We start from the raw sequence: 72,089 nt of genomic DNA on the forward strand, positions 1-72,089 counted from the left end.
ACTTTCCTAGTCAAAAGCATTAATGTCTTTTGAGTTTCTTTGATCTTATGTCTTTTTCTCCATTTTTTTTCCTTTCACTTGGATCAGTTCTAAAATAATGATAAACCTACAATTTTTTCGCAAGTCTTTTATAATTTTAATTTCAATCATGTAAAATTAAAAGATGTAAATTAAGAAAAATTTCAACATTTTTACTAGGGTGGCACAATCATATTTAATTAGTTGGTTGTAGAATAATTATTATAAGCCATTAATCATTTTTTCGGGGTTATTACTTTATTCAACTTAGTTATACTTCGTTCATATCATAATTATTTTGAATGAACGGAAAGAAATGAACGACAAATAAGTTATTGAAAGGATCCCACTAGTTTAAAAAAAAAAAAATGCGTGTCTCGATCTTTTTACTATCTGATGTACTACACCAATTCCTATCTAACGTGTGCATGGAGATCATGCACCCCCTCCTTTCTTCATTGAGAGGGATGGATTTGAATGCATACTTATAACTTGGATTAAGATTTATAGAAACTAATAAGCTTACATTAACTTTTTCACAATTATTTTATAACGTCTCTATTTCAAATAGAGGATGCATGGTCATGCAAAATTGAAATTATATTTAATGATGTGCCAAAACTACATTAGTTGATTGTAAAATGAGTTACAAAAAAGTTATATGTATATTCATTACGTACCCCTGACTTAAGTTGCGGTTTGAATAATGAGATGAGATGAGATGTTTTTAGATTAAAGTTAAAAATTGAATAAAATATTATTAAATATATATTTTTTTTTATTTGAAAAAATTGAATTGTTTATTATATTTTGTGTAGAAATTTAAAAAAGTTATAATGTTAGATGAGATAAGATGAGATGAGATTAAATACTTTCACTATCCAAACGAGACCTTATATATATTCTCTAATGAGATTTAGCTTAATTCTCCCATCTAATTTGGACTCCTACACGCTCTGTTTCCTTTTTAAGCTTTAGTATAAATTTATTATGTTAAATTTAAAAAAAAAAAAAGTATTTGGCTTATATTAAATACCTAAGAAGTTGAATGAAGTATGTTATTTTTTTACGAAACACTTCCTAAATTTCAAAGCGTTGTTTTTATAAGATACAAACAAGAATAAACATAAATACTGTTAAAAGTCTTTAATTAATCAATTATTATTGTTAATGGACAGTTGGAACATGATATTATCTATTCTATGGATGTCGTCAATGAAATAGTAATACTAATGTGATTGAAGTATATCCATTTGAAAATGTGTCAATAATTCTAGAGAGTGAGGAAAAGTAGGCTGCCCCCACACAAACTTGAGTAGTCCGACATGAACTTGGATATCACATTAATTAATTAAAGTTCATGACATATCTCTTAACCCACTGTTCAAAAATCATATAGGACAAACATGTTGTATTAACCCAAAAATATGAAACATCTATTTATAGATCATCTCCAGAATTAGACCATCTGTTTTAGTAAAGCAATTGAAAATAATCTCTTTTCAAAAAGAAAAGAAAAGAAAAAGAAAGGAAAAAAGAAGAGAGAAAATCGCTTTCTGATCAATACTTCAGTTGATTCAATAATTCATGTGCAAACTATCTTTATTGAAATCCAATAGTTCCTTATTGTATAAACTCATAATAGACTAGAAACTGATTAATTTGATTCTGACCAGTCCTAATTAATTTGATTCTGACCAAATTGAACCCTACTCTCTTATTGTACTTGCGAGCTAATTTTTACCATATTCATGAAAGGAAAATGCTTCCTACACTGATAAAGTGTACCAATCGATCAGTGTTTTCTTCTTAAACATTTGTGTGTTTTTTTAGTATTTAAAAAAAATACACACATGCTTTAAAAATAAAAATAAAAAACATTATTTGATACACATTTCGGTACCCTTTCTCGGTGTCCCTAACAGGACCCTTCACGAAAACTTAAAAAGAATAAACAAAAATATACATATCCTGGATTCTTGGAGGCCCGAGGGGGCACTGGCAATTCTAATGATCAATATATAATCACTTAGTCTTTTTACTTTAGAGAGGTACTTATATTATATCCTACATTAGACTTTTCCTTGCTTGAAAAGAAATTAAATAACACGTATTTAAGTGTCCAAGATTTATTGGAATCCCTAATACTCATCATTTTCATTATCTTCTTCTTCTACCTTTGATCTATTCTCAAATTCGAAATATCTTAGGCATTCGTTACATGAAGAAGTGTACTAACTTGACCTTGTTTTGAAAATTGACTTTCTAAATTAGAGAAATTCTATTTGCAGTAGTGGAATGTATAAATGCCGCACAATCCATTTGAATAAAGTGAGTAAATATGATACCCGCATGAAAAAAAACTAATTTTTTAATAGTGAACCATATTCTTTTTCAAAACAATTGTGTAGTACTTGTGCACTCCACGACTGTATGTAGGAATACTCTTGAAGTTTGTAGAATCCAAATAGAATCAGATATCACCACTTACGTATAATAAAAATGAAGCATCTCATCAATCTTTATTATGCAGATAAAAAAGATGGTTATATATGTAAAATTTGAATTTAAATAAAATTTTGTTAATAATTTTTATAGAATATTGAATGACGATTGTAAATTAGTTTAATGAATATATATATATATATATTAATATTAGACTATTATGACCTTTCAACGAAGGGTTGGACACCCTGAGATGAGAAGTTCTGGTTTCGTCCTCAGTTGCAACTTAGCTTGAAATATACGTGCAAAGTCTTGGTTCGAAGAGAAATTTTATTAGAAGAGAAATTTTAATGAATATAGCTTGAAAATTTCGTCCATAAAGAATTCTACTTATAATCCTCATGAGCATGATCCGTATTAGAAGAGAATTGATATTTACAGTCTTAGAATGTCCAAGTATAGTATACTCATTTTAAAAAAACATGAATAAATATGGGATACACATTAAAAAATTATTTATTAATAATAGTCCTCACATTTTTCAAATAGAGTGCGTAGAGTTTACATATCCTAAAATTGTGTGCATTACTCATAAGTAAATATATTACCAGTTGATCATGAGCTGAGGCTTCATCTTTGTTCATGATCTCACTCGTTTTTGTTGTATTCATGAGATTTGCTTTTGTTCCCTACAATCTAGCTAAAACTCTTCCTCTTGAACTTACTTGTATGTAACCACATTCCATCTTTTTCTCCTCAAAGAATCCCTTGCTATCAAAACGACCATCAACGTTTGATAGATCAATATTTATGTGAAAACTTCGAAGTACTTGGTCATGAATTTGGCAATCATTTTTCAAACCATTGAACGTGAGTATAGTTGCAAGAGCTGTCTGAATGTCACATGACAACTTTTCACGTTGAAAGTCTTTAAGAGAAACGTTATTCACCATTTTTTTTAACTATCGTCCTTTTATTATTTATTGACGTGATATCAAATGATTGAAAAAGTATTTACCATACTTCACTTTTAAACAAGAATATTTATTTCCATACCTAGTCTAGCCTCTTGTATCTATTTAAACAAGAACATATCATTGTATTTTGTAAGACAAAGAAATAAAATCATTTTCTGTTCTTTACATTCTTGACATGGTATCAGCCTAAATATGATCCTTACCCGAGACCTCCATGGCTTCTTTGTCCTCCTCCAACTCCACGTCTTCCCCTCCAACCTCCACTGTTTTCTCTCCATATACCCTCCACCCCTCTGACTCCCCTAGTCTAGTCCTTGTCTCTGGTCTCCTTACAGGAGATAATTTCTCAAAATGGCAAAAGGCCATGACTCGAGCACTCAACGCCAAGAACAAACTCAGTTTTGTCAATGGCTCTCTCCCCACCCCTGATCCGAACTCTCTAGAATACAAACAATGGAACCAAACCAAGGACATGGTCCTTACCTGGATTTTAAACTCCATCAGTCCATCTCTAGCCAACTCCCTTGAATACCACACCAATCCACGAGAAGTTTGGATTGACCTCCAATCTCATTTCAGCCTAGGGAATAATGCCTGTCTCTATCACCTCAAACGTGAGCTTTCCTCTCTGCAACAAAACACCACCTCTATTCATGAGTATTACAACTATATCAAACAAATATGGGATGAATATACCATCTTCAAAACAACAATGACCTCAACAATTTGCAAAAACAAGCAGAAGATGAACGCGTCTTCCAATTCCTTCTTGGCCTAAATGATTCCTTTGCCCAACTCAGAACCCAAATCCTAGCTATGGAACCCCTTCCCCCCATCACAATAGTTTTTTCTATCTTGTTTTAGGAAGAGCAGCAGAGCCTTTTGCACATTCGTCCACTACCGACGGAATCCATAGCCTTCACTATAGCCAACTTCGGCACCACCGGCACCAACCTCCGTTGCACTGAGTGTGGCAAAACGGGTCACACCCATGACCGTTACTGGCGCGTTATTGGATATCCATCCGGCCGCGACCCACACTCCAAGCCGCGCCCCTCTCTTCTCGGCAAACCACCATCCAGCTTGACTCCGGTGGCCAATCAAGCATCTTTCTCCTCAAATTCCTCGTTGGTACTGGGACTGACACCGGAGCTCTACCAAAAACTGTTGGATCTGCTCAACCCAACACCCAATTCCTCCAACTTTGTCGGTAATGTTACTTCTTCCCCCCTTTTCCTTCGACAGCCACCACGACTGGGTCGTGGACAGCGGCGCTAGCGCCCACATGTGCCACGATCGCCGTCTATTCTCTGCACTAAAACCCCCACCCCCTTCTCTCTCAGTGAAGTTGTTGAATGGCCATACCCTTTCCATTATGGGTATCAGCCATTGCACATTATCCCCAACCCTTACCCTTTCAAATGTCTATTATATCCCTGACTTCCATTTTAATCTTTTATCTGTCCCTCAGCTTACCTCTAACACCAATTGCATCGTTTCTTTTTCCTCTAAAAATTTTTTGTTTCAGGACCCACAGTCGACGAGGCTGATTGGAGCGGGTATTTTTGCAATGGGCTTTATGTGTATCGGCCCAACAATGTTCTAGCTCTCTCCGTACAATCCACTGCTAATAAAGACTTATGGCATCGACGCCTAGGTCATCCTTCCCGTCTTTTTATTCCTCAATTATTTAATAATTCTCATGTTATTTCGGATTGTGATGTTTGTGCTCGTTCTAAGCACACACGTTTGCCTTTTTTCTCTAGTGATAATAAAAGTTCTTTTGCTTTCAATAGAATATTTTGTGACATTTGGGGTTGCTATCATACTTCTTCCATTTGTGATTCTCATTATTTTCTCACTATAGTCGATGATTTTTCCCGCACCACTTAGATCTATCTTATGCGTTATAAATCAAAGGCATATACAAAGCTCATACATTTTTTTTGCCCTTGTTCAAACTCAATTCAATACCATGGTAAAAAAAATTCGCACTGAAAATGGACAATAATTTCTTTCGCAAGAATTTCAATCTTATCTTCAAAATCACGGCATTATTTATGAACGTACCTGCGTTGAAACTCCGCAACAAAATGGTGTTGCAGAGCGCAAGCACAGGCACCTTCTAAATATTGCTCGTAGTCTTCGTTTCCAAGCAGACTTACCTCTAAAATTTTGGGAAGAATGTATACTCACTGTGGCATATCTCATTAACCGTACACTAAGTCGCATTCTTCAAAATAAATCTCCTTTTGAACTTCTCTTCAATACCATTCCAAATTACAATCACCTTCGTGTGTTCGGTTGCTTATGCTACGCACAAACCTTTCGTGCTCATCGAGATAAATTCTCTCCCTGTGCCTCCAAATGCCTATTTCTTGGCTACCCCAGTAACCACAAAGCATACAAATTCTATAATCTCGACACACAAAAAATCTTCTTTTCTCGAGATGTCACATTCCATGAAGATATTTTTCCCTTTCAAGATCTTCCAGATATTTCCCATCCATCCCTCCCCACTCTCCCCTTACCCGTTCCCGAACTATCCTCTCATTACCCGTTCCCGAACCACTCCTACCAACCCCATCCTCTCCTCCTTCTACTACCACCACGGACTCTCCTCCTCCCTTTACTTCTCTTTGTCTTCTCGTCCTCGCTCGCACTACTTCTCTCCCAGCTTACCTCTAGGATTATGTTTGTCCGACTCTACACGTAGGGTCCACGACATCATCACTCACTACATCAACCTCAGGTACTACTCACCCTTTATCTGTTTTTCTTTCATATTCTCGTTTCTCACATTCTCATCTTACTTTTTTACATGCTTTCACCTCTTCTGTTGAACCTTCTTGCTATTCGACTGCCCTTCGTCATTCCCATTGGCATGAAGCAATGTCTAATGAGCTTCGTGCCCTTGAAGCCAATTCTACCTGGACACTTGAACCTCTCCCTCCTGGTAAAAAGTCCATTGGTTGCAAATGGGTCTTTAAAACCAAACTCAAAGTAGATGGTTCCATTGAAAGGTATAAAACTCGTCTGGTTGCCAAAGACTATACTCAAGTTGAAGGCCTTAATAATCATGAGACTTTTGCTCCTGTTGCAAAAATGAATATTGTTCGGTGCTTGCTAGCTGTAGCCATCACTCAACAATGGATCATTCACCAACTTGATGCAAATAATGCCTTCTTACATGGTGATCTTGATGAAGAAATATTCATGACACCACCTCCTGGATATTGTCCTAAGGGGGAGACTCGTGTCTGCCGCCTCCGCAAATCCCTTTACGGCCTCAAATAAGCATCCCGTAACTGATTTTTTAAACTAACCATTGTGCTTCTTGATGCAGGTTTTACTCAATCTCAAGCAGATCACTCTTTATTCACTTTGGTCAAAACCACGAGTATCACCATTGTGTTTGTCTACGTTGATGACATTCTAGTTGCTGGAAATGATCTTTCCCAAATTGAGACATTCAAACATGCACTCTCTACCAATTTCAAAACCAAGGATCTCGACCCTTTTAAATATTTTCTTGGTCTCGAAGTTGCTCGTTTACAAAAAGGCATCTTCCTTAATCAACGAAAATATGTTCTTGATATTCTGAATGACAGTGGTCAACTTGGCGCCCGGATCACTTCCTTTCCCATGGAACAAAATTGAAGCTCACAAATCAAGATGGCACTCTTCTTTCTGACCCTAGTGCCTATCGGCGACTTGTGGGACGCTTTATCTACCTGACCATCACTCGTCCTGATATTGTCTTCGCAGTGAACATCCTCAGTCAGTTTATGCATGCCCCTCGCCTTCCGCACATGCAAGCCACCACTCGTGTTTTTCAATACATCAGAGGCAGCCCAGGCCAAGGCATTCTCTTTCCCTCTTCCAATACTTTACATGTTACTGCCTATACTGATTCAGATTGGGCCAGTTGTCCTACTACTCATCGCTCCACCACCGGCTATTTCATTCAGCTTGGCACGAGTCCTATTGCATAGCGCACCAAGAAACAAACGACAGTAGCTCGCTCTTCCGCTGAAGTTGAATATCGTGTCATGGTCGTCACTACTTGCGAGCTCACCTGGTTAAAACAACTTCTTGCTGATTTTGGTATTTCTCATCCTGAACCTTTCAGCTTACATTCTGATAATCAATCTACTCTACACATTGCTCATAATCTTGTGTTCCATGAACATACCAAGCATATTGAGATTGATTGACACATTATTCGAGATAAGATCCAGTCTGGTCTCCTTACTGCAGTCCATACGTCATCACATGAGCAAATTGTGGACATCTTCACCAAAGCCTTAGGACGAGAACTTTTTCATCATTTCTTATGCAAGTTAGGCATTACGAATCTATATGCGCCAACTTGAGGGGGAGTATTGACACAATCAAATCTGCTCATTCTCAGGATTCCAAATTGCACAAAATTAGCCATGGAATCATCACCATAATTCTAGGAATAGACATTAATTTGTAAATATTAATTATTTCCTTATCTTTGTTTATTTCCATACTTAGTCTAGCCTCTTGTATCTATTTAAACAAGAAGTCTAGCATCTTGTATCTATTTAAACAAGAACGTATCATTGTATTTTGTAAGACAAAGAAATAAAATCATTTTCTGTTCTTTACATTCTTGACAAATAATAACAAAGTCTATTTATTGTTGGAGCCCTTCCCTCTAGAACATTATCGCCAAAAAATGGTATTGTCATTCGGCAGGTTAGCCATCAAGCTAGGGAGTCCCAACTCATGAGGCTCTATGGGAAGCAACATAGAACTCAATATGCTCATTATCTAACTTAAGACATCGTGAAAAATGTATGGTCATCTCCTTCTCTGAGGGGTGAGGTTTTGCTCTTTGCTTTGGCATAGGTTAGTCTCTTAGACGGTAGTCTGTAGAGGGTATCATGGAGGATGAACTAGAGAAGTTATGGGCAGGTTTCTCTCTCACTGATCAAGAGAAACAGGAAGTGGTAATGCCAACGTTAGATTTTCATGAGTCAATGAAAAAAGGGAGATTGTCTCTTAGCACAGGTTATTGCAGATAAAGTTGTCAACAGAGAGGCATTCAGGTCCACTATGTCAAAAGTGTGGAAACCAGAGGGGTGGATTCGTTCCAAGGAGATTGGAGAAAATCGGGTCCTTTTGGAATTTCAGAAGGAGCAAAACAAGGGTATAGTGATAGCTAGGAGACCATGATCTTTTGACAAGATGTTGGCATGCCTTGAAGAGTTCGATGGTTGCACACCATTAAAAGAAATCTCGTTTGCTTCCAAAGTATTTTGGGTGCAAGTTCATGACTTGCCCCTTGCATGCATGACAAAGGAGGTGGGAGTCCAGATTGGAGAAGGTATAGGGACAATGTTGGATGTTGAAGTTGATGGAAGTGGAGTGGGATGGGGCCAGTTCTTAGATATAAAGGTGGTGGTGGATATTACAAAACCTTTAATTAGAGGCAAATTTATTTCTTTTCAACAGAGATAGTTATGACATCCTCTTAAATATGAACGTCTTCCAATGCTCTGTTTCTATTGTGGCATTATCAAACATGCTAAGAGAAGTTGTCAAAAAGATTATCAGCCCACAAGACTGTTTGAGGGGAGTCAACCTCAGTGTAGTGCATGGCTACGTGCAAATCTATCAAAGAATGTTGGCAGCTTCTCTAGAACATAAGGGGGAGTCCCAAATCAGCCACCTCAGGACAATAGGCAATGATGGAGGACTGGCGAGGAGATTCTCAAGGTAAGCAGAAGGGATATCACGAATTCTCAGCAACATTCAAATGAGAGGGAATCTTTTAAATTTCCGACAAATGATGTTGGTTTAGGAAAGATTGACAATTCTGAAGGATCTCTTTTCCAAAAAAGAGAGGAAATTGTGGTTGACAAGGTGGAACCAAAGAAGGAAGCTCCATAGTTTGAGGAAATCATGGATAATTTAGGGAAGATTTCTAAATCAGAAGGATCTCTTTTTTAAAAAAGAGAGGGAAAGCTATTTGTAAAGGTGGAACCGATTTTGGGGGAAGACGTTTTCGTGGACTTGTACGTACTGATAAATGGGGTCTTCCCTATATTAGGCGCTAGCGTCTTTTCGCTTGTATTGATGGCTTTCCTCCGCCTTAGTGAGGTTTTTCAATAAAATGTGTGGATTTTTCTGCCTTTTTTTTTCTTAAAAAAAAAAAGGTGGAACCATTTGCTGAAGATCTTTCCTTTATTGAACTTGTGCAAACTAAGGATAAACACTCTTTAATGAGGGGTTGTGACTCGATGATTGAGGAACATATGAAAGTAATTGTGGATCAAAGTCAAGAGGTGGAAGCCAAAAATGTCACTAATGATCCCCAGGAGGGTGGTATATCGAAGCAGGTTTCTACCCTCAATCAACTTTTCTCCATGCAGATCAATGCTTTGGAAACTTCTAAAAAACATAACACCTGGAAGAGGAGAGCCCGTGTTGGACCCTAGTATGAATGTAATGCCTCAAATGATTCTAAGCTGAGTTTTATTAATTAAGGACTTATTAAGAGAGAGAGTTTGAGCCCTAATGAAGAAGAGAGAATTGGTGTGGTCTCAAAGAAGACTAAACAATGCTCTTACCTGGAGAGAGCTTAAATCAGGAAGGAATGGTGGTGGCTGTTGGGCAGCCCCACCAATAGCCATGATATGCATAAGTTGGAACTGCCGAGGGCTTGGAAACCCTCGGACAGTTTTAGACCTTCACTTCATGGTGAAGACTAAATGTCCCAGCTTTGTTTTCCTAATAGAAACAAAGTGTAGTAGGTTTAAAGTAGAGAGATGATAAGAACTATGTTAGGTTTTGAAAATAGTTTTGTGGTAGATAGTAAGGGTCTAAGTGGTGAGTTGGCTTTTTTATGAAGAGAGAATATTGAAGTGAGCCTTGAATCTTATAGTAAGTGTCACATTTCTTTAAAAGTTTCTAATTCTGGGGGTGGCCAAGTCTGGTTAATGACTGGTTTCTATGGACAGTCTATGACCTCAAGAAGAAGTGACAGTTGGAAACTTTTAAGAGCTCTTAAACCTCCAAAAGGGGTGCCTTGGCATTGCATGGGAGAATTTAACGAGATACTACATTAAAATGAAAAGAGTGGAGCAGCCTTGAGACCTTTCTGTCAGGTGAAAAATTCCAGGTTAGCTATTGAGGATTGTGGGTTGGGTGATTTGGGATACATGGGAGATATGTTCACATGGAGTAATAACAGAGAATGTGATCAGTTTACTAAAGAGAGGCTTGATAAAGCCTTCAGCAACCCAACTTGGCAAGATTTGTTTATTTTTTCTTCTATCTCAATAGGGGCAGACCAGTGTTCAGACCATAGGCCTATTATTATCAAAATGGATTCTAGCATGCAGAATGTTACTCATGGAGAAAAACCTTTCAAGCATGAAGCTAGTTGGGCTCTTAGAGAGGAATGTCCGTTACTAGTGAAAGAGGAATGGAAGAAGCATATGCTGGCCAGGAACAAGCTGTCTAGGGTTATTGAAGGTCTCCAGAGATGTAAGGATAAGTTGACTAGTTAAAGTAAGGTGATTGTGGGGAACAATAAAAGGCTTATAAACACCAAGTTGTCCCAGATTTCGAAGCTGCAAGAAACTAACCAAGGGGAGCTAAGGGGAAGTATTGTTGAATTGCATAAAGAGGTGGATCAACTTCTTGAAGAGGAAGACACAAGATAAAAGCAAAGGACAAAGCAGAAATGGCTCAAAGAATGAGACAGAAATACCAAATTTTATCACCAGTGTACAAATAAGAGAAAGAAGAAAAATGATATTCATAAAATCTCAGATGAGCATGACAATCTGTCCACTGATCCTAAAGTTATTGCTAACTAGTTCCAACAGTTGTTTCAAGAGTTGTTTACAACTGGTCACCCTGAAGATATTGATCAATGCTTGAGCTCTATGAACGCCATAGTCATAAAGGAGATGAACAACTGTCTCAATAAGAAGTTTACTGCACTTGAAGTAAAGGAGGCAGTCTTTCAAATGAATCCCCTCAGCTCTCTAGGCCTAGATGGCTTTCCTCCAACATCTTATCAGACTCATTGGGACTCAATTGGTAGAGAGATCACTGAAGTTGTCTTGTTTGTTCTTAAATCAAATGGTAAGCTAAATGAGATCAATAATACCCATATTGCCCTTATCCCCAAGGTCAAGACTACCACAAATGTGTTTGATTTTAGGCCTATTAGCCTTTGCAAGGTGCTTTATAAAATTATTTCTAAATCTCTTGCCAATAGATTGAAAAAACTCTTACCAGACATTATATCTCCAACTCAATCTGCTTTTGTTTCTGGCAGATTGATCTCGAATAATATTATAGTGGTTATGAAACTTTGCATACAATGTCCAGCAAATTATCTGGTAAATCTAGTTATATGGCCTTGAAACTTGACATGAGTAAGGCATATGATCGTATTGAATGAGACTTTTTTAGAGCTATTATGGGAAAGATAGATTTTGCTCCAAGATGGATTGAGTTGTTGATGAAGTGTGTTGTTTCTATATCTTACTCTATTATACTCAATGGCATACCCTAACCTGCATTTAGACCTTCTCGAGGAATAAGGCAAGGTGATCCTATATCACCATACTTTTTTATTCTATGTACTGAGGCTCTAAGTTCACTACTTACAAATGCAGAAAAGACTGGTGCAATCAAAGGAGTTCCAATTGCAAGAGGCAAGCTTCACTTAAATCACATTTTATTTGCAGATAACAGTTTACTATTTTCTAGAGCAAACTCTCTTGAATGGAATAGATTAACTCACCTCTTATCTATCTATGAAAAGGCATCTGATCAGAGGCTTAATAAGGAGAAGACTTATATCCAATTTAGCAGGAACACTTCTAGAGAAACTCAAGCTATTATCTTGAGCATTGCTGGTGTTAGATCCAACAAATCTTATGAGTAGTACCTAGGATTGCCAACCTTGGTTGGAAGAGCTCGATCAAAGGCCTTTGGAAGCATATTGCATAGAGTTAGACAAAGAATCATCAATTTTAAAGTCAAGACACTCTCACAGGCCTTTGGTGGGGATAGCATGAAAAGGAGAGGAAATTACATTAGATTTCTTAGAATACTATGGGAAAGTCTAAGGGAGTGGGTCGTATTGGATTCAGAGAGTTGGAAAGTTTTAACTTGGCTATGTTAGCCAAGCAAGGGTGGAGATTGATCCAGTCCCCTCACTCTTTAGCATCTCAACTCCTAGAGCAGATATTTCCCTAAGGATGAATTTTTTCAAGCTAAACTTGGCAGCAGACCATCTTATATCTGGAGGAGCATTCTTGCAGCTCAGTCTCTATTAATGAAGGGCACCATGTAGAGGATAGCTAATGGGGAGAATGTTCAAATATGTAAGGATAAGTGAAAATCCACTTCTTTTCAAATTCAGATAGCAGTATCAGGTTTGGATGAACATGCTAAAGTTTAGGAGCTCATTGATCCTGATACTAATTTTTGGAGGACTTCACTGATTGCAAAAAAAAATTCTGAAGAGGAAGTTGAGCTCATCATGAAGATCTCTATAAGCTGCACAAATGGACCTAATAAACTAATGTGGACAAGTACTTCAAATTTTCAATTCACTATGAGGAGTGCATACCATTTTCATAAAGAACTTCAAGAACAAGTTAAAGGTCAACCTTCTTGCCCCATGTTTTGAAGCACAGTGTGGACTGATATATGGAAGCTGAACATAACCCTAGCAGACAGAGTATTTCTATAGAGAGCTTGTCAGGATGGTTTGCCCACAAATCAGAATCTATTTAAAAGGAAGGTGTTGGATAAACCAAACTGTCCCATTTGCTGTGAGAGAGAGGAATCAGTGCTACATGCTCTGTGGTCTTGTCCTTCTACCCAAGATGTTTGATGTCAATGCTCTAAACAACTGCAAAAAAGGGTTTGTTGGTAGAAGTCGTTTTTAGAGCTATTCTCATGCTTATGTGCTGACTTTGAAAAAGTAGTGGAGGAAGTAGCAGTAGTGGCTCGAAGAATTTGGCAGAGAAGGAATACTTTTGTATTTCAAAGTGATTTCAAACATCCAAATGAAGTGTTTCATCAATCGATCGAAGCTTTACAACAACTAAAGGAGAGTAAGGCTAAAAGATCCAGCAATCATGCCCCTGCTAGTAATGTTGTTTAGAAATGGGAACCTCCTCCCTTAGAGTACTTCAAGATCAATTGGAACATTGTTTGGTATTATAGTAAGGAACTGGGAAGCTAAAGTTATAGCTACTAGAGGAAGAAAAGATCCTTCTTTCTTGATCCCCAGTTGGCAGAAGCAAATGGTGCTCTTCAAGCAATCTTGTTTGGATTGGAACTAGGACTCAGTAATATCATCTTGGAGGGTGAGTCATTGCAAGTTATTCAAGCTATCTCTAAGGATGAGGAGAGTTTGACCAGCACAGGATTGGTTATAGGGGACATCAAGTCTAAGTTACTTTGTTTTGAAAGATGGTCCTCGAACCATGTCAAAAGATAAGCAAATTTAGTTGCTCATAATTTAGTTAAAGCTGCACTTTTTTTTTTTCTTTTTTTTGTTTTTTATACATGGAAAGGAAGGATTCGATCCTTGATTCTCTTAATGAGAAACCAATGTGTTGCCAATTAATCTTCTTGCATCTAATGTAATTGTTGATTTGGAGAATTTTCCTCCATGTATTCTTTCCTTGCTTTAAAGGAATTGAGAAATAAAACTATCTTCCTCTAAAATAAAATAAAATAACTTAAGACATCAATATTTAGTTTTCTGGTAATAATTTTCTCTTAGAAAAAGAAACTTGAATTTGCATCATTTTATAAAATTAACATCTTTATTTTAATAGCATTCCCTAGTACATGACTAGTGATATTAAAGTAATTTTCACAACAGTATATATTATCAATTATTTTCAGACAAAAATGATTGAAGTGGTCCTTATGGCTTAGGCAATTAATTACCAATAGATATATCCTCGTGCTTTCAGTTCTATCTTGTATACTTAAGAAGCTATTTTCTTTAGCAATCGGGCAACTTCTTACCTCAATGTTTTCAAGAAACAGAGGAAGACGTTACCATAAAAAAAAAAAAAATCACGGGAACATCATTCGACCAACGCCAATAGAAGACGGGCAGGCTGCTGCTAATCAACTCCAAACATTAGAATTCGGAATGGCAATTAAATAATTGCTCTTTAGATCTATCGGGCTCAAGAAGAATAATGATAAATGAACTATTATATAATTGATTTCGGGAAAGTCATGGATCTACCATTCACGCCCAACTCAGTGATCATGAAATAAATAGAGCAATACAGGCACCAAAGACAGTCATAGCAAAATTAAGTTTTTCCCACCAAATTGGTTGTCTTAAATGTATACTTGTGATCCCCATTTGAACACGATACGTTTAAGATCCACAGCAAGCTGATTTTTGGGCAGCCTGAGCAGCCCCTGCTGAGGCGTCTGGTTGGTTAATCTTAATTGTCTGTGGCTGAAAAGATACCAACAAAGAAAACTCAGTTAGATAAAATTACGAGAGGGTCAGTTCAACTGGGCAAGTATTTAAGGCTTGCTGAGTTTTGCTACTTGTGAACCTGGTGTGTCAACATACCACTTGTTGCCAGACCCATTGTAATTACAAAAAAGTTAGATTACCAATATTTTTTCATCATTGTGACCCAGATCAGTGGTGTGTTGTATATGTCAAAAATTAGGTGTCAATTGTTCCCAGAGACACAGATAGTCCCACATATTCCTCTCTCTACCCATTAAAAACTCTCAGCAGCTCTCCTCCCTCCCTCCCTCCCTCACTCCCACCCCTCCCCTCCTCCCTCCCCTCCTCCCTCCCTTTCTCCCACAAGGTAAATATGTTGTTTTCTTATCATTTTCTTTCCTTTTCTCTTTGGAAGGTTGGGGCCAGATCTACTTCTTCTGGCCTCCCCACTGATGCATGCGCCTCACCATTGCAATGGCAAGCCATCAATCACCACATCCGGCGTCCATTCTACAATTTCCACCTGTATGTGAACGACATGTGCCATCTCAAGCAAGCACGTGTCCCACCCACGGCCACCCAATATAATCCAGGCTCACTCCACAACCAATCTTACTTATTTCCTTACTCTTGAGAGTTCACAAGCTCCCTGACCCAAAGCTGATGCAGTAAAGCTATCAAACTAGCATCTCACAGCAATTTGCAGTAGTGTGCTCCTCTACAGCGGTTTCTTGTCGCAACAAACAAACTAAAGTAACCCATAAAACATTATGAAGTGTTTCAGCAACCACCTCAATGGCGGCCCCTTTCTTAACCCATAAGTACTGCCGTGAGCTGCTTGGTTTCGCTGGAATCTTCATTGAAACAGAATCCGACGGCTTCCCTCGCATTGGCGACTCAAACGCCGGCAGCCTTCGATGAACCTTCGCCGGAAGCCCTCGATGAAGCCTGCGGTCCTGCGCAAGCTTCTTTGGAGCACGGGGAGCTTTCGGATGGGCCGCCACCTGTCGTGGTGGCACAAATTTCGCTGCCGGCACGTTCTGGCCTAGCTCCCGACCCTCTGGTGGCAAAGACTCTACTGGTGTTGTCACAAAGTTATTTGTTGGAGTCGACTAGGGATGTAGTTGAACTTTCGGGCCTAGCAGGGGCACAGACAAAGCCGCCGGCTCCTTCTAGGCGATTTCAGTTCCCTTGGCTGCGAAGGTAGTAGCCCATGCATCAGATCATGTGGTATTAGCCCATGTTTCGGAGATGGTAGAAGAGCCCGGTGTTTTTGAAAATACTGGCTCTTTGGTTCTGTTTACGGCTAACAGGGATGGGGAGGATGAACCTACTCTCCTCTATTCCTTTCATCCCAATGTGTCAGATTGGGTTATCCGGAGAGCGATGGACATTAAATTAAGCACATGGTAGGAATTTCTTATGGGGATTTTGAAGCTGAATTTATGGCCTTACTTACAGCTGTAAATGCCGTGAATGCCCAAGCTAAGTCCGATCAATCATTGGCTTCGGCCAAAAAAAGAGAGAGAGAACTCAGAAGGCTAGATTGGGCAATGAAAGAGGATGGAGGTGAGAAGAGCTATACTCGGGAGCATAGTAAGGGGAGGGGTAAGAAGGTTGTCCCATGAAACCAAAAATAACTTCATGGAATGTGAGGGGGCTGCATGATCCTAATAAGAGACTCCAAGTTAGAAATTTACTTCGCCAGTGGAAATGGGACATCATATGCTTACAAGAGACTAAATTGGAAGTTATTACAAGACAAGTTGTTCGCAGCTTATGGAGAGGACAACATATTGGGTGGTCTTACCTACCATCAAAAGGTGCTTCCGAGAGAGTTTTAATTATGTTTGACACATGGGTGGTGGAAAGGGTAGAGGAATGTGTGGGTGAGTTCTTGGTGTCATGCTCTTTTGTTAATTTAGAAGACGGCTTTAGGTGGGCTTTTACTGGGGTTTATGGCCCAAATATTGATTTAGAGAGAAGATTTTTGTGGGAAGAACTAGCGAGAGTCATTAGTTGGTGGGAGCTACCGACTTGCATAAGGGGGACTTCAATACTTCTCGCTTTCCAAGCGAAAGGTCGGAAACTTCTTGCATTACTCCAGCTATGAGAGATTTCTCTAATTTCATTTCAGAACAAGAACTCATGAACATTCCACTATCAGGAGGCACTTTTACCTGGTCCAACAATCGTGATTGCCCATCATGATCAAGGATCGATAGATTTTGCTAAAACCCGATTGGGAGTCACACTTCCCGGATGTGGCTCAAAGAAGATTACCATGTTTATGTTTTGATCATTTTCCCATCATTTTAGATTGTGGAGGCATCCATGGGGGCAGAAGGTATTTTAAATTTGAACATATGTGGCTTAAAACTGACGGTTTTGTAAATAGGATCGGTCATTGGTGGACTTCCTATAGTTTTCAAGGCTCTCCGAGCTTCATTATGGCTAAAAAGCTGAAAGCGCTAAAACAGGACCTGAAGCAGTGAAATGAACAAGTTTTTGGCAATGTGTTTCAGCAAAAGCGCTCTCTTATGGAGGAATTACAGGGCTTGGAAGGTGAGGAGGAGATCAGATCCCTTTTTGAACCTGATAAAATCCGAAAGAACCAGGTAGTTACTGATCTTGAAAGGGTTACTTTGATGGAGTAGATTTCATGGAGACAGAAATCAAGAGTACTCTGGCTTAAGGAAGGGACAAATGCATTTAATTTTTCCATAGTATGGCTAACTCTCACAGGATGAACAATGCTATTGATACACTGATGGTAGATGGTTATCAAAAACCACATTGAACAATACTATCAACAATTATTATCAGAAGAGCATAATTGGAGACCGAGTGGATGGTTTGTCTTTTTCCACATTAGACCATCACAGTGCAGGGTGGTTAGAAAGGCCATTTACAGAAGAGGAAGTGGGAAATATTATCAGAGGTATGGCAAGTGATAAGGCTCCCGACCCGGATGGGTTTACCCTTGGTTTCTTTCAAGCTTGTTGGGAGGTGGTCAAGGAAGACATTATGCAAGTCTTTCTTGAATTTCATTCTAATGCTAGATTTGAAAAGAGCCTCAATGCCACATTTTTAGCCCTCATTCTTAAAAAGGTGGGGTCTAGGGATGTGAGAGACTATCGCCTCATTAGTCTTGTGAACGGGATGTACAAGAGTCTATCCAAAGTGTTAGCAAATAGACTAAGCTCAATGATGGAAAAACTAATCTTGAAGCGGCAAAATGCATTTATCAAAGGTAGACATATCCTTGACTCGGTTCTTATCGCAAATGAAGTATTGGATGGTCGACTTAAGTCTAGAGAGTCTGGGCTACTTTGCAAGTTAGACATGGAGAAAGCTTATGATCATGTCAATTGGAAGTTCCTTCTTTATTTACTTGAAAGATGTGGTTTTGGGGGGAAATGGCAGAAATGGGTAGAATTTTGTATCTCTTCAGCTCGTTTCTCCATCTTGGTAAATGGCTCTCCGGTGGGTTTCTTCAACTCCTCTCATGGTCTGAGACAGGGAGATCCGTTCTCTCCTCTACTTTTCTTATTTGTCATGGAAGCTCTCAGCAAGATGATTGAGGGAATGGTAGATGGTGGGTTACTCCATGGTTTTTCGGTGGGGAATGGCGATCTTAACATTTCACACTTGTTATTTGTTGATGACACGCTTATTTTTTGTGATGCACACATCGGTCAAGTCCAAGACTTGAGGGCGCTACTCATTTGTTTTGCTATTGTGTCTGGATTGACTATTAACCTTGCTAAGTCGGAATTAGTGCCAGTGGGGGCCGCCCCCGATGTGGAAATTTTTGCTACTACCTTGGGATGCAAGATATATTCACTGCCTATGAAGTAACTTGGTTTACCGCTAGGTGCCTCTTTTAAATCTGAAAGGATTTGGAATGATGTAGTCGAAAGGATGGAGCACAGATTAGCTCCTTGAAAGAGGTTTTACTTGTCGAAAGGTGGTAGGTTGATTTTGATTAAAAGCACTCTTTCTAACTTACCCACCTATTTCTTGTCTTTGTTCCCGCTTCCCACAAAGGTGGCTAACCGCATTGAGAAGCTACAAAGGGATTTCTTATGGAGCGGATTGGAGGAAGAGTTCAAATTCCACCTGGTTAATTGGTTTACAGTTTGTACCCCAATATCTGGGGGAGGTTTGGGGATTCGCCACTTGCTGAAATTCAATCAAACTCTTTTGGTTAAGTGGTTGTGGAGGTACCAAAATGAAAGGGAGGCCTTTTAGAGGGCAGTTATAGATTCTCAGTTTGGGGAAGCTTGGGGAGGATGGTGTTCGAATGAGGTACGAGGCACTTATGGAGTGGGTTTGTGGAAAAACATTAGGAGTCTTTGGGGGACCTTCCGAGAACATGAACATTTTGTTGTAGGCAATGGCTCGCGTGTCCGGTTTTGGTTTGATATATGGTGTGATAACCATTGTCTACGAGATACCTTCCCTACCATCTTTGCGCTTGCAAGAGTAGAAGAGGCATCGATTGCCTACCTTCATTCTTCAGTAAATGGCATCCCTCAATGGAATATTGAATTCATTAGGACAGCTCATGATTGGGAATTGGAGTCTTTTACGGAGTTCTTTGCGGCTTTATATTCCGCAAGTATTCCAGGGGGCTCTGGAGACAAGTTGCATTGGAATCATTCTAAGAAAGGTATCTTCTCGGTCAGCTCTTTTTATCAAAAGCTCACGAACTCTGGTTTATCTATATTCCCGTGGAAGAGTATATGGAAGACAAAAGCTCATTCAAAAGCAACTTTCTTTGTCTGGACAGCGCCTTTGGACAAGATCCTCACCATAGATAATTTGAGGAAACGACGGGTCATTGTCCTAAATTGGTGTTGTATGTGTAAGAAGCATGGGGAGTCTATTGATCATCTGCTTTTACACTGCGAGGTGGCTAAGGCTGTATGGGATGATTTATTCTCAAGAGTCGGATTGTCTTGGGTTATGGCTTGGAGATTGGTGGATTTCCTCGCAAGCTGGACAGGACTACACGGAGATTCTCAGGTAGCGGCAATTTGGAGATTGGTACCAATATGCATGTGTTGGTACATTTGGAGGGAGAGAAATGCTAGATGTTTTGATGATCAAGAGAGAACAAGGGAAGAGCTTAAAGTTTTCTTTTTTAAGACTTTGTTCTTATGGGCGGGGGCTATAGTTTGTAACGGACGTAGTGTCCATGATCTTCTTCTTTCTATTGTATCTGCTAGCTAGGCGTATTTTCATGTATACTTCATGTGTACCTCGGCTATGCCTATTTTTATGAATATATTATCTTTGATTACCTATCAAAAAAAATATATATGGGATCCGACAAAGCCAATAAATCATTTATATCCTTGCTCTTATTAATACCTAGTTTTTCTAAAAATATAAAAAAAGAAAACCTTGGCCACGCAAAGAAAACACATTTACAAATAATCTATTTTTCATCATTTGAGACTTCAAAGTTTGAATTATACCTCAGCCCTTGAGTCAGTATCAGCCAATCTTTGCTTAATATCCCTAGCTATTGAAAAGAAAACCTCTTCCACGTTCAAATTTGTCTTTGCACTCTGTCAATCACGAGTTTTTCAGCACAAAAAGAATGAAGAAACAAAAGACAACAACTATTTCTGTAAGTTTAACATAAGCAACAAATGTTACTCACCGTCTCAAAGAACTTGATGCCATATTCATCAGCGAGAGCTTGGCCCTTTGAGGTAGGAACAGCCTGGAAATAAGGTCTATGTCAAGTGAACATCGATAACAGTCAGGGAAAACTAAAACACAGAGAAACAGAGAGAGGGCGGACCCTTTTGCTTTCATCCATGTCAGCCTTGTTACCAATCAGTATCTTGTTCACATTGTCAGAAGCATGCTGTTCAATGTTACGAATCCAATTCCTAATGTCTGAATGTGAAAAGAAATCATTTGAATAATAATTTACAATCAGGTCATTAAAGTATCCACCATTGATTGAGCAAAGGAAGCTCCTCAGATCCACTACTGTATAAAATTCAATGGAAAGGAATCTATACAATTTAAGAAATTCAGTACAGCAGAAGGGTCATCAATATAATCACAGCATTCTAAACTTCAGATAATAATGGTGAAGAAAGACATTACTGTTAAAAGATGACTCATCAGTGACATCATAAACTAGCAAAATACCCATGGCTCCGCGATAGTAAGCTGCAGAACATAAGAATAGTCCGTCAGGCTTCTGACACTTAAATCATGAAATCTATTACTTGGAAGTAAGTTAAAAAAATTAATTATCAATTACAGACAAAGCTCAAGTTATTTATGTCCAGGCGAGTATTATCTTTGAACAAATGATACCGCAAAAAATGAAAACGCTACAATATCTAAGCAAACACGGCTCCAAATACAATTGAGCAGAATCACATACACTCGCCCCTCAACAATACTACCATGTTATAAGGCTCAAGTACTTTACAGTATATCCACATAACAGTATAAGCCTTGTGCTCATTCTTTATAGGACATGGCAGTTACAAAGTAAGCCTATTGCTGAAAAGTCGAGTTAACCATTACAACTCCAATTTGATAGATAATTCAAACACTATAAGCTCCTATTAGACATAGCATAACACTCTTTGATTGCTCTACAAAAACAGATTGTTTGTATACATATGAAAATAACCACAATGTAAGCTTTGTAAATCACTGTTTTGACAACTTAGACTTATAAACTCAACTCTTTCAAGACTTTTGACAACCCAAAAAATTCCAATACAAAACTGCACTACCCATAATGTGGTAAAGACCATAAAATAGAATAAGAGTGCAGTTACAATCCTATTCAATACCACTTTTAAGGCTAGAGACTAACCAGTTGTAATCGTTCGAAAACGCTCTTGACCAGCAGTATCCCAAATTTGAAGTTTAATCCGTTTGCCATCAAGCTCTATTGTCCTTATCTTAAAATCAATTCTGTCAAATAAAACCCAACCAAGTGTCATCAGAAGCTAATTACATTGGAAAAAAAAAAAAAGAAACTTCCTAAACAGATAGGATTGGAAAACACTTACCCAATTGTTGTAATAAAACTGGTAGTAAACGATCCATCCGAGAAACGCAAAAGAAGGCAACTCTTACCCACACCTGCCACATCACACAAGGAGGTACACTATAAGTTAATACAAGGATAATTGTAAGGAGCAAAGATTCAAATTAATATTTGTCGGTTCTCATGCAGCAGTCATCAGAGTTGGTCACATTGTTGGTTGAGTTGCATAAACGCCGCCTAAAGCCTAGGCACAAAGTGCAAAGAGTATCTGATTGAATAAAAGCGCGCACATTTTTAATTAATGATGTACACGAAATTTTTTTTATAAAAGACAATAAAAGGGTCTTTAAAAAATCAAGAGTAGTATATTTAGCATATTAACTCAATTTGTTAGATTTTATGCAACATGACGATCAACTTATTAACTAATCATGTAAAATTTAAACATGGCATTTTATTTTTTATGAATATAAAATTCTCGTGTTTTAAATATACATAATTGTCATAACCACAATATTTGATAGTCATAATAAATGAAATATGGATGAATCTACAAAACCAATCTTTTATTTTTTTTCAAAAAGTTACAAAAGCACACTTTAAGATCACCAAAAAAGAGATAAAAAAACATGCTTAGTGTGCCTGCTTGTAAATGCACTTTGCTTTTGGTAAGCAAATCGCTTTGGCCTTGTGCTTAAACATGCTTTTACAAACATTGGTTTGTTGAACTAGTGAAATGCCACAATCAACTCCAGCCTAATAACAAAGCGCCCCTGCATTCGCATTATTGGAAAATATCATAAATGGAATTATAATTCTGTCAAAATCAACCCTCAATCTAACAGCATCTACACACGTCTCTCAAGCACTAACTCTCACTCCTCATTAACCTTTCAATTGCACCACGTTAAAATCTAATGAGGCTCTTTTGGACTAAATTGCAAACTCAATAGCACCTAACATGTATACTCATTTTAAAAATCCAAGTGAAAGAAAATTACATAAACCTACAATTAGCCTTCCCCAAACAATTAATTTTAAATCCATTTCACACCGCATATCAAGGATACACATTATTTCCTAACAAAAAGGACCACAACCAGAGTTTGAAATTGAAAATAAACAGAAAAATTGGTGATAAGCGTGCACATGTAGCTCAAACCCAAAATTTTCGTTAATTTTCATATGTAATAGACTTGCGAAAAAAACGCGTAATCTCCGAACCAAGCAATGAAGCAAAGGATAGATTCCGAAGGGTACAAATGTAAAATCGTACCGCTGTCGCCAATCAGGAGGAGCTTTATGAGGTAATCATAATCAGCCCGAGCTCTAGCAGGTGGAGCAGCCATTGAAAATTACCACCAAAGTCGAGAAGCAAACCCTAGAGTAAATAATAAAATAGACAAGGAAGAAAAAGTTGAAATGAAACAAAAAAAAAAATGAATTCAAGTTTGAAAGCACGAAGGATTAATGTATAAAAGGGCAATACCAGATCGATCGGGAGGAAGGGGAAGAGGAAGAGTGAGATCCAAGAAAACGAGAGAAAAGAGGAGGGAAACGCCTCTGCTTGGTACCTTAGCACCGGTCGGCCGTTGAAGAAAAACAAAAACAGAAAACAAATATCGGAGAGAGAAAAGTTTGGCGAGACGGGTGCGTTTCGGTATTTCAAGGTGTGGGAGAGGACACGTAGCCGTACGATTATGGTGCTTTGCGGTATGGGCCTATCCGACGTACCATAATGGAGTCGTTGAGTAGGATGCAATTGGCTACGTTTCCGTTTAGGAGCGGTGCTTTCTTTGAGCATTAAATATGAGTGCGCTACATTTATACAGTTTTCCTTATATTTTTATTTATAACATTCATTTTATTAATTTTTTTTTAAATTTAAATTTTAAATTTTATAATTTTTAACATATCAATAATTAACACGTAGAGAAATAAATTTTTTATAAACTTTTTTTAAAAATATTTAAAATTTTTCATTAAATATTAATGCAAGTCCACGATGCGAAAATCTGAGATCTAATTTTTATCTAAATTTTAAAATTTAAAGTGAAAGTTATCCACTAAAGAATATGTTATAGGAATTTATTTGTAATTCAACAAGTACAACATGCTATTCATATAATTAAAATTTGATTTATATAATTCACGTTTTAAATTTTTTTTTCAAATCAAATTATATCAAATAAGCGATTTGTTAGATGTCTATCCATATCGACATGAAATAGAGTTTTTTATTTATTTAACATTTGATATTGTTTGTAACATTCGTATGACTAATAATAAATGTTATAAAATTTATTATATGTCTATCTCTTTTTTCACTTTAGATTTTAAAATTCAAACAAAAACTTTAGACTTTAGATGATCCAATTCATCTAAATAATGGGAGAAAATAAAATTTGAAATTTTGAAAATGGAGAGTTGGAGTTGAAAAGTTTTAATATGATTTTTTAAAAGTATATTTGTTTTTGAGTTTATACAAATTGTACTAGGCTTACTGGGTGGGCCCCCGCATCTGACCCGCTTGACCCATCAGTTCGGCCTCGACTTGGGGCAGGTGAGGGCATCCACCCACATACAATTTGGCTAACGGGTTTTAATATGACCATTTGAAATGCCAGGAGACTGGTGTCAGGCTGGGCCTTGGGCCCACTCAAGTTTCACCTGTCTGCCCAGCCTTGTCTATAAAATAATATATGTTAAAAAAATCCTAACTATAAATACTATTTTTTGTTTTGCTCCTCTCATTTCTCTTCTGCCCACCTGAGGCAGCCATCCTCCCTCTCTCTTCTCTTCTCTTCTCCCCTCCCCTCTTCTCTTCTCTTCTCTTCTTCGAGTTCTCCCGTCTTCGATTCTCTTCTCCCCTTCCTTTCATGCCTAAATGGCTGTCATCGTCCTTTCGTCTCTCTCATTTCTCTTTTTCTCCCTCTTTTGTTCTTCTCCTCTTCCTCTAAGCCGGAATCTCTCATTTGTCATGGGTGACGGACAAGTCGCAATCTACGATGATAAGACCACAACTGGTTGTGGATCTCTACGACCCAACAAACCATGGTCGCTATCATATATATGTAAGTTAAAGACCTATGGCTATGACCATGGGTCTGAGAATTTTATTACCCACGACTACTAAGGTTTTAATTGGATACTAATTAAATGAAAAGTTAAATTATATTTTTTTAGAGATGTGAAGATGTTTGGTTTGATTTAAAAATAAATAAATTGAGAAATTCTCTTTCACCAAACAAGGCCAAAGTTGGAGTTTGGGAAGTGGGATTGAGGGTTGGTTGGTTGAATTTTGGAGTTGGAGTTTTGCATGTTTTGAGAAGCATAATGTTGAATTTGGAGTGAAATTTTGGACTTTATGAAGACTTAATGGTTTGAAGTCTTCGGACAATGGATTAGTTGGTCCATTGGATGACTTGAGTATTTCATAATTCTATCAATAGTAGTTAAGTGCTTTGAGTTAGGATATTTTATTGAGTTTTGATAAAGGAGAGAGAGAAAGTTAAATAAAAATATTATAAATTTAAAAACTTATTTGAATATAATTTTTTAATATTATTTTTATTTTAAAGTTTCAAAAAATTGTATTTTTTTTTTTAATTTATAAAAGTTGTAATGAATAGGTAATGATTAGATGGAAAAGTTGGATATTTGAAACTAGAAAATATTTTGTATTTGAGTGATATTTGAGAAGAAAATTGTGAGAAGTTCTCAAAATTTTTCATCACATCTCATTATCCAAACGTACCTAAAACTTTTTAGAATATAATATATATATATGCTTTTTTGGTAATCATAGATGTTTTGTAGTTTTTTTTTTTTTCCTGAAACATAGATATTAATTTGTAGTTATTATAGTTCATTAGGTATGTATTGTTTTACATTAATCAGACTTAATTATCTTAATTGTGCAAGTGCAACTAACAAAGTAAAAAGAAAAAAAGGAAGTAGCTTCTGAATTTTTATTACTTATATATATATATATAAATATATATATATATAATATATATACACTAGTTGTGGAGTGACGTGCAATGCACGTTTTCTTAGTGACTAATATTCACAAAATGTAAAAATAATATGTTTTTTTAAATAAAATTAAGTAGTCAATAATGTAATGCACAGGAGCAAAAAAATAAATTTTAACAATCATCATATTGATAACAAAATGTTACAGTAATATGAGTAATATGAAAATTAAAAGATTTTGGATATTCTAACAATAGTTTTCTTAGCAAAATATATGAATTTTAGAATTCAACCATACTATTCAATGAGCCAGGGAGCACTAAAAAAATATAGTCTTTTATTTCTATATTGCTCTCACATTTTTTCATTATTAAAGTAAGTCTCTTCTATTTTGAAAACTCCAAAAATATTATAATGGTAGAAAATCATTTTATCTAAATGATTTTAGTTATTTAAAAATATTATGAGATTTAAATTATATTAAAATTCTAATTATTTATATAATTTTACTCTCTTAAAAATATTTAACAAAACTCTATCATTTATTTAATGATGAAATATTAGTATTTTATAAATTAAAGTTGAATTTATATTTTAATTATCTATTTTAAGTTAGTTTATTTTTTATATTTTAACCTCCACTTGGATCAATTCTGGAAATTCAAGATGAAGGGTTGAGATTTAAAGTCTCAAAATCTAACCTTTTCTCTTCATTTTTCCCTCTTCCCTCTCTCTCCTCCCTCCCTCCTACCAGCCACACGCCCCTCTCCTTCTCGATTTCTTCTCCTCGGCTCTGCCCAGTGCCACTGGCCGCCGCTACCGCGCCACCACCAAGCCCAGTCACCGGCGACCTTCCCCACGCCGATCTCGTCCCCACAGACCTCTCTCTCTCTCTCCCCCTACAACAGGCTGAAGCTTGTAGCCCTCTCTCTTCCTCTGCACGCACGGGTTTCTCCCCGTAGTGCCGCCGTTAGCCACCCCTACGGAATCGCACCACCACTAGCAGCCCGCCGATCTCGTCCCCATAGACCTCTCTCTCTCCTCCAGCAACAGGCCGAAGCCCGTAGCCCTCTCTCTTCCTCTACAAGCACGGGTTTCTCCCCGTAGTGCCACTGTTAGCCACCCCAACGACACCGCACCACCACCAGCAGCCTCGTCCTTCACCAACGACCCCGCCACTTCCTCATTTCCTCCAGCTGACGACCCTTGATTTGTGATTTATGTGGAAACTTTTGTGGTGATTTGTGTAGTGATTTTGTGGTGATTTTGCTGTAATTTTGTTGTAATTTTACTGTGAGGATGTAGAGAGGGACGTAAGGGGGAAGAAGAGAAGCGTAAAACAAGTAGCACTGTTTATTACTGTTCACGTATCACTGTTCATTATTGTTTATGTTTATAGCGACTTTTAAGTATAAGGGGGATATATATATATATATATATATATATATATATATATATAACATTGAGTTGGGCTTGAAAGGCCTAAAGTTGGAAAATGGGCCTTAAAAGGTTTAGAATTGTGCGACCCGTTCAAAGTGGGTGGGGCCTGGGGTTGGGCTTCCGAAGGTGAAGGAAATGTGGGGGAGATTAGGGTTGTATAGAAACCAACCATCACAGACTTGAACCGGATGCTGGAGCTCGAAATCGGTCGAAATTGGCAAAGAACCAGTCGCCAACGGTAGGAAATTGATGAAACTAACATCGGCCGGTTCGGTCCTAGTTTGAACTAGGTTCAAATCGCCAAACCGGTCGATATATATATATATATATATATTATGTAAAATGACTTCATTTCACTTAAGTTAAATGACATCATTTTACACATACAATTTAGAAAATAAAATAAAATGAAACGATATCATTTGGTTCAATACACCAAACATCGCCATTTGAATTTAGGGTTTAATTAATACCGCATTCCCTCTTTTTTCTTATCTCGATTCTCCATTTCTCTCAGACTCTCTCTCTCTCTCACGACGCACCACCATTCTCTCTCTCTCATCGTGACCTCTATTCTCTCGTCACTCTCTCTTATCACTCCACCGACAAGACACCGACGAACCAAATAGAATCATGCTGAAACCAAGCATGCTAGTTTCTCCCCCTAAACAGCCGGTTTTAAACATAGTCGATTTGGCTTCGATTTTGGGTGGGTGACGGGCTCAAAAATTAGCATTCAAAAACTAGGTGTGAAACCGAATCACATATGTTGGTTTTCACACCTAGGGGAGATGACGAGCTCAAAAATTAACATTCTGCCCAAGTAGGAGTGAGGAGGGTGGCACCAACCGATGGGCGGGTAGTAACCCTAAATAGATGAAGTGCAATCACTCTAAAATTGAGGATAAAGAAAAGGAATTCAATCTATCACGCACCTTTTTTTTTCCATCAAAGAAAATTATGAGATTCTACCTACCTTACTAAAGCTTATAAAAGTTGGAACTTAAAAGCAAAATAAAACAAAGCTTTTAAATTAGAAAAATATTTAAACACTAGGCCTCATTTGTTTTCGAATATAAGATAAAATGAGTTGAGATTAAAATTTAAAATTAAATAAAATATTATTAGAATATATGTTTTTAATATTATTTTTGTTTTGAGATTTGAAAAAGTTGAATTATTTATTTTATTTTGTGTGAGAATTTGAAAAAATTATAATAATTAAATGAGATGAGATGAGATGAGTTGAGAGGAGTTATGAAAATAAACGAGACTTAAACAAAGGAAAAAAAAACCAATAAATAGAAAAATTGTTAGGAGTGAGGGGGCTTTAACAGCCGTTTCTTTTTTCTAACCTTTAAGAGGAAGTCGTTCAATTCAGAATTTATGTTTGTTTATGTGTGAAAGCTCAATAACAAGCCCAATTCTTTATGAGTGAACAGTCATAAAATAATGTTTGTTTATCTTCCTCAGTGACATCTTCGACTGCATTGAGCTGAGATTGATCCAAGCCCTTTTACTAGGGAGCATTGTTTTAAATTTGGTATCGTACCGGCCGATACGGTCGAAATTTTCCATACCGGCCGATGGGCCGGTACAGATACCCCATACGTTTCATACCGGCCCATACCGGCCTCAATTTCGGCCTGTATTGGCCTATATTTCGGCCGATACCGGCCAGTACTGGCTGATATTTCAGCCTTCCATTTTTTTTTTTCAAACTACAAGCTTATTTTTTTACTCTCAATTCAGACTAAACTATTTATAATTTATATATATATGTATTTATATATAATTTATTCAAATATAGACTATTATTTTAGAATATAATTTATATATATTTATATATATAATTTATTCATATATCGACTATTCCGAAATGATACCGGTATCGAAATATTTCGTTCCAGTGTCTTGACCGGTACGGCTTCCGGTACGGTATTCAAAACATTGCTAGGGAGCCCAATCTGGGCTCCCCTTTTTCTTTCCGTCTAACATGCGAAGGCCGAAGGCCAACTGGCCTTCCCTCTCTCTCTCTCTCTCTTTTTAATCTTCCCATTTCTCTCCACTGGGTGAAATACACCGAAAAAAATATTACATGTTCATGTGAATAATATAATTATTTAAGTCCACTTTTTTTTTCATGTGTCTCCTGTGACTTTAGCATTATTAGTTTAATAAAGTATCATTATCATGTTAATTGTTTATAAAATGAAAAGAAGAAAAAGTATCATTTTATTATCTATAACTGTTATACAAAGAGATTACACAAAATAAATTTATAAATTGATAGATTTACTTTATAATAAAAATAACTTTACAATCTAATGTACAAACTTATAAACTGATAGATTTTCTTCTTTTCATTTTTCAAACAGTTAACATGATAATGTTACTTTATTAAACTAATAATGCTAAAGTCACAGGAAATACATAAAAAGAAAAAAGTAAACTTAAATAATTATATTATTCACCTGAACAGATAATAGTTTTTTTCGTGTATTTCACCCAATGGAGAGAAATGGGAAGACAAAAAAAAAAATGCCAGTTGGTTTTCCCATGACAGACGGGAAAGAAAAAGGGGAGCCCTACATCCAAGGGTGTAAATTTAAATTGAAAAACTGGTCCGGAGTGGTTGGACCGATTTTGAACTGATCTGGTCCGGAACCTATTCTTGTAATGTAAAAACTGGCCGGAATCGGTCCGATTCCAATTTTACGTTTTTCCGAACCGGTTGATAAAAAGAATATATAAAAAATAATATTTTATATATAAGTTTTATATATAATGTATAATTATATGTGGAATTTTTATATATAATTATATATCATATATGAAATAATTGCATGTTATAATTTATAAATTTTAACATAAAATGTTAATCTTAAATATGAACATTTGTAATTTGTTTGATCATATGCTATTAATATAATTATATATAAGATAATATTATTATAAAATAAAAGTTTAATCTTAAAAAGGAAAATTTAATTGATCATATATTATGTAGCTATACTAATATATAGTTTATAACTAATATTAATATATATAACTATAATAATAGTCTAATATCAATACTATTATATAGTCTAATAATTTATATAGCTATACTAATATATAAGTTTATAACTAATACTAATATATAGTTTATAACTAATACTAATATATAACTATATTAATAGTCTAATATTAATACTATTATATAGTCTAATATATTATATAGCTACACTAATATATAAGTCTATAACTATTTAACTAATACTAATAGTTTAATATAGACTATAGTTATACTTATACTAATATAGTTATACTAAATCACTAAAAGTTTATAACTAATACTAATATATAACTACACTAATAGTCTAATATTAATACTATTATATAGTCTAATATATTATATAGCTATACTAATATATAAGTCTACAACTATTTAACTAATACTAATAGTTTAATATAGACTATAATTATACTAAATCACTATCACTAATACTAATATATAACTATACTAATAGTCTAATATTAATACTATTATATAGTCTAATATATTAGACTATAGTATATTAAATGTGTTACAAATATATATATCAATGATTCAATATATATATATTATATAGTCTATATATATATTACAAATATAATATAAACTGTAGTTATACTTATAATTAATATAGTTATACTAAATCACTAAAAGTTTATAACTAATACTAATATATAACTATACTAATAGTCTAATATTAATACTATTATATAGTCTAATATATTATATAGCCATACTAATATATAAGTCTACAACTATTGAACTAATACCAATATTTTAATATAGACCATAGTTATAGTTATACTAATATAGTTATACTAAATCACTAAAAGTTTATAACTAATACTAATATATAACTATAGTTACTATACAAATAGTCTAATATTAATACTATTATATAGTCTAATATATTATATAGATATACTAATATATAAGTCTATAACTATTTAACTAATACTAATAGATTTATAGTTTATTATAGACTATAGTTATACTTATAATAATATAGTTATACTAAATCATTATAACTAATACTAATATATAACTATACTAATAGTCTAATATTAATAGTTAATACTATTATATAGTCTAATATATTAGACTATAGTATATTAAATTAATTTTTCAAACCATCAAAAAAAGTTTTAATTACCATTTAAAAAAAAAAATACATTGAAAATATTAACTCAATAGGAAACGGCGTCGTTTCACCTATAACTAAACCCTAATTCCTAAAGTCTTATTCTCCCTCCCATCTCGTTTTGCGTCATTCTCTCTCTCTTCCGCTCACGGCTCACTCTCTCATCTGCGTCTCTACCTCGCGACCTCACCCCTTCTCACTCTCGAGTCTCTCGTCTCTCAACTCTCAACTCTCAACTCTTAACTCTCTCGTTTCTCAACTCTCTCATCCTCTCACTCTTTCGTTTGCGTCTCTGTCTCGCGGCCTCGCCCCTTCTCACTCTTGAGTCTCTCGTCTCTTAACTCTCTCGTTTCTCACTCCCTCTTCTCTCAACTCTCTCGTCCCTCACTCTCTTTTCTCTCAAGTCTCAACTCTCTTAGCCTCACCCTGTCTCTCTGCCGAGTCTGCCTAGTGCCCCTTCAAAGGTAATTTTGTTTTGTTTTTTTTTTTTGAAATTACATACTAGGCTTTTTGTGATTGAGTTTTGTGATATTAGGATTTTTGTGATATTAGGGTTTTTGAATTTGAAATTTAGGATTTTTTGTGATTGTGTTTATTATTCTGTTTGTGATATTAGGGTTTTGTGATTGTGATTGTGAAATTACTTTGAAATTATGATAGACGATATTTGTGGTATTATGATTTTTTGAATTCGAAATTTACTTTTATTGGGTTTTTTAATTGGGTTTGTGAAATTGTGTTTTGTGATTGGGTTTGTGAAATTACATTGATAAGGTTTTGTAATTTTTCTACTTGAATAACATCTGTTCTGTTTAATGTTTACCAATTGGGGTTGAGGATTTGAATAAACTGTGAAGGCTCAACAATTAAACCATTTTTTTTTTCTGATAAACAGATTTTTAATGATAAACTGTCTAAATCTCATTTTAAAAAAAGGAGAAAACCAGACTAGACCGGAAACTAGTGAAACCGGAAGTACTAGTTTAGGAGGATAACTGGTACGTAATCGGTTATGAAAAATGTAAAACCGGTACATACATGTTTGGTCTTAGATTTTGTCCAAAACCGGATTGAACCGGACCGATTACACTCCTACTTGCATCTCTCTTTTACCAAATGAACCCAAGCACGCTACTGCATTCAGTTTTGTTTTACCAAATCAACTCATATATACATTTTTATTTCCATTTCTACGAGTTACAGCTCTTAATTTTTTATATACATATACATATACAATATCTATCTATATTCCCCTTATATTTAAAAGATGCTATAAACAGATGAACAGTAATTAACAGTATGAACAGTAAACTTGTTTTACGCTTTTCTTCTTCCCCTCACGTCCATCTCTGCATCCGCGTCTTTCTCTACAGCCTCACAGTAAAATCACCACAAAATCACAATAAAATCACCACACAAATTACCATACAAATCACAAAATCACCACACAAGTTTCCACACAAATCACAAATCAGGGGTCATCAACTAGAGGAAAGGAGGAAGTAGAGGGATCGTCAGCAAAAGACGAGGCTGGTGGTGGTGGTGCAGTGCCTTAGGGGTGGCTAACGGCAGCGCTACGGGGAGAAACCCGTGCGTGTAGAGGAAGAGAGAGGGCTAATGGCTTCAGCTTGTTGCAGGGGTAGAGAGAGAGAGAGGTCTATGGGAACGCGATCGGCGTGGGGAAGGTCGCCGGTGACTGGGCTTGGCGGTGGCATTAGGAGGAGCCGAGGAGAAGAGAGATCGAGAGGGAGGAGGGCATGCAACTGGAGGGAGGGAGGAGAGAGAGGGAAGAGGGAAAAATGAGGGGAAAAGTTAGGGTTTGGTATTTTAAATCTCAACCCTTCATCTTAAATCTCTAGAATTGATCCAACAGTGGAGGTTAAAACATTAAAAATAAACTAACTTAAAAATAGATAATCAAAATATAAATTTAACTTTAATTTATAAAATACTAATATTTCATCATTAAATAAATGATAGAGTTTTGTTAAATATTTTTAAGAGAGTAAAATCATATAAATAATTAGAGTTTTTAATATAATTTAAATCTCATACTATTTTTAATTAACTAAAATCATTTAGATAAAATGATTTTCTACCATTATAATATTTTTGGAGTTTCCAAAATAGAAGAGACTTACTTTAATGATGAAAAAATGTGAGAGCAATATCGAAATAAAAGACTGTATTTTTTCAGTGCTCCCTAGGTCATTGAGTAGTATGGTTGAACTCTACAATTCATATATTTTGCTAAGAAAACTATTGCTAGAATATCCAAAATCTTTTAATTTTCATATTACTCATATTACTGTAACGTTTTGTTATCATTATGATGCTTGTTAAAATTTATTTTTCTACTCCTGTACATTAAATTATTAACTAATTAATTTTATTTAAATAATCATATTAGTTTTACATTTTGTGGATATTAGTCACTAGGAAAACATGCATTGCAAATTTGCACGTCACTCCACAACTAGTATATATATATACACACACACGCACGCATGCACGCACACGTGGGTGTGAAGACAATGGGGCACACCTAGGACCAGATGATAAAATCGATTTATTTATTGTAAGGCTTTACTTTTTTGTAATAGACTATACAAAACTTACACTACTTAAAATTATATTTAACATTACTCTCTAACATATTAACAGACTTCTAAATAATCTATTTTAACATGCATTAAATTGTCTGTGAGTTTGAAATTTCTCAAATGCAAACCCCAGCATAATCAATCAAATAAAGAATCGTGAGTCATATTAAGGAGGAGCTTTAATTTAATTGATAAAATTTAAATTTTAAAATTTATTTTTTAATTCAAATTATACCACGTGAAGTATGTAGTATAAAGACTTTCAAATATAATTATTCAATTCATTTTTTCCACCTTCCATATGAAAGTCTTTATGTAAGGACGTTTAACAAAAAAATGAATATGCAACTCTAAATATTTAAAGTGAAGGAGAAGAAGTGAATAACACACTTGGAACCTCTTTGCTTTTCTTTTCTAGGTATCAACTATCAATCCATGTCGGTTGCGTGGCCGAAATAATACTTGAGAACAAAAGCATGATTAATACCTTTAAATATTCAACAAGATAAAAAGAAGTGTACGAAGTGCACGCCATCGTTTTGCTTTTGGAAAAAAAAAAAATATATATATATATATATATCGTTACTGGTAAGAGAGATTAAAAGATGAATTTAAGAAATTAATTAATACACTTGCTTAGTAAGTGATTTATTTAATTAAAATAAGATTTAAAAGTTGTATCGGAGATTGAACTCATAATCAAATTTATTAGTCTGATTTATAAAATTATCTAAAAGGGTCTTGCAAATAGGCTTAAAAGTGGTTCTTCCCTATGTTATTTCCAACAACCAAAGCTAATGCATTCATTTCAAGATGACTCGTTACTATAATATACTTGCTGCATACGAGAAATTTTGCAGACTATGAATACGGGTTTAAAAGGATATGATGAGCAAGGCATATGTCTAATTTCTTCATATATGTATATATATAAAAAAATTATATTTCTAGTCATAGAGTATGTAAGCGCCGTGTACTCATTTTAAAAAAATGAATAAATATGAAATTTACATGAAAAAATTAATTTTTTAATGGTAGACTCCACTATCTTTCAAAAAGTATACGGCTCTTGCACAATTCATGATTGAATCTAGTATTAATCCTAAATATAAATATATGTATATGTATATGTATTTATTAGGTGCCGAGACTAATAGCTCCTGATAGCTCCCTCGTGTAAGAGTTTTATTAAAACTCTATGTCTCACACACCCATAACCTAATAAATTTAGACTAGTTCAAATATTATCACTTAATTAATGAGTCACAGTGGGATAAGAATACCTCTAGATTTAGTCATAGTGAGACATAAATATCTCTATATTTCATGATAGTTAGAAGTTTATAAATAGCAATGAGGGGTTAAAGGGTTCTCACCTACAACATAATTGTGCTTCTAGTCATTGGGAGACACTTGGAGGTGAAATTGCTAGGATGATCCTTCTCTAATAGTTAAGTCAGATCTTCATCAAGCTCAGATGGAGAGAGATACGTCTTTTAACGGCTATTATTTTATTATCGTGGATCATAGAAAATTGAAGATCCAATTATTAATGTTAATGTTAAAATATTTAATATGTGGTACTAGAGCTACATGTTATAGATATTCTACGATAAAATATAATATTGATGTAAATTTATAAATTGTGATTCAGTTTTATATATTCATGTATACCATATGTTTCGAATGTAAACTTCTATGTATATATAAATTTACGTTTTGAGTATTAATCCATACGTGTGTTCTCGGCATGGAAGAGTTAAGAGAATTTTTGTATGGGGTTTTGATTCAAGGAAAACAATGAGGGAAGAGCTGTTGTGGGTTAGCGGCGGCATGAGGATGGTTGGTGTATTCTTTCCGATAACTAGGGATAGGAGCCATCACCGATGAAGACTGTAGTGTTGTAGGATGGAGGCTCCAACGTGCCTCTATTTAGTTTGTTTAGTTTTTTTTTTTAAAAGGTGATGATGGTCTTGCTCCAAGAAGAGGCCGAAAAACTCCTCGCCAACATCTTTATGGCGGCGTCGCAAAGGATTGAAAAGTCTAGTATAGGGACAGAGTAGGGAAGAAAAAAGAAAAGAGAAAGGGATAAATGAGGTGGACATCGGCGGCGGGAGGTGCCTGGGGATGCCTTGTCAGCATCTCCTCACTGCAGACACCCACAGTTGCACCTGGATATAGGTTAGAAACTTAGAAGGTGCAGCAGCTCAATGTTGAAGAAGAAGAAAAGACAGAGTCGGGTAGGATTTCTTACACCCATTTCGAGTTTGGGCCCATAGTGGGCCATGGCTTTGGCCCAGTTCGAGAAAGAAAGAATAACGGACCAACACAGTGGGGCACAATTGTGGCCCAGCCTGAGAGTAAATAAACAAAAATAAAAAGAATGAAAAGACAGGGGACTGAACGAGCAATGGACCAGTACAATGGGACACAAGCCCGAAAGTAAACAAAAACAAAATCTGAAATTTTATTCCTCTTATGTGCATGTTCTTACTATTCAATAAATGCATGAATTATTTAATTTGATTTTTTTGCTCTTATTTAAATTATTGTTATTATGCCATATATAATTATTTATCCAACATGAAGCAAATGGTTTGTACTAAAATTAAGGAAAATATTAGTTGCCTAAAGGTACAAGTTTTTTTCGTAATTTTGGATGAAAGAATAATTAGACTCCATATTAAGATGAGTATGATGCAGGGAACAATTTTGTGTATCAAGATCTCCTCCCAAATGAGGACTTTGATGACACTACTAGTTCATCCATTACAGTAAAATTGGAGTGAACAATTTGTGTGTCAATATCTACTCCTAAAGGATTATTTTGATGATACTACTAGTTCTTCCATCAAATTAAAGCTGGAGTGAATAATTTGTATGCCAGAGTTTACTCTTAAAGAAGAATTCTAGTGATATAGCTAGTTCATCCACATAATTTAAAGTTAGAGGGAATACTTTGTATGTCAAAGTTTATTTCTAAAAGAGAATTCTGATGATACAGCTAGTTCCTCCACAAAATTTAAAATTGGAAGGAATACTTTGTATGATAGAATTTACTCCTAAAGGAGAATTCTGATTATATAACTTGTTCATCCACAAAATTTAAAACTAGAGGGAACATTTTGTGTGTTGGGATTCACTCCCAAAGGAGGGATCTCGATGACACTATTAGTCCATCCATAATGGTTTAAATTCTGTTATTATTTATGAGTGTTGAACTCAAAACATTAATGTTATTAAAATATTTTTTTTGCAGTAAGTATACGAATATATTTACAAAGTTTCCTGTAAAGAATGGACTCTAGTTTAGATAAACATGAGCATGTCAAATTTACACTAAGAGTTTTGGAGCCTGGTTTATCTATTTTAAATCTAACATCAATTATTATTGAGAATAGTGATATGAGTAAAAAAAGTACAATGTTTAAGAAGATTGAATTAATTACTACATATCAAACTATAGGAATTTCTTAGTTTTGTACAAAATAATTTACTCCAAAAGCATTATTATTTCTGTAAAGGACGTGTTTCACATCACCAGCTACTCGAACAACTTGCAAAGAACAACCTGACGACACAGGTTGCCCAGGATAGACTCTGATGCCTAAGTTAGATAAGTAGTCTCAATATAATATCTTAATAACACTTAAAATAGTATTTGTTACCTCCGTGTACCATTTATAGAGATGTACAGGAGCATGTCCAGGAAGTAGATAACCATTTGTTCCATGTATTCATCTCTAATTACCACTTAACCAGGGATGAGGAGATAACTGCTCTAATTACCCCATCTTAGGATAACTGATTTCATCTTAGGGTGTTATCACCTCGAATGATGTGGCCTGCCTAGTCGATATCGTGCTCCTGTGGGCTTTTGGACCACAGGCCTTGTAGGTTAACATAGCAAGTTGGGCTTGCTTATGGGCTTGTTATCCAGAGGACCCAAATATCTCATCTAGTTACCCCGTTAATTTTCTTTGTGCCAGCACATAGGAAATTCATTAGTTTCGCACCTTATGTGTCCACGTGGTATTCTTACCTTGCTGGTTTGCAATGGATAATCGGTTAACCAAATTTTGACATTTGCTACCCCGCCGAGGGCACATGAAAGATAACGTATGGGCTTAAATTCAAACATATTCTTCAAAACGTAGCCCACATCAGCCATAAACGTTCACGCTAGCTTAACGTCCTTTATTTGAAAGAAATGGTAACTGTCGGCGCAGCCAACCCTTCAAATTCCCAAGAACCCTTATGATTACCCTTCCTAATCTTTCTTGATTCACTTACTTCTGCCCGCACTCTTTCTTTTTGCACTTCCTCTCCTTTCTATCTTTCCTTCTCCTTGTTCCAACCCTATGTTTGTGTCATCTTCAAGAAAGCATTTTTCTCGCAATGGCCAACCGTGGTTCTTACTGTACTCCCATCCATTCTTCTGAGCCAACTCTGACGAGGGGTTCTCCTCCCCTGCTGCCGAATCTTCCCTCAGTCGAATCCCTACCTCATTTGAGAGTTTTTCTTAGCGTTTCTACAGATATGTACATTGTCTTTTCTATTGGCGTGGCTGGGGCTGTGATGCCCGAATCCATCTTAGTTGGCAACACCCAGACCAATGTTGGGGCGATGATGAAGAAGACCACAGGGAGTAAGGATCTACCTTGAGCTCTCTCCTCGAGACTGTTTCTGGCAGCAAGACCCCTGATACTGACCAAGAGAGGGTCTTCATCCCTTCTCCCTCCCCTTTCTCATTAGGCAGCAAAGAGGACTTTCCCACTCTTCTTGAGGGAGGTGGGTCCTCCTTAGAAGAAGGCAGAGTTGATCAAAGTGATGTGGGTGATGGGGGATTGGTTGATATGGGTGTTGGGAGGCAGGTTGAAGGCCTAGGGAAGTTTGTGGCTAAGTTGGGACATCTGACCACCCATTCCCTTCCTTTTATGCCCCCCGTGCTGGGGGGGCCATTGCGGTTGATAGAACAAGCAGGGTAGAGGAGGCTGGCCCCCGGTGCGCCCCTTCCCCTTTGGGGTTGGTCGTGGAAGATGTCAAAATGCTTGACGAACATGCTCTCTCTGGTATGGTGTTTATTTTTGCTTAGTATGGTTGCCTCTGTACGGAACCATTTTACTTAGTCATTTACTTGTGTAGGGTGTTGACGAGTTGGTGGCTTGGATTGTGGGTGAGCGGGCCGAGTTGGAGGATGAAGTTAAGGAGCGGCCGAAGTTTGGATACTATGCCAAGAAAGAAATGACTAGGCCATTATCTGGGAAGACTGAGTTGGAGTGCTACCAAGAATAGGCCGATGGGCACATCCGCAACTTGGAAACCAATCTCGAGCTCCTCTGTGATGAAGTGTGCGAGTTTCGTGGTGAATTGCATAGACCAAAAGACATCACCAAGTACTCGAAGTGGCCATTGTGAGTTCGAAAAGCCGTCTTGTGAATGTCCCCTTCATGCACCCTTATTCAATGGTATCCGTTCCTTAGATCAAGTTTGGAGAAGAACAACGAACCTCCAAGCTCATCTAACATGTCATCAATGGTCAGAATTGGAAATCTATGCTTGATAGTAGCCTCATTCAAGGCTCGGTAGTCGATGCAAAACCTCCATGTGCCATCATTCTTCTTCACCAAGAGAATCGGACTTGGGAATGGGCTAGGGCTTGGCCAGATGAGCCCATTAGCCAACATTTCATTGACTTGCTTTTCGATTTCGGTCTTTTGGTAATAGGCATACTGGTAGGGGGCCACATTAACCAGCTTGGCTTCCTCCTTCAATGGAATGCAATGGTCAAATTCCCTTGAGGGTGGAAGTGTCTTCGGATCCCCCATCACCCTAGAAAACCTCCCTAATAAACCCCTCAAGTCATTAGGAACCTCTGCCCCTAACTCCCTGTCCATGTCCCATCTTCCACTTCATGCCCCTCACTCAAACCCCTCGATTGGGAGGCCAATGTGATAGCAAAACATTACCCCATTGTCTCAAGATCTTCTCCATCTCATTAGGCCCCGCGACCTTACATCCCCCTCTTCCATTCATCCTTATGGTCACCCATTTGCCACTCATCATAAACTCCATAGTCATTTTTCTATAGTCCTAGACTATCTTCCCTAGCTCCTCTAGCCATTGCACACCCAATACAACATCCAACCCCACAATAGGCAAAGAATACAAAAATACTACAATCTCAAGGCCTTGTGTTTTCAAACATTTCATTTTATATACTTCTCTACACATCAACTTCTCCCCGCTAGCTACCTTGACCTCAAATGGAGTGATAGAAGTCATAGGCAACCCCAAGCTCTCGGCCACTTTAAAGTTGATGAAGTTTAGGGATGAACCATTATCAACAAGAACCGTTACCTCTATCTTGCCGATGTGAACTTGTGTTCTCATCGTTCTAGGTCCCACAACACCCGCTAATGCATGGATAGAAATATGAGGATCTCCCCCCACGGCCTTATCTTGTTCTTGCTCTTCTTGCCCTTGCTCTTCCTCCCCTATGTCTTCTTATTCCTTCGACTCCATCTCTATGAGAAAAATTTGATTGGCTTTGCATTTGTGGCCCATTGTGAACCTCTAATTGCAATTGAAACAAGACCCCTTCTCTCTTCGTTGTTGCATCTATTCCCAAGATAGCCTCTTCACGTTCGTGGGTAATGGTTTGGTTTCACTTGATGCACCTCCACTAGAGCCTCCCGGTGATAAGTCATTGCTAAAAGTTTTGTTTGCACCAAACTTGGAAACCATTGGGGGTGGTTTCCTCACCTCCAAGCGGCTATTCTTCCTCAAATCTTGGAGTTGATCTTCCTTAATCCGTGAAACATCCAAGGCTTGCATCAAGGTCTTTGGCTTCTTAAGTTTTACCTCCGCCGCTAACTCACTCTTTAAGCCTCCCACGAAAGTGCCAATGAGAGCCTTCTCCGACCACTCGTGTACCCTTGTAGACAAGTATTCGAACTTCTTTTGATAATCCCTTAAAGATCCGGTTTGCTTGATCTTTGAGAGTCTCATGGTAGTCTGTATACTCAATTGGCCCGAACCTCCCTAAGAGCTCATTGACAAATTTTCACCATTTCAACTCCCTCCTTCGAGCTCTATAGGTCTTCCTCATCCATTGACACCATTGGTTAGCCTCCCCCTCAAGGAAGTAGGAGGCATATGACACTTTAGCATGGCCCTCCATGTGATTGTGCTTGAAGTATTGCTCGGCTCTACTAACCTAAGTGCTCGGATCATCACCATTGAACTTGGAAAAATCTATTTTTGGTTTGAGAACTTCCCCCTATGTGTGCCTCTCCTCTCACCTTGGTTCCCTTCTTCCCTTTCACTTTCCTTGGTTGATTCCTCATCGGTGCCTAAGGAATCTTGATTAGATGAAACCGAATCCTCCACCCTTTCACAGTGTTGACTTCTTCTAGACCCCACGGAGCCCTCGGGACTATGATGCCTCTCGGCTTTTCTCTTATGGAGCCTTCCATCTCCATTCCTCTTTTGATCCACCAATTGGTGGAGCACCTCCTATAACCTTCCAAGCCATTCATTGGTGGTGATGTGTTGTGCCTCCAAAGTGGCTTCAAGGTTCTCAATCCGCTCCCTATGTGTTGGTTGTTGATCGGCCATGATCTTCCTCCTTGGCTTCCTCACCACGGGTTGGACGCCTCTCAATGAAAGCACCAATGATGGAAGCCTCACTCGCGCTCAAGTGTTTACGGTCGTGTTGGATGGATGAATCAAGGGCTACCTTGAGGAAACACCACGATCTGAATGGTTGGAAGATGAAAATCAAGACTAACTCGGGCTAACACTCAATTCTAAAAAATTAAACTTCACTTTTATTGAAAATAACATAATAATCAATTACGATGCAAAATTGAAATAAATAGTACTAGGGTTCGGCTAGTCCTCCCCCAATTATTCCCTCCAATGATTTCTTTTGAAATCACAATCCCAAAACAAATCAAATTTCTAAAATTAAGGAAATAATTCCAACAACTCCTAAAATAAAGAAAACAAATAAACTAAATAACAAATGGATAAACTTCCTAATTTGAAAAAGCATAACTCAATCATCATCCTCCCAATCAACCTATCCCTTAAAATCAGGGGATTTGCCTCATTGCCTAAATTCACGAGATTTGCCATATCGCCCAAATTCATGAGATTTGCCAACAACTCGATCATCCTCTAGGTGGCGAGCGGTTGGTCCTTGGTCGACTTGCCTTGTGCGCCCAAAGCCTCCCTCCTCGCCTCGGCTCGTTTAGCCCTCCTAGTGGCATTGCAGATAGCCCTTCTTACATCTCCATCACCATGCCACAATAGGCCATGGGCGAGCCACAGACAAGCCATGGCTCACCCTCAGCTGTGCCATGACCCATACCTCAGCAGCACCAAGGACCAGCCAAGGACAGGCCACAACCACACATGGCCTGCCCATTGGCAACCCACGAGGGCCAACCAGAGGCTAGCCACGGGCCAGCCTACAACATGCAGCAAGGCACGCCAAGGCCATGGCCCAAGCAAGGCCACGACCAACCCATGGCCACTAAGGAGACATGAAGTAAGGGAACTCAAGGCTTCTAGAAGATAAGGTTATTAGAGAGGATATAGACAAGATCAAGCAGGACTCTCAAGTGATTACACAAGATAAGGTAGAGTCCAAGATTGACTCTAAGAGAGACGAAAAGAGAGGAAGAGTCCAAGATGAACCAAGACATGATGGCACTATGTGGCTGGCCACCAAGAGTGGATAAGCCTATACCTACATTTTAAGCTTTATCTCCTAGCTTTTAGACTTTATCTGCTATGTTTTAGACTTTATTTTCCTAATTTTTAGCATTTCATTTGTATTAGGACTTTGCTAGAAAGCCTTATAAATAAAGGCCTTGTGGCCTAGTTTTTATTCATTCTTTGGGTTTTAGAAATCTAGGCTAGACTTGTTTAGTTCTTTAGATTTTCGGTGGTAGGGTGATTTGCTCTATACTTGTACTACTAGGGTGCAATTCGTGAATCCCTTGTAAAGAGTGGCTCTTTGCGATCTGTGAATAAGAGTGACTCAATTCTATGTTATATTCTTGCTTGCATTCCAAACACCTACCCAAACCCTCATTCAACTCAAACACCAACCTTTAACCTCGTATTGTCGGATCTAGGCTTGTGGAAGGAGATCTTGTGCTTCCCTCGATCAGTCTAGGAGGCTTCATCATTCAGATCTAAGGAGAGGAAGGCTTATGCTTAAAGGCTAGACCGAGGCTCCTAACCCCCACGTCCCACTCCCTCCTCCATGCCAAACCAAACCGCAAGCTACCGCTGCACACACATGCTCATGTATATAGAGAGAGACCCATGGATGGTGAATAAAGTTGTCGAGCTCTCCTGCACGACAAAAGTCACACACTACAAAACAGTGCCACGAGAAGTCTGAGAGCCACACTGCCATAGGACAGCTACAAGCATAGCTAGAAGCCACCTTAAAACAGATCCTCTGCTCTCAAGGTTACCGTGAATAGGTCGGCCTCCACACATGTCCTACAGGCCACCCAGCTGCATCATGAGAAAGTCGACCACCCCACGACACTGCAAGGGAAAGTGCCCCTCGGAAGGCCCATGTTCCAACCAAGAAACAGCACGGTGTCACGCCCTGTGTCGCTGCACCTAGACACTTCCCTAACACCACGCAACCATAGTGCATTGCTGCCCTCTCACTCCACTGAAAACATAAACCATACCCCACGTCCAACCCCTTCACGCCACAGCCATGCACCATGTTGGGACAAGTACCGCCACTGCCCAGCCCCAATAGAAACCGACAACCCTACACTGAGAGCCACCAACGTATGAACAACCACGCAAAACCAGTTACCACTTCACCTCGGAAGCCACCTCACATTTCCATCCCCATGTTCAGCCACCCATGCACGTCCCCAACCATCCCCTATTTTAGACAACCCAAAACAGAGCAAGAAAACCTCTCCCCATGTCTTGGTTTTCAACCCCGTGACATGTCGGTGAAGCCCAGTGACGTTGCCAACCCTTCCATGTCGCCTCCACCTGTACAAAAGATGCTACCGAGCATCGCACGTCACCCCAGTTGTTTTTCCTCTTGGTAAGCCCAGAGTCTCTTCTCCGTTTCTCTCCCTCACGTCTCTCTCTCTTTCGGCATGATTTTTTCTCTCACTCTCACTCTCACTCTCTCTCTCTCTTGGCATTTGCCCCTCACCCACATCGAACCCACTCCAGAAGTCACTGCCAAAGCCATGGCCACTACCTCACAGTAAGGCCACCCTCCCTTATACAATAGTAAATGTTAGGTGAAACTCATAATTGTGTCTCTAGCCATTGGGAGACACTTGGAGGTGAAGTTGTTAGGATGATCTTTCTCATATAGTCAGGTCAAATTCTTCATCAAGCTTAGATGGAAAGAGGTATGTCTTTTAACTATTATTATTTTATAATCGTGGATCATAGAAAATCGAGGTCCAATGTTCATGTTAAAATATTTAACAACTCATTCATAATGTTGAAGACAAATGTTTAATATATGGGGTTTAGCTCGTAGGAAAATAGAGATTAGTTATTTGCTCTTCCCAGACGATAGATAGCTCAGCACTGTTCTATCGAGCAAATGTTCTGAAATGGGTAGAATGCAACAACTCTTGGCCCTTTATGTGGAAGCATCGGTTCAGAGCATGAACAATGAAAAAACTTCAAAATTCTTTAGCAAAAATACAATGGTGCTGATTGGAAGCAGCCTAAGAAGTTTAACTAGTTTATACTCTACAAGGAGATATGATAAGTATCTTGGACTACATGCAGCGGTGGGAAAGGAAAAAAAAATGCAAGCTTGTAAACGTGTAGAAGGAAGAGGATAACAAGATGGAAATCAAAGACGTTCCTCTGACAGTCTAGAAAATAAGTCCTCATTAAATATGTTATTCAAGCTATACCAACCTACTCATGCATAAGTGTGTTTCAATTACCAAAAGTGCCATGCAGAAGCCTCACCAACATGATGTAGACATTTTAGAGGGGACACCATCATGAGAAAGAAAAGAAAATACACTAGCTCAACTAGAAGAAAATGGGATGCAGGAAAGACATGGTTGATCAGTTGGGATTTGGGGATATTGGTTGCTTTAATAAGGCTCACTTAGCAAAGCAAAGATGGTGGCTTCTCAAGTTCCAGAGTTGACTGCAATATTTAAGACTAAGGCCTCATTTAGTTACATTTATGCGATGAGATAAGAAATATATAAATAGTAATAAGATAGTTGTTAAATAGTAGTAAAATAGTTTGAATTAAGATGTTTTATGGAGTTTTGGAAAATGAGAGAAAAAAATTGATAAAAATATTATAAAATTAAAATATTATTATAATATAACTTTGTAATATTATTTTTATTTTGAGATTTAAAAAAATTGAATTATTTTTTGTGTTTTATTGAAAGATTGGAAAAATTGTAATGACTAGATGCAAAATTTAAAAATTTAAAATTGAAAAGTGTGTGTTTGAATGATGTTTGGTTGTTGAAATAAGATGAGATTGAGGTATGATGAGATGGTCTAAGAAACCAAATGGAGCCTAAGTATTATCTAAAGAAAAGTTTCCTAACAACATACCTAGGATATAAGCCATCCTATGGAAAGGTATATAGACAACCAATAGCTTCTAGAGGAAGGATTAATAAGGTGAGTGGAAAATAGAAGATCATTCAAAATATGTAAGGGTGAAAATTTTTTGGTCCAGACTAAAAAAACTGACAGGACCAAATGGTTCGGTCCGAACTAGACCAAATTCACCCCTACTCGATCTCGGTTCATGGTATCTCTAAAATTCGATTTTCCATCCAGTCTTAGGGTGTATTTTCTTGGACTGGGCCGAAATTGATCGAATCACTTACATATAAATTTTTTAAATATATAATATATTATTTATATAATAATTGTTAAAGTTAATTATGTAATTTTTTCTAATCTATTACCATTGATCATATAAAATGTAAAATAATATATGCTATCAATTAACTAATATATCATACAATAAACCATATGATAATATATGTTATTATATGTAGATACATACTCTACTAAAGTACTAAGTTAGTAACTATTAATATCATAAATATAATTATAATTAATTATTTTTTTAATGAGTTAGTTACAAAACATTAAAGAGCTCACTTAATTTTGTATTAATTTATCTACCAAAAAAGAAAAGAGGAAAAAAATATTTTTAGCTCATATGGACCGAATTTGACCGATCGGACCGACCAACCTGATAACTAATCCGATCCGGTCCTTAGGGTAATTGGTCCGGTCCAATCTGGAAAAATGGTAGACTAAAATTTCGATCTATCACCCCGGACCGGACCATAATGATTACACTCCTTTATTTGGGAGGATAGGTGGTTGTTGAATTTTATATTTTATCTTTTTATTTCTTGGATTGTAAAAAAAAATTTATTATAGAAGAGTACCATTATATTCATAAAAAAATTACATAAAAAAAATTATATTAGTTGACATAATTTTATCTGATTTGTTAAATCTATTTTACAGTAAAAATAATTTTATAATTTGAAGAACTACATCAAACTATATCAATTTGTGTAATTTGTCTATAATTAAAATATTTTTTATTATAAAAGAGATCTGATATAAACAGTATCAGTTTATATAATATTCTTTTCGAACTACATTTTTGTCCGTACGATTTGCATCAATTTGATTTGTTTGGCAAGTACTAATTATACTCTTGAGGCACCTAATTTGTCCCTTTCAAACGGCATAGTACATGCGTATTTATTTTCTAAACTATAGTGTCGACCTCTTCCACCCCATATTAAACAAATGCTGAGAGGAGAAGCTTCATTACACCTTTGTCTAGGACAGGACAGCCGGCCTTTCACTTGCTTTAGAAGGAACTTGCCCAGTAGTTCTTTGACGTAATGAAACATCAACCGGTGAAGAATAATAATAAAAAATTAATGTTTAATGTATTTAAAAAAATTTATAAACAATTTAATTATCCATGTGTCAACTTATGATATGCTAAAAATTATAAAATTTAAAGTTCATAATCCGAATTTGAAAAAAATTGATAAAATGGGTATTGTAAGTAAAATTATAAATATATATAGCACTACTCATAATAATAATAATAATAAAAAAAAAAAAATTTAATGATGATGGGTTATACAGCTAAGATACTATAGCATATACGTTAAAACCTATCTGGCTAAAATAAACGTTATAAATCAGACGATAATTGGTGGGTTTATACAAGACTTGTGAGTAGTATAATTTATATTGAAAATTAAAATAAACCATTTAATTAAAAAATAGTTAGGATTGTTAAGAACTTGACATAGATTGATCTCCTAAGAATATAATGAATCTCAATCCATACTAAAGATAATAATAAACACACTCAAACTTCTCATTAATTAGCATTTTCCGACCCCATATTTTTCGATCAATTAGAGTATTGGCAATGGTGTAACCAAATGAAAATATAAAATCACATGTTTTGGAGGTTGTCTTTGCCATTCAAGAAATACTATCACATTAGATTATATATATTTTAGTCATAAAAATAATAAAATATTATATTATTATTATTATTAATTTTAAGAATTTTTATATATTTTACAATTAAAACTCACAACATAAGATCTATAAATATACACTAATTGTACTGTCTTAAAATTGAACGTCAACAAATATACACCAATGAAGTAGAGAAAAAATGAAAAGAAAAAGAAAAAGTGGGAGGAGAGAAAAATAAAACCGTTGGGTGAGAGAGAGCACAAGTGGGAGGAGAAAGAAAAAAATTAGTAAAATAAAGGATGAACGGTAAATAGTAGATCTAGAAATATGTACAAATACTGTTCATATTCATAATATGCATAAAATTTGCATATGACTAATCCAATACGGTAGAAAAAGTGAGATTATTAGCTAAATTTGTGGTTGTATTTGCATTTGGCTACACAAATATCAATGCTTTTTATAGAGCACTCTTATTGGAATAATCAAAACCAAACCCAATTTTTAACTAATATGATATGAATTTACCTTTGTCTATTTCATTCACATCCAATCTCCATATTAGATTATCTATTTATTCTTTAAATTATAATAAAATAATATTAATTTAATATATTTTTTAAATTTTGTAAAATTTTTTATTTTTCTCATATTTTACTATTCTACTGATTATATGTTAATTAGTAGTCATATTCCAATTAAATTATTAGTTAAAAAATCATATTTTCAATGGCGATTTAATGCTACTAACTACAAAAGTGGTGATGTTCAATGAACCAATCCATTTCATGAGGGTAGGGCCAAAAAGGAGAAATGAATAGGGAAAAAAAAGACTCAAGGAAAAAGCAACAGACTTTGGTAGATAGAGGAAAAATCAAGCCAAGAGAGAAGAAATAATAGCAAACAATTACTTTGGTCGAGCTACAGTGCACATCCAGATATGACCGAAGGCTTGAATTTACGGTAGCTGAAAGTTACTCTTAAATGAATTTGTTTACTCTAATGTAGTATATTTTCATGTCCTATTAGCCATTTGAGCGACTTTACTTGAATTTGGCTATTCTAATTAGAACGTTAGATCTAATTAGTAGGTTAGAGAATAAAAAAAGGAAATCTTATTTTGAAGAAACACAACATATGATAAATGTACAACGCTATATATATATCAATAATTTGATATTATTGGTGATGGGATCTTGGGTGCACCTAATGTAATATATGGACTCGAATCCTTATAATTTTATAAATTAGTAAAACGTGGAGAAAAAACACAAATAACGATCAATTCCATACCCATCACCTACCAATACCCACCATGCATGCATATATATATATATATATATATATATATACGTCTATGATCACCTCATAATAGACATATTAACATACTACTATAATTAAGTTAATGAACATTATGAGGTTGCTTCGTTCAAGTAGCATTAATATTCCCTATATCCAAATGGTAGGCACCTTGGTTGCGGGAATGGGTATTTCTGCAGCCATGTCTTTTTTCAAGAACCTACAATAAAAATAGAAAATCCCCCCCTTTTTTTTTTATTAAAATTTCAACAGCTAGGGTTTGTTAATTAAATAATATCTAGAATTTTATGAGTGACCACTTAAAATGCAAAACAACGTTTCTCCTTAGCACTAGCATCATAAAACAAAACACTTTAATATAAGTGAAAACAAAGCTCATGATCTGTACGTGATAACATGCAGAGAATCGTAAACAAGAAAGGAGTTAATGCATCACCATAAATGCAGCCGACAGTTTTTTCTAAAGGAAGATAAATAATGAGATTTTCTTCAATTATACAATGAGAGGTTATTATTTTTTAATATATTAAGCTTTAAAATTGTAAAAACGAGGAAATTACAGAAAAATAATAATAATAATTAATTCATTAAAATTAATTATATAATATCATATTATTAAATTCTCGGGTTTTAAAAATTAAAATTCTCTGCAGATACCAGCCATGAGGGTTACCCAAGTCATCACTTCCGTTGTGGCCAATTAAAGACCCCATGGCCATCACAGGGTTAGCATGTGCCACCTTAATTGGTTGTTGGGTGGCCATTATGCCATCCTTGAAAATGCCATTTATGGGGTTGTACGGCCACTCCTATGGGTTCTGATGGTTGGACCTCCACCACTTTTGGTGGCCAACTGGCCGACATAATTTTTTAAAAAATTATGAAAATAAAATTGTAAGAATTTTACATATTTGTCCATCGAGTAGCCATTCCTTACATTTTGAGAGGAATAGTCATTCCTCATGTCAAGGACTATTCTAATGGAATAGTCACTATTCCAGACATTCCTATAAAATAGATGAAAAAAAAGTCATTTAATTATGAGAAATTTTATTTGTAATCTTCAATTAAAGACTGTATGTACAGACATTTTATTAAATGAAAAAAAATATCATTTTAAGAAAGATGTTTTTATAATTTTAAAAAATTTTAAAAATAAAATTACTTAAATTTGTATTGTAATTTTTAAATAAAGACTGTATGTAACATTATTCTTTAATTATATAACACGACTATTACTTTACAGCAATATCCTATTTTGCGAACCAAACATACCCTAATTGCTGGTTCTATATGGTCATTAAACTACCAATAAAAAAAATGAAAAGCAGCAGATGATATTTAAACAAGTTTTACAAGCTCATAATGTCTCTTAAATATTATGATTAGATAAACCGACGAAATCATTGAACAAATCACAAGTGGCAGGCCATGACGATTCCATTACCATTGACGCGGTCACCTTCTTTCACGAATAGACTGGTTCGACCGTTGTCCAGGTCATAGAAAATGACTAGATTTCAAACCGTTCAAAACTGACCAAAAACATAAAATGTCGGTTTTGGAGTCCATTCGACATGCAGTAATAAAAGTCTACAATATTTAAGACAGTTTCAATCGGAATAGGATGCGTACTACCCTATAATTCTCATTCTATTCCGATTGCGTAGTTCCTCATTCTATTCTATAATTCTCAGATATTACCTATAATTCAGAATTTCTAATAATTTTTCTCATTGATGATTTACGTTCTGAAACAATTGAAATTTGTCTTTTCCTTCGTGAGAGATGTTTTTGAAGCAAAGGCTCGTTTGAGGTTGAGATTGAGATGAAAATTTTATAAATTATAGTAAGATAATTTATGAATAGGTGTGAGATAGTTTGAGTTAATTATTTATTAGATTTTGAGAAACGAGAGAAAAAAAGTTGAATAAAAAATATTATAAAGTTTTGTAAGAATATACTTTTCTAATATTATTTTTGTTTGGGATTTGAATTTCTTTTTAATTAAAAATTTAAAAAAATTGTAATGATTAGTTTGAAAAAATTGTAATGATTAATTTAAAAATTTTATATTTGAATTATATTTAAAAAAAAAAGAAATGAGATAAAATGAGAATTTTATGTCTCGTATCATGCCGAACTTGCCAATTCTATGGAATTTCCATCCCTTAAGATTTTAGAGTATGAAATAAATAGATTAGAGTAAAAGAGAAATAGACACGGACTCTACAACATTTATTAAACATTTAGTGGCTATCTAAGAAATTGATCACTTGAATAGCTACAAATTCTAAAAGACTTACTTTATATATCTATCTATTTACTTCAAATCATTACATTTAGGATAAAAACTCTCATAGATCCAGACCCATATTGGAATTGTCTTTTTAAGTTGAAGTCTCATGGCATTTACTATGCTTCTCTCCAATGATGCACGAGACTGACTGGTAGCTAGGTTTAGGAGACCAATTAAATGCATAAAGAATAATACGTAGTACGTGCCACTACAGCCTTAGAAAAAAAAAAGAGAGAATGGATAGGCATTCCCAATCCCACACAGCTCTTACACGAATCACATGCTAAGATAGAGCCAGAGGAATTTGATATGGGTCCCCCCCTAATTGGTGGAGCTTACTTCAACGCCACTTCTTCCGCCGCTTGAGCCCTTCCTTTCCTATCTGGTCGCCATCACACGTATCCACACTCGTTCATATTTCCACCTCACCCATCCCAAATGACTTCGCACCTAATGCCGTCTCATGCGAGAATTGTGCAACTTCTTTTTCTTCCTTTTTTTTTTTTTTTTAAAGTAAAAATAAAAAAAGTCTTGAGGGAACGAAATTCTATAGGAAGCCCAAAAACTTGGAATAGAATATTCTCTTTCTTTTTGGCCTGTGGAAATATTGAAACTTTTTACTTTTTCTTTACCTATGCTTTTGCCAATTCTAAATTTTGATTAAAACTTGAAGTTTTGATTAAAATTAAAATTTTTCAAGAGGTTAATTTATATTAGATTATTTATTTTAAAATTAAAATAATAATATAATATTATATATTTTAATAATAATTTTTTAATTTTTTTTAAATCTTGCAAAATAAATTATTTATATTATTATATCTCATAACTTTATTTATAATTTTTTATGAGCATGTTCATGAGCATTTATAAGCATACAAGTCTTCTTTAGTTGGGCTTTTCTATTTCAGCACAATTTGTAGGACTCCAACTTTCATATTCATGATACAAAAGGAAAAAAAAAAAAATTTGCTAAAAATACTGAGAAAAAAGAAAAGAAAAGTGAAGAACTGAAAAATGAGAATAAAGAAGATGTTTGTTAGGAATAATTGTAGAGTAAAATAATAGTTTCGAGATAAATAGTGACTATTTAAATTTGAAAACAAATATAAAAATACTGTAGCTTGATGTTTGCATTGTCCAATATAGCCTACTTTTGAGCTACTTAGCCGAATTTTAACTAGCCAAGTGCTCTTAGAATAGTCTTTCTTCTTATAAATCTTAATAAATCAAAACATATGTATTTTTATTTCTATAATTTTTTGAGAGGACAGATTGTCAAATCATTGTGTAGAATATATTATACATATTATTTAAATATTAAGATTTGATTTGTAATATTTAAATATTAAAATTTATATTATAAATCAAATTATACTATGTAAGTAATTTAATAGATATGCTCTACAAGAATAAAATTTTTCTTTGTGAAATTACGTGGAAAAAGTATCCAGGTATCGATACCTACGATCTATTATTCGAATATGATTTTTATCTAGGACGGATGAATTCACTTTTGTTCTTACGTAAAGAAGAATTTGTTGAAAAGTCATGAGTAAAAAATAAAAAATAAGATTTGGACCTTTTGTTCTAGCTCTAGAATTTATGATATATTATATAGATTTATTATAAATTTAATATTAATCCAGAGATTACTTCGTATAACAATAAATGTTATGCAATACATTTCATGTATCTATAACGATTATCTTTTATATAATTTTGAACTCTAAGTTCAGAGAGTAATTATAAAACGTCTTGATATATAAATATATCGAATATGATCATTTTTATTTCGCATGAAATAATATGGTGCTAAGATTTGTTAGATTAAGGGCTACTTTAGATTTAGAGATGAAGTGAGATAGTTTTAAATAACAGATAAAAATTAAAAAAATATTGTTAGAATATTATTTTTTAATATTATTATTGTTTTAAGATTTAAAAAAAATTGAATTGTTTATTATATTTTATGTGAGAATTTAAAAAAATTATAATGATGATATGAGATGAGATAAAATGAGATTAAAAACTTTCTGTGTCCAAATAGAGACTAATGCTATCTATCTTGGAGTTAGATTATTAATATTATTTACATAAATAATAATTTTTAATAATATGATATTTTTGGAAATTATTTAAAAATTGAAGTAGTTCATATTATAAATAATATTTTAGAAATTATAGTCCAAATTGAAAAGCTAGAGAGACTCCCAACGTCCGACTAACGACAACGCAGTGGACGAAACTGCACCGCACGACCGTTAGGAACTCCATCCCAGTCCGGAGCGGGCCCCGAAACAACAACCCAATCGGGAGTCGACACGTACCGCACCGGCAGGCAAACAGCTGGAGCCACGACATATTCGTTCGCAGAATATACGGATTCCATAAGCATTTCACTGTATCCAAACTGTAGGAACTTTCCGTCCGCTCTCTCCCCTTTTTCTTTGCGCCTTTAAATGGCAATGAGGTAAGAGAGCGGGAACGCGTCCAGCTCCATTCCTTTCCTCTACCTGAGCGCCTCTACCTGAGTACCCCTCCCTATTTTTAGGTCATTAACCTTGCCTTTCACTCCATCTCCATCTCTCTCTCGAGATCTGTGCCAGTTTCTCCTCTCTGAGACTCCTTTTGGAACCAAACCTGGAGCCAGAACTTGAACCGGAACAGGTACGTCTCGGGTTTTCGTTTCTGAATCATAGATCTCCGTTTCAAGGGTTTTCTGGTTCCTCTGTTGTGATTTTGATGCGGGCTCTTGGTTTTGTTCCTTCTCATGGATCCGCTTGTTCTGTTCTCATTCTTTGCGTGTGATACGACAATACTCTGTATGTGTTTGTTGCCGTTGCTTATCAACAAAAAAAAAAAGTGCGTTGCCGTTGTTTTTCCGAACTTATTTTGATTTTTTGGCAAGTTGCGTGGATGCTAATATTGGTCGGTATCGCTTTTATTTCTGTCGTTCTGTGATTGTTTGAGGAAGGTCTGAAATATTTGTGGCCGTTTTTGTTATGGATCGTGGATTCTAATTTGGCAGATCTGTGGCTGTTTTTGTCGATGTTCACGTACAGTTTATTGTTTTCAATGATAAGTTTCAAAATGCTATTTTTCTGCTGTAAGAAACTGAAACTCTTTTTTTTTTCTTTTTCTTTTCATTTCCATTGCTGTCGGTTTCAAAATGTTTACAGCACGTTGTTAGATGTTCACCTCAAGAGTCGTTTGGATTCACAAGCTTTTGCCATTTTCCTGTTATTTTCCTTCATGTTTAACATCGATTGTTACATCATGAAAATGTTAGTTAAGCGTCTTGACAGAAAACAACGTGTAAAGTGCTAGCCGAAAATGCCTTAATTTGTCCAAATCTCAAAGTTGTACTGTTTCTATAATTGCGTAATTGTTCCCTTCCATGTCACGATTTATATGAATCTTTTTTTTTTCTTTTGTCTTTTCTGCTTGAATGTTAGTTGTTCCTCTTATATTTTGCGGTATAGAAACATTTACGAACAAGATATGGCCGTCTATCAACTTCAAAACACAATTGAAAAGATTGACAGTAATTTAGTACGCCTCAACCTCAATATATAACGTGTGCTCTGTGCGTATGAGGCTAAAGCTTTAAGTATCTAGCATCTGCTCAGTGCTTAGTTCTTTTATCCCTTTTAAAATCTAATAGATAAAAGTTGATAAATACCCATTCATGGTTCACGCAAATGACTTTACAGTGATGATTGAGTACCTCTTACATTACCTATTTCCATCTATAATTAATTGGTAGCTTGAATGTACTTTTTTTAAACTAGGGTGAATTGGACTGACAAATCTTCTAAATCACTGAAAGAGTTTATTTGAAGATTTCTTTTTTACATTCTACTACAATAATTTATGCAATGCACTTCTTTGATAATGTAGCTTAAAAATTAATTGCTAGAAGTGCATGTTGGCTTTATGTCAAAGTAGCTATGTTTTGACAAATCACTGCATGTATTTTAGCTTGCAGTTATGGTTCCACCTATAGAAACTCCAAACAAAACTTATGATGCTCATCATGCCCCACACCCTCCTCTAAACGAGAGGATACTTTCATCCATGACGAGGAGATCTGTTGCTGCACACCCTTGGCATGATCTTGAGATTGGTATGGAATGTCATACTATGCCATGTGCAGTTAATGCTTGTTCTATTCAATCAATGTAGCAACCCAATCTTATAACCTTCTTTTGATTTTAAACAGGACCCGGAGCTCCAACTATGTTCAACTGTGTAAGAATTCTCTGCCTTTCTTCTTATTTGTTCAGTTGCACTTTATTGAATGGCTGTATTTTATTTTAGGTTCGCACTCACTTGTGAACTGATTCTGCAGTTTGCGCGTGTAAATATTAAATGATGATTGCCATATTTTGCAAATATAAATATTTAACTATGATTGCCATATGTTCTATACAAAGCTAGCCATCACCTTCTAGTTGGACAAACCAGTGGGTTGTTTCTGGGACATTACATCTGATCAAGCTGTATCAAAGCAGCTGTAGTATTAAATATGTTCACATTAGCATATGACCAGTGGAGGAACTACCTAGCGACCTTAGGAGGGTGTGGGCAGAGGAAGGCCCTACCCTAAGTTTTAGAAAATCTCTATATTCTTTTTTTGTTTGGAACATTCTAGATACCTTTTTAGGCCATGTGTATGTAGGGAAAGTATCTAAAAAGAAAAGGAGAAAGCATACGTATGAAATTTAGGAAAGTACCAAAGTTTAGTACCTTGTACCTTGTAATTTACTGACTCAATTATTTTAACTTTGTTGGAGATCATTAAAGAACAAGGCCAAAAAAAGGACCCTAGAGAAATACGTGACATTGTTGGATTCTTTTAATCTATACTGAATTGTGCACATGAAAAAAAAGCACCAAAGCCTGGAGGCAGTTCAGCCACAATTTTGAGCCAGCAATGCAACAGGATGAGATTGATGTGGTTCCCACGTATCTTTCTTCTTTTCTGTGAGCTGAATGTCACCACTGTCCTCCATTCATGTATGGTTTTCAAATCTACGTATAAATATACAACTTAATTATCCTGCCATAGTTCTGGGTGACACTGTTTGACAAAATCTACACAATTTAGCTCTGATATACTGTAAACTGGTTCATATATAGAATTTTCCTGAACTGTAGTATTGTTGATGTATCTCTTTCTTTTAATATCTGCTCCAGAACATGCTATCTCACACTTTTCTTGTTGATGACTGACTTGTGCAGGTAGTTGAAATAGGGAAAGGAAGCAAGGTGAAATATGAACTTGACAAGAAAACTGGATTGATTAAGGTAATGTTGTTTACTAAGCTTTTTCTTATTGCTCTCCTCATATATAAATGGCTTTCTAATTGGAACATCAATGTGCAGGTTGACCGCGTGCTTTACTCATCAGTTGTGTATCCTCACAACTATGGCTTCATTCCTCGTACTCTTTGTGAGGACAATGATCCCATGGATGTCTTGGTTATCATGCAGGTATGGACATGTCTGTTGTGATTGTCTAAATCTAACCCCTTTCCCATTTGCATATCTGGCAATTATACTTATATGCTTGAAAATACCGATGTCATCTAACAATACTGTCCAATAAATGCATTCAAACTTGACTAGAACTTTCAACCACTAGAGTAGGTACCATCAGTGTATACTGTATCAGGTGCATGTACATACATTGTATTTATGTCTGCTTGTACATATGTAGATAGCATTGAACATGACTGTCGGACTGAACCTCACAACTATCTTTCAAAACAATAGTTGTGATGTTAATCCGTCTAATATGCTATGGCTTTAAACAATGGCAGGAGCCAGTTCTTCCAGGATGCTTTCTTCGGGCTAAAGCTATAGGCCTCATGCCTATGATTGATCAGGTAAATATTCTGAGACAAAAAAAGAAGGTTCTTATCCGTCAATGGGTGTTGATTGTGATTAATCACAGGGTGAGAAAGATGACAAGATAATTGCTGTTTGTGCTGATGATCCCGAGTACCGACACTACAATGATATCAAGGAGCTCCCACCACATCGTTTGGCTGAGATCCGCCGTTTCTTTGAAGACTGTATCCTTACTGATTGTCACTAATTGTGAACATATGCAAACATGATCTAATTGTGTATAATCATCCTTTCTTTCTGTAAAGCCCAGTTAATAGTATTTAACTGTTCCTTGACATAATACTCAGACAAGAAAAATGAGAACAAGGAAGTGGCGGTCAATGACTTTCTGCCTGCCTCTGCTGCGTATGAAGCAATCCAGTACTCCATGTAAGCAATGATCCTCTCTCACCTTTTTAGCTACCATTGACACACATACACAAACATTGAGACAGGAGTGAGCGTGTCCTCAGACCAGATTAGGGTCTGGTCTGATCTTCTTAAGGCTCTTTTTCTTTTCTTTCTTTTTTTCCCTTGTGCTTTCTTTGGGGACTATTAATCTAACATCATTCTGAGTGCAAGTTTAGGACTACTGCTCATTGTTACTTAATTACTTGTTTTTTGTTTATATTTTACCTTCCTGTCTACTATATATATCAGTATCTCAGTATCTGATCTCAACTATCTTTTCTTTAAAAGGAACCTCTATGCGGACTACATAGTGGAGAGCTTGAGGCGGTAGTCTTTTATGCGAGTAATTACATTCTGGGATGCGATCCTTTTACAATGCGAAGTCGTTGTTATATAAGTGTTTTCTTTGTTCCAAAAAACCTCTATATCTTGCTGCGCGATGTGCATGCGTTCTTCACGAATGTGTGCTAAATGCTAATACTACAACATCTATATTGTTTTGTTCTTGTGATGTTCATGACAGATACTGAATTACTTTTGTTGTAATGAATACCATAGTGAGGGAAAAATTCTGTTTGTAGAGCTTTTTTGTTCTTCTCTGTCTTATCTTTTCGTCCAATTTGTCTCCATTTTTTTCTTTGTAAAAACCCTTGGATTTATCCTACCCGCTCCTTACGGTTCAGATCCAGGCTTATTCTCTAATCTGATATTGGCCTTTTATCTTTTTGTGGCTCCATTCACCTATCAAATACTTGATGGCTTAGCAACTCATGGCAATGTTCTTGGTTTTGACATCAATTGTCATCGGCTAAGGAAGTCTTAGGGCCATATGGATACTTATAATATGATGTGAATAGTGATAAAATAGTTTGAGTTAAGATTTTATATTGGATTTTAAAAAATTAGAGGAAAAAAAATATTATAAAGGTAAAAAATTGTTTAAATATGATTGTTTTGATATAATTTTTGTTTTGAAATTTGACAAAATAATATTAATTGTGTTTTGTTTGGGAGTCTAAGAAAATTGTAATGATTAAGTAATGATTAGATGAAAAAGTTAAAGATTTGAAATTGAAAAATGTTGTGAGTGTTGTTTTAGAAAGAAATATATGAAAATATCTTAGAATATTTTAGAACAAGTGTATTGCTAAACGAACCATTAGTCATATATAAATGAGTAACATTAAATACGGTTCTAGAGTATGTAAATCTCACACTTTTTGAAAAAAAGAGAACTCCTAGGACCATCGAGAGGTGTCTTGACACTTCCCACCGATAAGTGTAAAATACTTTTTTTTTTTTTATTTTGTGTTTTTTTCATGCATTTTTAAATCACTTAAATCATTTTAAAAAAATAAAGAAAAAAAATCACAAATTCATAAAAAATACTTCTTAACTATTAAGGGAAAAAAAATCGAATGGATAGAATTTATTAGGAAAATATTCACGAGGGATCTTATTACCCCCACACAAGACTCAAACTCATATGAACAAATCTCTTTTCAAATCAATGTTGGCCCAGTTCAATCACCTGCTAGGCCCATCTCAAGCCTCCTCATCGAAGAGCAAATTGCCTATGTTGGTGAGCCTTAACAGCAAAGTTGTATTATTCCCAATCCCTTTGCACTCGGATCCAAACCAACCCTCTTAGTCACTCATCCTTGCGACCTTGACAACATTCCAATCAACACCCTCCATAGACCTTTTTTCAACACCCGTTACTCAACCATCACCCTTTCTCAAGGTCATCAGCCTTGCTAACTCACAAGACCCTATATTCTACCCCTTTCTCACTAAAGTTGTGGCAAAATCTGACTCCACACTGCCGAAGTCCAAGTTAGATTTTCTTTTTCATTTAAAGTTGGAGTCAGATTTGTTGTCTAACCAACTCCGCTTTGACTCTGACTCCGACTCTTGGGTATAAAAACAAAATAATCAAGCCAAGAGATAAGTCCAAGAAGAGATAAAACAAGTTGACTCTGACAAGTAAAAAGAAAGAGCTTCATAAGGCAAGTATGACTTAATTACTCTAATGAAGGAAAGAGACCTCTATAAAGAAAGGGAATCTCCTCAGATTGGGGAAGGACTCCACTACGCACAGTGACTCCAAAAACCTCATTTTCTCAGAAAGATGTTACCTTATTCAATCTCTAGAATTTCTAATTTTCTCCATTGTATTAAGAGATGAATGAGAGAATAAGAGATTGTAAAATCACTCATTAAAGTGGATTTCGCCCCCAAACGATTCGTGGATCTATGTTTTTATATCGAACCACGTAAATCCATGTCTCTCTCTCTCTCTATTTATATTTAATGTATGTATTTATTGTTTATTCCCATGGATGAACGTTCAAGCACTGTACCGACATCTAAACCACCATTGTGGGCTTTTTGACTACTCGAATCACCTTGGTGGGACAAGAATGACTATTTTATCTCATTTTGACCTATTGTGCAAATTTACGCATTAACACCTTTAATAAAAATATATACATAATTTGTATATTGATCATATATACTAATATAAAAAGTCTAGAACTTATATAATTAAATTCAAGAATATTAGTATACTAAAAATTGATTTGATAATTATTAAAGCATAATATTAATATACTAATAATCAATTATATGTACACACTACACATCATAGCATCACTATCATACATATTACATATGTTAGGATAGATGAAAATAGACTAGCTCATAGTGAGTCATGTATCATGTATAATGTATAATTGTAAGACTATTAATTTATTATCTATATTTTAATATAGTAGTATGTAACTAGATTCTAATACAATATTTGGCTTGTATGTGAATGGTTGGTTGTGTTTCCTATTTGTAATTTATTCAGCAGTGAATGATTGGATGATGGACATTGCTATTGGACCATGATGGCTCATGGTTGCTCTTGCTTGTTAGTTGTTATTTGGGGTCTTTGGTGTTAGTGTGGGCCTTGGCCAGAGGACTGAACATCCATAATGGTTCATGGTTACTCTTGTTACATAGGCTCCAATCTGATAAATCGGAATTAGAGTCGGATCGAAGCCTATGTAATTCGAAATTCGGATTCCAACTTTGACAAAGTCGGAGTTAGAGTTGGATTTCCTGGATATTGACTTCAACTCAGTCAGTGCTCAACCCTACTTCTCACCCTAACTTCCAAGGGAGAGACGCATACCAAATGAATTAGGAAGACACCTAACGCCCAAGTACTTCTCTCTCTTATCTCTTAAACCAAAAGAAAACAAAACCAATCATAAACATGAAGATCTCTTTCTACCTCTATAAACCCACCGACTCGAAGGGAAGAATGCTCTAATCATGACCCTTCTCAAACCTTAAAAGAATAAATAGAAGAGAAATGATATTTACAGTACTAAAGTGTATAAGTCACACGTACTCCATTTGAAAAAAATGGATAAATATGAGACCCATATTAAAAAAAATATTTTTTAATGATGGATCTCACTATTTTTCAAAGGGAATAGGTGGAGCTTGCACATCCTAAGACTGTATCTAGCATTACTCTAAACGGAATAGCAAGACTAGAATCTGTTAGAATTTCCAATTCAAGCTATCTCATTTTATTCATAACACGTGCAAGTAAAAGGGTTGAGAAATTACCTCCATGACTTGAAGAACTCATCTCTATTGTGCACTCTAAGGTAGCTGCTAACAATGGTAATTTTGAGAAAGGAAAAATTTCTCTCTAACTCTAGCAAGCAAAATAATAGAATCCAATGGGCTAATTCTATTATATTTTGGGTGAGATAATGTGCTTCCTCATGTGTTAATATTTTTGGCCCATCCCATTATGAGCCTAAGACTAATATAAGATCTATACTAGTCCACAATAAATCTAACAATCTCCCACTTGGATAACATAAATTGTTCAATCACAAAGAGAAAAGGAACCAAGCATCTTCAAAATGTAAAAAGTCTAAAATGTGTTTGCAAGCTAATCATACACCGAAAGGATTTATGACACATAACAAGTACTCACAATCACGTGACTTAGATAGGTGAGATGCAAGTACATTGGAGGAATAACATGAAATAGTGGTTAACACTCATTTTCATAAGAAGCCCATCAAGACTACATCTGAATGTCGTGTTACAACTATAATAATGCCATAAACAAAATATGCACACAATAACATATGGCAACATAATCACAATTATCACATACATACAAAACTCCAACTAACTAAATACAACAGAAGATTCAAACAAACTCATATTGGTCACATGCTCCTAAAATATTTTCGGAGCCAAACCTTTTGTCAATGGATCGGCCAACATGTGTTCTGTAGAAATGTGTTCAACACAAATATGACACTCAACTACTTTCTCTCTAAAAAAAAATATTTAATGTCTATATGCTTGGAGCGTGAAGAGCTCCCAGAGAGAAGGAGACTGCTGCAGAATTATCACAAAATATTTTTAGCAGTCTCATAATGGTATTCACAATACCCAACCCTAGGATAAAATTCTGCAACCATATACTTGGCATGTATTCTCATAACAAGCAACATACTCTGCTTCTGTAGTTGAGGAAGCTGTAAGTATTTGTTTCACACTTTTTCAATAAACAGACCCTCTTGCCATCATGAACACATAACCCGAAGTTGATCTCCTATTATCCAGATAACTTGCATAATCGGCATTAGAATATCCAACCACATCTAGAATGTCAGATCGCCGATATGTTAGCAAAAAATCTTTAGTGCCCTGTAAGTACATCAATACATTTTTGGTAGCTTTCTAGTGACTCAACTCAGGATCACTCAAGTATCTCCCAAGTACATCAACAATATAAACGGTATCAGGACATGTACATACTTGTGCATACATCAAACTACCAACAATTGATGCATATTGAATAGTTTGCATCTGAGTTCTCTCAATATTATTTTAAGGGCATTGGGATTTAGACAATCTATCTCTTGTCATAGTAGGTGTTTTCCTTGGAGAACCATCTCGCATATTAAATGTGTTCAAAAGATGATCAATTTATATCTTCTGAGATAATCCAAGAGTGCCACTGCATCTCTCACAAACAGTTTGTGTACCTAGTACATAAGAGGCTTTACCAATATCATTCATATCAAAATGAGAAGACAACATATGCTTTGTCTCAAACAAGAGCTCAACATCATTTGATACGAATAATATATGATCCAGATACAGCACGAGAAAAATATATTTACTCTCATTGACCTTCAAATATATACATTGATCAACAACATTCTCTTTAAAATCACAAGAGGTGACAATCTTATCAAACTTCAAGTACCACTGTCTTGATACTTTTATTAGTTGTTTCATATATGCATCTTCGGATATATGTTCATTAAGGAAGGCTGTCTTAACATTCATTTGATGTGACTCCAAGTCATAATGACTAACGCCATGATAATATGAAATGAATCATTGGTAGAGGTAGGAGAGAATGCATCTTTATAATCAATACATTATCTCTGGCTTAAAACCTTTGCCACAATTCTTACCTTATATCTATTCACTTGACCTTTGGAATTACGCTTAGTTTTGAAGAACCATTGCGACCTATTGTCATGCAATCATTTGGTAATTCAACCAAATCCTGATCGTTATTCTGACACATGGATCTCATCTCATCATTCATTGTATTCAGCCAAAACAAAGATTGGGAATTACCAATAGCCTCTTGAAAATATGTTGGATGAAGAGAAACTCTGATAATAAACTCATATTCCTGCAAGTAGGCAATATAATCATTTGAAAATGTTGGTCTACGAGTCCTTTGTGATCTCCTTAAATGAAATCCATCAGTTGCTTCCTCATCAAGGTTAGGCCCAATCTCAATCTCAATGTGTTCTTGATTAGTGGGGATACAATGCTCCACGAGTGGCGGTGCAATAAATAATGGGAAAACAATTGGCACTGGTATGACAACACGTTCTTCCTTGAATGTGATTTATTAGCGGTGCATAGGACTCTGACTAATTTTGACTGATATCACCATTTATTGTTATTATCATCCACCTTTTCTCTTCACAACTTCCAAGTTTTCTGAGACCTGATTTCACCATTTGGGTGCCAATCATTCTATCTACATAGAGTTATAACTTGTATCCAAATATTGTTTTTTATCAATAACCTGTATCCAAACATTTTTTTTTTTTATCAATAACTGGTGTCCAAACATTAGGAGTCATCTAAAAACTTTGGGAATGTGAAGCAACTTCAAAGTCAGTTGCAAACATAGTCTTGCTTGAGTGGCCTCTCTAGTTTGGAGTGACACTGTTTTGGAACTTTAATGTTCTTTATTTGTCTGAAGATAAATTAGTGTCTTTGCCCAAGATATTTTTCGTATATTTTTTTCCTCTTGGTTCCATCTAATCTAGTTGATATGTAGCAGTTATATGTATCACTCATATCAAACAAAGAGAGAAGGACCAAAATAACACATTAACACAGGCTTCACAATATGTGGCAGTGCCTGCTATCTAAGTTAGTAGTGACCTTTTTTATTTTTTTATTTTTTATCCTTGTGCTCTTTTCTTATATATTAGCCATTACCTCTAGCTTACTATTTATTCGTTTATACATTCATTTGTTAGGGTTTTTTTGGATCACATGAGTTGGATAAAGTCAACAACATATGAGCTCATGCTCACCATTTATTCATTTATGCATTCACTCTTTATTCATTTATGCACTCATTTGTTAGGATTTTGTTAGGGCCGACGTTACTTAGTTAGTTTATAAGGCTCAAGTAGACCGAAGTGGTTTAAGTGTTAAGGGCATGTGGCCCAACTGTTTGTTATTTTGTTATTTACACTCATGAGACATTAGGCCCATTAGTGGCCCATATTTTTTTATGCTTTCTTTTATTTCTTTTGCATTGTGATTAGTCAAGGAGTAGGGAAGGTCCGGTGTGTGAAATCCCTTGCTGTTATTAGTGGCCAGGTTGGTCACAATCGGTCTCTTGAACAATATTCCAAAAATTATATTAATCTTCTCTATCTTTCTATACTATTCTAGAGGTACTCACGGTTGAAGTGAGTTACAAACAATCAATCTTGTGTGTGACAATCTTGGTATCAGAGATTGGGTCTTAAAGGTGTGCTCAGGGTTGAAGGAACCCAAATGAATCAATTACAGGATGGCTTCGCTTCTTAAAAAATCTATTAATTCTCAGTTCAAGACAATAGAAATCAAGATATTGGCTCTGAAGATTGAAATGCCAGTCCGATTCTATGGTTCAACAATTGTCCACCCTGACATTGGAGATGCAAAAAAAGAACCATAATTCATCCCATGGAGAGTTCTCTGCTTCGCACCTGCATATAGAGGAACATTTGGAGTCAAGATGGGAGTCATTTCTCAAGTCAATACGTATTGAATTCGCTAGCTTTTATGAGGAAGACCCTAGAGGGTGGCTGTATAAGGCCATCCATTTTTTTTGCTTTTTTATAACACATTGCCTCAGCAAAAATTGAGATTAGCCTTTTTTATATGGAGGGGCAAGCTTTAATTTGGTTTTAGCACTTAGAAGAAACTAGAAATCTAGATAGTTGGGAGGATTTTACAAAGGCTATTTTGACTCGATTTGGTCCCAGCTCTTATGATGACCCTATGGAGTCTCTTACTAGACTTAAACAAAATGGCACAGTGAAGAATATAAGTCTAAACTTGAGGCACTATCTAATACATTAAGGGGTTTGTCGGAATCTTATCAACTAAGTTGTTTCTTAAGTGGGTTGAAGGATGACATCAGATTGCCATTGAGGATGTTCAACCCAGACAATCTCCTCACTTCCTAGAACTTGACTAAGATTTAGGAGGAGCATATGGTGGTTATAAAGAGAAGTCCAAGAGGGCTATACCCTCGTTATGAGAAGTCCCTAGTACAACCATTGTGACAGCCCAGAAAGGGGAATATAAGGCTATAGTCAATGTCCAAGAGATAAATGCATAGCAAATAAGAGAGAAGGGAGATAGGTTTATGTTACTATTGTGATACTAAGTGGAATCTAGGCCACCAGTGCCCTAAGGTGTTCCTAATTGAAGATGTTGAGGAAGAATTTAGTGAGGATCCTGAAACTAATAAGGAAGAGGAATCCATAGCAGAAGAAGGCTTGGACTTAAAACTTAAGAATTGCCAACCAAAAATCTCTTTACATGTTCTGATTAGATCCTAAAACCCTAAAACCATGAGGGTTAGGGGAATAGTGGATAGTCAAGAAATCACTATGCTCATATAGTCGTAGAGCACTCATAATGTTCTAGACCCCTTAGTTATTAGAAGGGAAAATATCTCAATCAATGCTGCTGAAAAGGTTAAGGTTAGGGTTGCCAATGGGAAGTAGATTACTAGTGAGGGAAAATGTGCTAAATAGAGGTTTAAGGTGTAGGGCACTTATTTCATCACAAATATTCATTTTCTGGTGCTTGCAGGGTGTGACATGGTGTTAGGGGTTCAGTGGCTAAGGGGATTGAGGCCTATCCTTTTGAATTTTGAGGACCTCTAAATGAAATTCCAGTAGAATGAGAAAATTGTCCAATTGAAGGGGCGGAGTCCATCAGCTTGCATTGAGAAAATAGCATTAACAAAGACAACAAATTGAAAAAAAGGGGATTGTGGCTCCAATTAATTGAGGACAAAATTCTTCCTTAGCCTAGGGTTGTTCTTAAACCTATCCAAGGCCTCCTAAACCAATATTCTGATATATCCACTCACATAACTCATGACCACTCTATTAACTTTATTCCTAATGCCTCACCCATTTTTGTACGGCCTCTATAGATATCTTTACTTTCAAAAGAATGAAATAGAGAAGATTGTAAAAGAGTTGTTAGCCACATGAGAGATTCAGCGTAGTCAAAGCCTTTATCCCTCTCCTATTTTGTTAGTAAGAAATGATGATGGCTATTGTAGGATGTCTGTGGATTATAGGATATTAAACAAGGTGATTATCAAGGATAATACATATCCTTGTGGTTGAGGAGCTGCTGAATGAGCTGAGTGGAGTCTAGTTCTTCTAAAAAATTGACTTGCACTTAAGTTATCACCAAATTAGGGTAAAGGTTGAGGATATTCCTAAAATTGCCTTCAGAACACATGAAAGCTATTATGAATTATTTGTCGTGCAATTTGGGTTCACCAATGCCACTTCAGCATTTCAAAGTCTCATGAAAGAGATTTTTAAGCCCTACCTAAGGAGATTTGTGTTAGTCTTCTTTGATGTCATTCTAATATACAACAAGATAGCAGAAGAACATCTTAATATTTACAGCTAACTTTAGAAATTCTAAGGAGCCACACCTTGTTGGCCAAGCCCTTAAAATGCACATTTCCAAGTTTTGAGGTGGCTTACCTAGGCCACTAAATATCAGTAGGAAGGGTGAAAGCAAACCCCGAGAAAATGAGGCCATGGAGGAGTGGCCATTCCCCACAACTCTTAAATCACTAAGGGATTTCTCAATTTAACAGGGTACTACAGGAGGTTTATTAAAGGATATTGGAGGGGGGTATTGCAGGGCCCCTAACCAGTTTACTGAAAAAAGTTAGTTTTTATGAATTCCTGAAACCAATGAAGCCTTCCTAAAGTCAAAAACTGCAGTGAAAAAACCCCCTGTTCCAGCCCTACATAATTTTTTTTGTGCCTTTTGTGATCAAGTGTGATGTCTTTAGCAGTGCAATAAGGGATGTGCTTATGCAAACAAATAGACCTATTGCTTATTTTAGTCACGCCCTTAAGGGCATAGTGTTGACCAGGACTACCTATTGGAAGGGGAGTTATATGCACGCGTGGCTGCCAATCAAAAATGGAGGCCTTATTTAACTAGCCAGTGTTTCACAATTAAAACTGACTATTAGTCTTAAATACCAATTGGAATAGAAGGGGGGACACGTATGCAGCAAAAGTGGATTTCTAAGTTGTTAAAGCTATCACATCATGGTGGAGTGCAAGAAAGGACAATATAATAGAGTTGTAGATGGATTGTTTAGAAGGGATGAAGGCTGCAAGCAAGAGTTGGAAGTTAGCATCTCATTTCTGTCCATTCCAACTACTACTGAGTGGCCGGAAGAGATTAATTTGGGTTACACTAAGGATCCTCATACCTTCAACCTGCTTTTTAATTGGGAGGAGGGCTCCCTACCTCATAAATACTCAGTGAGAGGGGGATTACTGTATTATTACAAACAGAGGATATATGTTGTTGATTTTGGTGATGCAAGACAGAAGCTTCTGCAATTGCTTTATAGTAGTTCTATAGTAGGACACTCAGGTTATGACAAGACCCCACATCGAGTTAAGAGATAATTTTATTGGCCGAGGTTGAGATCAGATATAAAGAAGTTAATAAGAGAGTGTGAAGTGTGCCCATAAGTTAAAACAATCCAATCCAAGCCTAGTGACCTATTGTAGCATCTCCCTATTCCCTCATAATCTTGGACACATATTAACTATAGACTTTGTGGAAGGCCTACCACTCTCTCAGGGTTTTGATAGCTTGTAGGTGGTAGTTGATCGACTCACCAAGTACTCCCATTTCATTCATTTGACCCACCCATTCTCAGCCAAAACCTGAGTCTAATTATTTGTTAAGCACATACTTCATAGTATGCCTCAGACCATTATCTTGGATAGAGAAAGTACTTTTACTAGCTTCTTCTGATAGTTGTTCATGGCTCACAAAAAGAATTCGAAGCTGGCACCAAGATTTTACATGCCTTGCCAGAATTTGAAGCATGTGTTGAAGGAACACTACCCCCACCTTGCGGGCAAGATGTTCTAATGCGGATTGTCACACATGAGCTGGATGAAGTCAATAGCAAATAGGCCCCTTGATGGGTCGACATTACTTAGTCAGTTTATAAGGCTCAAGTGGACTAAAGTGGTTTAAATGTTAAGGGCATGTGACCCAATTTTTTGCTATTTTGTTATTTGCACCCATGAGACATTAGGCCCATTAGTGGCCCATATTTCGATTTTATGCCTTTTGTTATTTCATTTGCATTGTGATTGGTTAAGGCACAGGGAAGGTCTAGTGTGTCGAATCCCTTGCTGTTATTAGTGATCAGGTTGGCCATAGTTGGTATTTTGAACAATATTTCAAAAAATTTGTTAGTCTTCTCTCTCTTTCTAACTATTCTAGATATACTCACTCTCAAAGTGAGATTACAAAAATCAATCTTTCTATACCATGCCATGATACGCAGTTGAAAGAGGAATTCTCATGATCGTGTAGTAATAATAGTGTCATACTTCATCAGATGTAAGTATATGTGTCTTTTAGATATTTCTAAAGGGAAAAAGAAATTGGTTCCATAATATGACAGTCTTAAGTTAAGATAGTTTATTGCAGAAAACGATGTAAGCTTATCCTCTAGCTATTATATATGTTATCTAATCATTATGACACTTCTGGTCTGACTTTCAAGCCATCGATCCCTATGGCAGGGGTCTCTAATGTCCTGATCATTGCTTCCCAAAGTAAAGCATAGTCTTCCATGCTTGAGGTAGTTAATACTAGTTTGTCCGTTTTTCACTTCTCTTCTTGTGGTATTTGCTTAATTTTGAAGTATTGGAGACAGTTATGTTTATCCCATACTAGTTGCAAGTATTTTTTTTTTTTTAATTTCTCACATTTCGCCATGGACTCCTCCATGACTTGATTGACGACCACCTTCGAGTCGACCTTTATATCATCCTCTCTAGCCCCCAGTGCTTTGCCATGACGAGTCTAGTAGTAATCTTCTCTTGAATCAATTGTGATATGATTCTCAATCCCCTGCCAGAGCGGCAAAATGAGCCTTCGACAAAGATATGTAAGGGTTTTCTGGTTTGTGTAGCTTTGACTTCTTCTAGCAAGTTGGTGAACTCGACTATGAAATCTATTAGGATTTGCCTTTTCATGGTGTTTCGGGGAAGATACTACATATCAAACTCACTTAGCTTGACCGACCAATTCATAAGGCATCCAGAGGTGTCCAATTTGTACAACACTTTCTTCAAGAAGGCCTCTATTAATACTTTGATCGGGTTAGCTTGGAAGTAGGGACTTGGTCGCCATGTAACTGTGACCAATGCAAATGCTAACGTGCCCATTTGAGGGTATCAAGCCTCAGCTCCTCTGAAGGCTCAACTTGTATAGTATACTAGTCTCTGGTTGCCCTTCTCTTATTTCACCAAAGCCACCGAGATTGCATCCTAGGAGACCGATACATATAACTACAGGGTTTCTCGCTGTCCAACTTGACTTAGGAGGGGCGGGTTGGACAAATACTCCTTCAATTTCTCAAATACCTGATCACATTCATTCCAAGGCTGAACCTTTCGCAATACCTTGAAGAAAAGTCGGCACTTATCCATGAACCTGGAGACGAATCTATTGAGTGCCTTTATCCATCCATTTAATCTCTACACCTCGTTTATATTCCAAGGAGGTCTCATGTCCATTATTGTTTTAAATTTTTTCGGGTTGGTCTTTCTACCACTTTCGGAGACCATAAAATCCAGGAACTTGCCCAAATCTACACCAAATGCACACTTTGCCAGGTTAAGCTTCATCTTGTATTGCCGTAAGACGACTGAAGGCTTCTCGCAGGTCAGCTATATGTTGCTCGGGTTCTTTACTTTTGACAAGCATATCTTGTACATAAACCTCCATGTTTTAGCCTATCTGCTTCCTGAACATGCGGTTCACCAATCTTTGATATGTAGCCTCGACATTCTTTAGCCCAAAGTGCATTACTTGATAACAGTACAACCCACAATTGGTTATAAGTGACGTCTTCTCTTGATCGCCTGGGCTCATCACGATTTAGTTGTATCCTGAGTAGGTATCCATGAAACTTAGCATGCGTTGTCCCATCGTGGAGTCTATTATCAAATAAATACGAGACAGAGGGAAGTTATCCTTTGGGCATGCCTTGTTCAGGTCGGTGAAGTCAATGCACATTCTCCAGTTTTCATTTGACTTCTGCACCAATACCACAATGGATACCACTCAGGATAGTGAGCTTATTTGATAAATTCTGCATCCAGGATTCATTCCACTTCTTCCACTATCGTAGCATATTTCTCCGTACTAAAGCTCTTCCTCTTTTATTAGGCCTTCTTAGTCTTTGGAATTATGCAGAAAGGATGCTTGGTGACCTCATTATCTATCCCAGACATGTCTTTGTGTTTGATAAAGAGCTACTTTAGTTGTTGCCTTATTTCACACCTCATTCTGGTTCCAATCCTCATAGTGGCTTCAGGATGATCTGGGTCTAGAGTCACTAGTTCCAAAGGGTTATTCGCATCTACTTGCTTTAGATTCTACTCATCCCTTGTTTCCATCTCATGGTCGATCAATTTGTGTGGTGGCGGTGCTTCGCCAGACTTCGTGCTTTCCACCATTTGTACGCCTTTTCCTCCAATCTTGAGCTCTTGTATATAGCATTCTCGTGCCGGTACTTACTCGCCGCATACTTCTCATTCACCTGTGTCAGTTGGGAATTCTATCTTCAGGTGGTAGGTGGAGGTCATGGCCTTTAGCCTATTCAGGGTTGGATGCCCAAGAATAGCATTACAAGGAGTCTTAAACATCAAGAAGTCAGTCTTGGTGGTGACAGTGCAGGGTCCTTTGCCAGTGAACACAGGCAACGTTACAGTGCCTACAAGTTTAACCAGATCTCCTAAGAATCCTTTCAGTGGTGTGGGTGAAGGGCATAAGCAGGCTGGGTTGATTCCCTTTTTTTGTGAAAACATACCAGAAAGGGATGTTGGTCGAGCTACCATTGTCGATCAGAATCCTCTTAGTGGTGTAATTGGCTAGCGACAACGTTACCACTAGAGCGTCATCATAGGGGTACTAGACCCCTTCACAGTCTTCATCACCAAAAGATATGGCGATCATTTTCTAGTTCCTTACTTCACAATCTTCCTCGTATCTAGCCCTTCGTGCATATGCCTTTCTACTAGAAGATGTGGGGCCACCCCTAGTGAATCCTCCTGCTATTTTTTGAATCTCATCCAATGGTGCATTATTCCCAACCAGCTTTGGCAAGGTGCATCCTCGGGGTTTCCACCGATTGTCCGTCGTCGCCTTGGACTTTCACTTCTGTGTGGCCTTAGATTGCCTCTAGTCGTCAAATGTTGGGCTACTAATCGCTCCAATTCCCCATTTTCTCTCATTGTCTCTATTTTCTTTTTTTAAGAAATAGCAATCTTTTGTCCTATGCCCTTCCACTTGGTGGTAGGTGGTAGGTGCAAAAGCAGTAGTTTCTTCGATTTCAGTTGCCATCACCCCCACATGTGCTCCTCGCCTCCTGTTTGCACGTTCAAGGTTATGTGCGTTGGTATGAGATTTCTAGGAGATAGGCCCCCATCTCGCCTTCTGTCATATTAGCCTTATATTGGCCTTTACTGGCCTTTTCTTGCAATTTCCCG

General features: G+C 36.2%; 2 protein-coding genes across 3 annotated transcripts; one reads left to right on the plus strand and one right to left on the minus strand.

Moving 5' to 3' along the window:
- Nucleotides 1-14,666: 14,666 nt before the first annotated feature.
- On the minus strand, nt 14,667-23,698 carry LOC108984018 (ras-related protein RABE1c-like). The gene is made up of 9 exons (XM_018955845.2): nt 23,472-23,698; nt 23,259-23,363; nt 22,005-22,077; nt 21,806-21,906; nt 21,076-21,141; nt 20,762-20,859; nt 20,618-20,680; nt 20,430-20,522; nt 14,667-14,940 (listed from the first exon to the last, which is right to left on the minus strand). The coding sequence occupies exons 2-9, from the start codon at nt 23,329-23,331 to the stop codon at nt 14,857-14,859; spliced, it is 651 nt and encodes a 216-aa protein (XP_018811390.1). The 5' UTR covers nt 23,332-23,363; nt 23,472-23,698; the 3' UTR covers nt 14,667-14,856.
- A 30,037-nt stretch (nt 23,699-53,735) lies between these two features.
- On the plus strand, nt 53,736-58,247 carry LOC108981022 (soluble inorganic pyrophosphatase 4). 2 transcript variants are annotated; one of them, XM_018952093.2, is made up of 9 exons: nt 53,736-54,015; nt 55,330-55,474; nt 55,571-55,599; nt 56,593-56,658; nt 56,737-56,844; nt 57,174-57,239; nt 57,308-57,428; nt 57,552-57,633; nt 57,943-58,247. In XM_018952093.2, the coding sequence occupies exons 2-9, from the start codon at nt 55,339-55,341 to the stop codon at nt 57,983-57,985; spliced, it is 651 nt and encodes a 216-aa protein (XP_018807638.1). In that variant the 5' UTR covers nt 53,736-54,015; nt 55,330-55,338; the 3' UTR covers nt 57,986-58,247. The 2 variants fall into 2 exon arrangements, with proteins under 2 accessions (XP_018807638.1, XP_018807639.1); XM_018952094.2 differs by having other exon boundaries at nt 53,767-54,015; nt 55,337-55,474.
- Nucleotides 58,248-72,089: the final 13,842 nt, after the last annotated feature.

This window comes from Juglans regia, chromosome 3 (assembly GCF_001411555.2).
Source record: "Juglans regia cultivar Chandler chromosome 3, Walnut 2.0, whole genome shotgun sequence".
NCBI lineage: Eukaryota > Viridiplantae > Streptophyta > Magnoliopsida > Fagales > Juglandaceae > Juglans > Juglans regia.

What these genes read in the sequence shown, in the direction of transcription:
- LOC108984018 (XM_018955845.2), bottom strand. Translation starts at nt 23,331, where the DNA reads ATGGCTGCTCCACCTGCTAGAGCTCGGGCTGATTATGATTACCTCATA. An exon ending in TTTTCGAACGATTACAACTG is followed by an intron (nt 21,142 to 21,805) that starts GTTAGTCTCTAG and finishes TATGTTCTGCAG; the next exon opens with CTTACTATCGCGGAGCCATG. An exon ending in ACATGGATGAAAGCAAAAGG is followed by an intron (nt 20,681 to 20,761) that starts GTCCGCCCTCTC and finishes CCTTATTTCCAG; the next exon opens with GCTGTTCCTACCTCAAAGGG.
- LOC108981022 (XM_018952093.2), top strand. Translation starts at nt 55,339, where the DNA reads ATGGTTCCACCTATAGAAACTCCAAACAAAACTTATGATGCTCATCAT. An exon ending in AGAAAACTGGATTGATTAAG is followed by an intron (nt 56,659 to 56,736) that starts GTAATGTTGTTT and finishes ATCAATGTGCAG; the next exon opens with GTTGACCGCGTGCTTTACTC. An exon ending in GAAGCAATCCAGTACTCCAT is followed by an intron (nt 57,634 to 57,942) that starts GTAAGCAATGAT and finishes TTTCTTTAAAAG; the next exon opens with GAACCTCTATGCGGACTACA.